A 72089-nucleotide genomic window follows, 5' to 3' on the forward strand; every position below is an offset into this window, starting at 1 on the left:
TCAGTCACTGGCCTGTTAAGATTGTAATTGTCTTCCCTGGTTACAAGCTTTGGAATATACTTAGTGAAATTATTAATAAACGGTGATCTGTCTAAGAGTGGCTCCTCAGCTATGTTTTGGAAATGTTGAACCAGAGCTGATTCCATTTCTTTGTGGGTGCTGATCTCTTTCCCTTCCCCTTCTTTTATCCATTGCACTCTTGATTTCTATCTCCAAAATGTCTCCTCTTGCTGACATCTATTTTCCCATTCCTGTTGAAGAGAGTCAGCCTGCATTTTCCTTTCCTCAGTAAAGCCATCTATGATGAGGATCTGATTAATTCCCTGTAGTTTCTGTTCAATTTCTCTTTTGGCTTTGAAAATATTGCCAAATTCATTTTTGTTCCATTCTTTAAGCTTGTGTTTGATGTGTTTCAATCTCTGTTGTAGTAGGAAAATTTTTGTGCCTTGAACGGGCATGTCTTCCACCCACCATTTCCTCATGTTCTTGATGAAGTCAGGGTGAGTGAGCCAGACATTTTCAAACCTGAAGGGTTTGTTCCTTGGAGTGCCTATAAAAGAAGCTTCAAGTTGGATTGGCCAGTGATTCGAGCCTCCAAAAGGAACGATTAATGTAGTCAAGTCAAGGCCCGTGAGAATGAGGTCCTCCGAGGTTATGAATCTGTTTAGTTTAGAGGCAACTTGAGAAGCCCCTCCCCTCTTATTGTTCCAGGTGAAAGTGCCATTTATTGTCTCCGTATCCACTAGTCTCATGTCATTTAGGAAGTTCTGGAAGGCAATGGAGTCCCTACCTAGTATCTTGATCCCTCCCTTTTTTTCTGTGAGAGATCTTATCATGTTAAAGTCTCCTCCTAAAATCCAGGGCATAACAGGATGTCTTTCTCTCAGCTCCTCCAATGAGGTGAGAAGCTTGAGTTTGTCTTCAAGTTTTTGGGGGCCATAGACATTTGTGATCATTTATAGTTCCTTATCACCCAATATGTCTTTCTCTCAGCTCCTCCAATGAGGTGAGAAGCTTGAGTTTGTCTTCAAGTTTTTGGGGGCCATAGTTCAGTGATCATTTGTGATCACCATTGAAAGGTAGTTCCTGGATGCCTCAGCATCCAGGATTCCAAGTTTTTGGGGATTCTAAAGAGTAAGAATCCCTCCTGCAGTGTCGTTTGCTTTAACTTCTAGGTACTCATACTTAATGAGCCATTTGCTATGTATCTCTCTAATTTTTTCTATTGAACATTTAGTTTCCTGTATAAATACCATATCTAGTTTTTCTTCTTTTATTTTATTGTTGAGATTTCGTTGTTTTCTTTTACTTCCTAGACCCCTAATGTTCCAGGTTGTGAGCTTCATTATCAAAGGTTTGTGAATGAGTAACTGGTAAGATCCTTCATCTTACCTGAGTTAATCATGAGTTTCCTGCACTTTGTCAATAACTCGTTTTGTCTCTTCCTTCCTCTTTTCCTACCTGGGTTCTTGGAGGAATGACCTGATGTAACTTCCATCGATTTTACCCCTCTATTTTCCTGGCTGTCATGGTTCCTTTTGACCCTAGATCCCTTTGCTTGAGATCTCCAGAGGAAGAGTTGTTGCACTCTGTCAAACTCCTCTTGTGGTAGAGAGTCAACTCCTTTGGTGGTTCCTTGCTCCAGGAACTTTTCTAGATCAAGATTCTCCCTCTCAAGAATTTCTTGTAGTTCGTGGTCCTCCATTCCAACTTCACTTGGGGTCATCGTGGTCCCTGCCAAGTTCCATAGTGCTTGGAAAAACCTCCATTGGTATGTTGTTTTCAGGGATATCCTCCATGCTAGCATCTTTTTCCTTCTTTGCAGGATTATCCTCTGAGTCTTCGTTCGTTCCATTGTTCACTCCTTCTTCTTCTAAAATCTTGAAACTGTTATGACTTGGTTGCTTTTCCTCGTTAGCTTTCTTTTGGTACTTTTTTCCTCCTTTCCCTTTGCCTCCTACCTTGGTGAAGCTGTAGGGTCTTTTCCTATGTTGGTTTTGATAGTATCAGTCAGTTTGTTTAGTGGGCAGTCTCTAAAGAGGTGTCCATGTTCATGACACTTATGACACTTATGACATCTGAATGAGACATGTTCATAGTCGACTGCCTGCACCCATTCTTCATCATAGACTTCTAGAATGATTTCATCTGGAAGGGCTCCCGATAGGTCCATTTCTACACATATGCAGGCAAAGGATGTGTATTTTCCTCGCAGAGTCGCATCTGATATTTTTAAAAAATGACCTAATTTATTGCCTATGGCTTTTAATGATTCTGGCAACCAATAATCTAAAGGTAGGAGTAGATTCTTATCCATACCGATATAGAAGTGAATTTCTCTCATTCCGGGACAAAATTCATCACCCATGGTCACATGTAGAGGCATGCAGCAACATAGAAATATGGTCCTCCTTCAAAAACTCTATCCTTATCCTCGAGGTTTGTGAACACCACTGTGAAGAAACCCTTGGACCCAAGGTGAAGGGTTATGTCCCCCTATGGTTTCCAGTGGTTTTTAATCCAAGCGTACAAAGCCTTCTTCGTTGGCCATATTCCCCTAAATTTGCAAATAACTGCATATGTCGCCATGTGATCCCTATGTGCCTGTGGCGCTAGATCATTTAGAACAACCCTGGGTTTAATGGTTGACCTGGGTTTGCAAGGTCCTGTCCCTATCTTGTGCTCCACTTTCTAACTGCTATCTCTTGTTCTTTTCTCCCTACTGACTTCCTCTTGATTCTCTTTCTGTATTTTTGTGCTTATTTCCTCCATTTCTACCTCCATTGGTTTCTTAAATCTATACGAACCCGCTTCCTTGCCTCTGTTCGCAACTACCTGACTGTAGGAGGGAGTAGAGCTCCCCCCTCATTGCCCCTCTATTGTTACCAACCCTAAAGCCCTGTTCCAAACCCTCGCTCAGCTTGCTCCTGTCGCCCGTCCCGATTAATCAAGAAATGTTCGATCATTAAAGTAGTATTCAATTATATAATGTGTTATACATTAATATCTCCATAAAATTTAACCAAAAGTCAGTAAGCCTTCCTCTTGTCATCATCGATTATGTGATTTATTAAGTGATGTTGGTGCAATTTTGATCAACTCTCCAAAGCACATCTTAGCTTTGTGGTTGAAATGGTAAAATGAAAAATAGGTTGTTTCCACTTAGAGGACGTAATCATTTAGCACTTTGACATAGATTTTTCATTTATATCAAGAGATGATGAGGTTTCCTTTGACACGGAAAGGACAATATTTTATAAACATGTTAGATTTGGTTTGTGAAGACATAATGGGTATTTCTTAGTGTTGAATCTTGCATTAGATCTCAATAAAGTACTATTAGACATCGTGTCATTTTTAGAGTCAATCATCATTGATAATAAACAATACCTACATCTGTTGGCTTACCATAGTAAGGGTATTAACAATAATGGAATTATAGTGTAGGGTCCTTATGATGGATTGTTCCACTTCAATCAAGTAAAGTGTGTTATATTGAGTTCCTTAGTGGTGATATGGAACTAATATGATGCATTGAACCATCACTGAGGTGGCATATTTTGTTGATTCGTGAATTGAAAGTGCAAATATAGTTTTCCTTGACAAGAACAATTGAATTTCTATTGTGACAAGCAATGATGAAGCTCAAGTATGATGGGCTCATTTGGGTGAAACTGAAGTTGTTGGTGAGTGTGACTTAAGTTGTCTAGATGCTTAAATTTTTTGTTGATCATAAGGTAAACATAGACATCATGGATTATTTAAATTTAAATCACCCTACACCCCATGTTATTATTATAGCTCTAGGCTTTGTATTCAAGATACAAAACCTAAAGATCACTTATGTGAAAAAATTTATCACTTGTTAATGCTCCATAGTTTCCCAAGGTTGAGAAAAGAAACCAAAGAGGTAACCACATACCAAACTTTTGACTTGGCAGCTAACCCTACCAAATCAAAGACAACTCTCTCTAAAATCAACCAAAATATGGTTGGAATTATTAGGGTTTTAGGCTAGATATTTGCACAGTAGGTTTTTGATTTAGGTTTTGTTGGATATGAAGCACTAGGTTTAAGAACTAGGGCCAAATAGGTCAAAATATCAGTTGCAGTCATTTAATGAGGCAAGATAGATGTAATCAGAGACACAAATGGATCTGTTGTAGTAGTATGGTGATGAGGAAATCAGATAGAAGGAACTAAGTGAGCATACATGCATGAATTCACTTGTTTGGAAGATAAAAACACTTTAATGATAATCTCAAACAAAACAGAGCATTTCTGGCAATGAATTCTGTTTAAAACTTAAGAGATTAACATGAGAAGAAATATGGATAGTTGCTAGAAACATCTAATAATCAAATGCATAAGAATAACTGAAAAAAACAATGTCACTGACCAAAACACATGAATCCCAGAAAAATAGTTTCAACTATATATTAATTCTGCCAAAAATCAAGTACACTAGTTCCAAAATGTATCTACCCCTAATATCCTACCATTTCTTAGACTTATTTCTGAGTACATATAGAAGGAAAACAATATTTCCCCTCTAAGGGGTCGAATTCTGATCCATGTCAACTGATTCATGAGCCTATCTTATCATTGCCAAATCCTAGGGGAGTTGGAAACAACTTTACCCTTTTAGCTAACTGATCTATCTCTAAAACAATATCCAATGTCCATTTTAACCATACCATACCATATTTACATTTACCATGCTTCTAATTTACCGTTTACATTAACCCATTTCACATTTTACCTTTTAGATGCAGTAAAAATTTCTCACACACGGAAGTGCATCAACTATTGCAGAAGCGCATCGACTGAAAAAACTTGAAAATTTGATGACTTGGATGGAGTTTTGGATGTTGTTGATGACCTGTGAAGAAACCTTGATATGTCTACTACATATTTGAGCCTTTAAACCATGTAAAAACAGTTATTTAACCCTTGCAAAATTGATTCTAGAAGTAACTGTCCAGAAGTGCAGCAACAGTGCTAGAAAGGGGGAAGTGAGGTGTCAAAAAGGCACTTTTTGATCTTTCTATGAAAATTTATCACTCCACAAGTATTCTTAGGTGCTTTTCTTCTTACCTTATGCCATGAGCTATCCAGACATGCTTGAAAATTTGATTCCTTACCTTTTGAGGAAAAGCATAGCAAATTGTCGTTGCATTTCTGTAGGATAGTTTTTTCTTGTGTCTGATTAGCAAAACAGAGCGAAAAGCGCAGTGACTTGGGGGAAGGGAATGAGGGGAAATGGAGGCAAGAATATTTTTGAGAAAAATATGGGGGGTAGGGATAGATGTTAGGAAGATAATAGAGGTGAATTTTCTAAAAAATAATGAGAACAAAGGGTGAAAAGAGCAAATTACAGACTTAGGGCAAAAACGTTGCAGAAAGCTAGGTTTTCTTGGGAAAATGCTGAAATGAGGGAATTTTAGTAAGGGGAATGGTGGGGAATGTTTCATGAAGGTAATGAAACATATATGAACATAGAAACAAATGTTTTCACTTTCAAATGAATTTGCAGACCATGAAAGGAAAAAATGCAGCAAAAACATTAGGGGAGGATTTTTCAATTGATTTATGAGGAAAAAGACTGCAAAGAAGGTGGTGAAGTTTGGTTTACCTATTTAAAGAACCTCTGAAGCACTTGAAATTAAAATTGAACCTGTTCTTCTTCCTTTAGATCTCTCCAAGTAAAAAGTACAACGCCTTTCTTCACAAACACAACGAGCAAATGGAAAAGGGCAGTGGTGAAATTTTTTGAATTTCTGATGGCTATGGCAACTTTCAAAGTGGTAGAAGGGAGCTCTGGAGCTTTTTGAAAGGATACAATGAGATTTTGAAATGTCTTAATGCTCATTTATAACTAGAAAATCGATTTTTGGCTCATAGTGGAATGATGACCTCCTGTGTACTTTGAAGTAGTGGCTGATGATGTGATTGGTACTGGCAACTATGATTCTTCAATAGGAAGTGTTACATCTCCATGTGATGCAGATGTACTTTGATTCTATTTTTATCTAGGAGTACTTTGTTCAAACCTACATACAAGCTTGAAACTCACTCTACTAAATAGTTGCCACACTTCATGAGAAAAAGAGAAGGAAAAGGCTATTCAAAAGAATCCTTCGGGCATAAATTTATTTTCATTCACTTAGAGGAGTTATAGATTGATAATTTGACATTTGTACTCATGTCATGGAACAATCTTGAACACAACTTTTTTTGGTAAAACTAATGTTCTTTAAAGATCTAGGACAAACTTAATATTCTATTAATTGTCTTTTATATATTAGATTCAATGAAGGAAGCTTGTCTATGCAAAACCTAATTGCAAGTCAAAAGCAACATTATTTATGAGGGATTCACATGTTGACACAATCCATCACAGGGTTTTGTTAAAGCAAACACTGCATAAAAACTTACAATAAATATCCTTTTCAATGCAAATGCTTTTCAGATTTTAGAAGAGATAAGAAAAAGCTTCACTATTACAATTCCTTGAGGCATAGACCCAAACATCGAGATATATGCACAAATTGTTTTCAAATCAAAGTTTCCTAAAATAGGGCAATTTATAATAAAACCATATTACAACTCATGAATTTGTATAAGACTTCTAACGCTTAACAAATTGATAGTTGAATACTCTATTCCAAAATTCTTTATCAATTCCCAAGTATATGTATCAAATTTCAACTTGGAAAACATCAGTTTATTAATGGAATAAACCACTTTGTTCCTTCAACTTTCAAAGTGAAGCCAAAGGTAAAATTTCACATTAAGAACCAGACTCCCTTTTAATTATAAATTGCATAAAATGATATCTAATCTTGTGAGACTAGTGCATATCATCAAGTGTGAGGCAATGCAATTCAATTCAGCAAAAGTTTAGCCATTACAAATAAGAATAGATCTAAAGGTTATGCTACATAAATCATTGTAAATTTGTTTCCATTCATTCAAAAAAACTAGAAAATTAAAATATGTAGCCTCTATTGCCATTGACACATAATAAATCAATAGATCTGAAAGGGAGAGTATCAGTTATCACACAAACCAAACGATGAAAGCATATCTAGACCTGTACAAGCAAATGAATCAACAGAAAGGGGTTAACGAGATTGGTTGGTGGGCCCAACCAACCAGCTCGTGCCTCCTAAAGAATATTCAGATCACAAAGTATGAAATATGAAAGAAAAATTGGAATGCATAACCTGGCATGAATTCATTAAAATCTTATGCAGCCTTTTACATCTTGAGCCAAATGCTTCAGGGTCCAGCACCCAAAATAGAGTTGCTTCAGAGTCTATACCAACAATATGAAATTAGAGTAACATCATCCCACCTATCATAGGCCATAGATAGGTTTTTTATAAAAGTTATAATACGAATTTAGGCTCTAACAACTCATTTTTTTTCAATTCTGGAAAATTCTGCATTTTTAACAAATTTGCCTCAAAGAACCATGTACATATTCCTAATCGTGGATAATTTTAGAAAATTGTTCAAGGGGAGCCCAATTTTCAACGTTTTCAACAAATAACTATCTTCTAATTTTCTAATTCAACTCCATTTCCTCGTAAATCCGATTTTCAATGTTTTCAACAAATACCTATCTTCTAATTTTCTAATTCAACTCCATTTCCTTGTAAATCATGCCCCAAGTTGACTATTTAGATACTTTTACAATTTTGGTTTTAACATGATTTTTTTACAAATCAACCTTAAAGACCCCTTCGAATCTCCCAAACCGTGAAGAATTTTCTAAAACCATTTGAATCTTTGACAATTTGCTATACTAGGAACAAAACCCGTGTTTTAGAATTTCGATATTCACTTTCATTGGCATGGAAATAGAGGACAAAGTCGGAAGTTTGAAAACTGTGCAAATTTTGGGGCTGATTTGTCAATTTGCTTCTAGAAGCTCACACGTGTGACCTGAGTGCATTTTGACTGATGTGGAGGTGTTAGAACATCATTTTGAACAAAAAACATCTTCATTTTTCTAGAAGGTGTGCCAATCTATTAAAGCCCCAAATTGGTGCAGGCATGCTAGTGTAGGAATGTTGGTGCAAGAACAGAACTTGGTGCAATTAATTGTTGATGAATGTATATCTTTGACCGTGATTTCATATGCCTTCTTGAAAAGCTAAAAAAAACACAATCACGGTCATTAATAACCATTTTGATGCAAACCTTATCGAAATAAAGGAAATGGGTTAAATAATGAACAATTACCTGATCATGCTCCAAGTTTAAGATACTAGCCCAACAATTGTGTAAAATTATAGTAATAACAATGAAAAACCATGAGTTATCATGGGGTGAAAATGTGAATTAAACACGACAATTTGGAGGCCTGACACTACTACATTATTAGACCCCTAGACTTGACCCCAACGTTCAATCAATTTCAATAGTAAACCGACACAACCTCATTTCGCAAATTTTGTTCTACTTTCAGTTTCTTGTATAATATTTTTCAGTTTCCTATACAAAGGTTTCACCATTGCAAAGTAAGTGCATATTAGATCAATGTTTTCTTTGAAAAAAAATACATTAGAAGGTGCTTTGAGATGCATATATTAATCTAAATAAATAAAATATTAAAATCAACAGAAACCAGGATATAGTGTGTGAATTGGAATGAACAAAACAAGTAAAAAAGATATGTGGATTAGGGCCACTTACTTAAATCCTCATGGTTTTAAGCTATGTTTGTGTGCAAAATTTCAAAGTAAAATATAAGCAATTACTCTACTTGTAATGGTTAGTAAAGAAAATTGGTTAGTAGTGATGGTGTGTGCAAGGTGAATAGTGCACATACAAAGTGTTTTCATTGCAAGTACGTGGATGTGCGGTTCATGATCCTTTAATATAGTTCCCCTAATTACACTATGTGATGTTTGTTCCTTGCAAGGAAAAAATGATGTGTAGATGATGAGTCACTTACTTCTTTCCTAATTATACTATGTGAGCATATAGGGAGATGGAAGCTTTAGTGCTTTGAGAAAGGGTCCAAATATCACCACATGTTTGCCACAAGGATGCAAGGGAGCCAATGCCTACTTTCTTTCTTTACTAATACTGTGTTGGTCCCAAAAATAAATTAATTAAATAAAAGCTTTGGTTAGCAAAACAAGTAAAAAAGATTTGTGTGTTAAGGGCCACTTACTTTCCTCTTATTTAAGCTAGCTGTGCTTTGAATTAGAATGAGCAAAACAAGTTAAAAATAAATGTGGATTAGGGCCACTTACTTAAATCCTCCTAGTTTTAAGCTATGTTTGTGTGCAAAATTTCAAAGTAAAATATAAGCTATTGCTCTACTTGTAATGGTTAGTAAAGCAAATTGGTTAGTAGTGATGATATGTGCAAGGTGAATAGTGCATATACAAAGTGTTTGAATTGCAGTTATGTGGATATGCAGTTCACAATCCTTTAATATGATTCCCTTAATTACACTATGTGTTGTTTGTTCCTTGCAAGAAAAGAAAAGATGTGTGGATAATGAGTCACTTACTTTTCCAAATTATGTTATATGTGAGCATATAGGGATATGGAAAATTAATGCTTTGGGAAACATTACATTTCCATTACCAACTAAATTAAATTACATGACTTGATTTAATTAAATAGCTAAAATTTGTTGCTTATGCATAAATCATTATTTAAGTTCAAGGGATTCCACAATTGAGAACATCCAATAGAGGCACCCCATGTAAAGGATAATAAATTTGCAAACTAGTTGAAGGTATGCAGTTTGTAAAATATTTGCACTTAAATTTATATTTTACGTTTTAAATATGATCCTATGTTAACAATGAAAAATTGATCCACACACACACACATATATATAGATATATATATATATATATATATATATATATAATAATTGAAGCGTTTAAAAATTGGCATTTGAAATATTTAGTATATATTTATAATGTGTGGTTATATATTTCTATAAAAGGTTAATAAAATACAATATTGATTTATTTTAAATTTATTTTTATAAATTTTCCAATATCATAAGTCAAAATTGTTAATATATTTTAATCTTCTTTATATAAAATTATTTCATTTAATTAATTATTTCAAGAAAATGTATCATAATGCTAAAAAAAATGGAATTGCTTTATTCATTTAATAATGTAAAAAAATAAAAAAATGAAATTTATAAAAATATATTTTTTAATATATCTAACTCCATCTCTCCATTTACCAAGTGAAGCATCTGACATTTTTCAAAATTAGTTCTTCTTAGTAACAATTTTTCATTTCCTCTAGAGACTATATAATTCCTAAATTAAAAGTGATCTCTACAACAATGATGGTATTATATTTTCATTCATATATCTCATTCACCAAACATGTGAATCAAAATCCAATGCCAACTAAAAGGGATTGTGAGAAGAGAATGCAAGAGAAAAATTATTTAAAAAGAATAGGTGTTAAGAATAAAATTAGAAAAATTGGAGTAAATTGTCAATATACCTATTTCCCAATTAATCTAGTCCCACAAGCAATAATCTCTCTTCACTCTCCCCCCGACGCATGTTTAAGAAATCACCAAACTTTTACTAGTGACTCTAGGTTTGAAACATTGTTTGGTTTCACAAGTCACATTTACCAAGTGAAACGTTTGACCTTTTTCAAAATTAGTTCTTCTTAGCAACAATTTTCCATTTCTTCAAAAGATTGTATAAATCCCAAACTAAAAGTGATCCAAACTATAACAAGGATGGTATTATATTTTTGTTCATATATCTCATTTAGTAGGCATTTCAATTTTTTAAATCCAATGTCAAGTAAAAGGGATTGTGAGAAGAGAATGAAATATATTTAAGTGATTAAAAAATGATAGGTGTTAGGAATAAAATTATTGAGATTTGGAGAGTTTACTAAAGAAACCAAAGGGAGTGGCTAAAAAATGAGAAGAGGATGAAGGTCTAGCAAATTTGATGAAGATTCGAATATTGTATAATAATTTGCAAGGTTGTTGAACTAAAGACTAATAGAAATTAAGTTTAAATTCTTATATAGGAAGTCTAAATACATATTTCAGAGGGAATTATTACTAACTTAATGATATGGCGAATCTTTTGAATTTGAGAGAATGGGAGATTCTTGAAAAATCAAGCTAGTGATTACCAAATTGAAGGGCCAAGTTTATTTCATGAGAGAACAAAATCTATATCTATAAATTTATACAAATTTAATCAAGTATAAGATAATTTGTGACTAAAAAACCATACAATACATAAATACACACTCCATGATACAAGAAGGAACCTATTCAACTAGTTTTTAAGTATGTTAATATTTGAAAGCCTACTATACAAGATCAAATTAGTTGGAAAAGTTTTTCTTCATTAGAAGCACCATATCATTTAGCGTTTTAAAATGTGTAACTAAAATTACCATAAAACAATAGTAGGAAGAACTTATCATAACTACAGATAATTTCACAATTCCAAACAAAAAGTGGAAGAAATGTGGGATGAGAAGTATGAGAAGACCAATGAAATTGTTGATAAGGAAACAAAAAGAAATCAAGAGATAGAGGTTTTAGTGGATTTAGAGAACAAGGAAGATGCTTCAAGGTCTTATCAACAATGGATGTACATTGTTATCATTTGTGGTGAAGGGCACAAATGGTTTGAGTGTTTTTTTGGGAAAATGTACATGGAAATTTTAGCACAACAATCAAGTAGGGCACAAGGAGGGGTAAGAGGATTTAAAAAACTATATGTTTCTACAAGGAACATTTTTTATTGACATACAAAGATGGATATCCAATGCCTTTTATGTTTTCAATTATTTTCATCAAATCTTGACAAAGTTTAAAATAAGGTTCCTATTTTTTACTTTTGAACCACAATTTGCAATATATTTTACGATTACATGTTGAGAAACAACTAGATGAATTTAATCGCATTATATTGCCATGGTCTAAAAAGATTCACATTATAAACATTTCTAGCATATCATCAATACATGCATGCTAATTTATTTCTTTTGCATTTATTATTTATGAATTTAATATTTATTAATCACATGAGCCTTCCATGGAGCATTATAGTGATATGAAATAATACACTCCTTTTTGTGCAAGCATGAATCTACACTACACTTTGTATGTCTTTAAAAAACTTGTTCTCTTTAAAAAATTCTCATAACCTTCATGTGAGAATTGAAAGAAGAAACTTGTGAGGTTTTCAAAGGTAGGGATCATCATTTAGGATTCAAGGAACCATTAAATGTTATATATGATGATGGATGTCACGAAAATTTAATGTTGTTATATGTTTAACAAAGAATGTCTTCTCAACATGCACATTGGAAGGAGGGATACTCTTGCTCCTTCTAGATCTTGACACATTTTCTCTCTTTTAACTCCTACAAGGATATCAAGCATCAATCAAACTAATGTTTATAGGTTTTGGAGCACCTATGTGACAACCATTTTTGCTAATCCCTCTTGTAAATAAATTTCCATGAATTGTAATTCATGTAAATAATATATGGAAATGTAACGATTTTCTTTGGTTAAATCACATCCTTATTTTTTTTGGGTTATCCTAAACCATTACAATTCGAAGGTGGTTCATAATTTGCATGAATTCAAGTGGTTTCAAAAAATAATAAGAATAAAAAAATCAATTTTTAATATGAAAAACTTAGTTCTCTCCGTGTATATCATGTTCCTATATATATATATATATATTTAAAAAATTACACATTTTAGTCTAAGTTATGCTACGTGAACACACGCATACCTCTCGAGATGTGCACAAATTTGCAAGGACAAGCATTGCATTTAATGGAAAATTGACTGATTATACGACACTAATTTTTTTTGCAAAAAAATATCATTAGGACAACAACATGATTGTCCACAAATTGTCTTTTTACTCTGAATCAAAATTCACAATGCTTATATGAATTTTAAGGGCTTCAATTCAATAAAAGAGAAAACATTTGAAATTTCGTCGCCACATTTGGCCTAAAAGTGAACCCATCTTCACACACACACACACACACACATAGATATACCTTCACCCACATCCTCATAATCATGAGGGTGGAGGTCAAGGAAAGTAATAGGGAAGAAAAAAAACAAAAAAACTGCTTTTTCTTCTGTTTTCTCTATTATTTCCAATTCCCGCACCATCATGATCATGAAGATAGAGATGTAGGGAAGTAATCAAGGAAAGAAAAGAAAAAAGAAAAAAAATAATTGTTTTTTTTAAATGTTTTTTCTATTATTGATCATGAGGGTGGAGGTGTGAGGAAGTAATAGGGGAAAAGAAAGGAAAAGAAAAATAAATGCCTTTTTTATGGTTTTGCTATTGTTTCCCACTACCCCCACCCTCATAATCATGAGGCTGGATAAGGGTTAGGGTGATCATGAGGGTGATGATGTGGTTGGAGATAAATAATAGGGAAAACATAAAAGAATGTTAAGGGAGATCATGACGGTAGAGGCGGGGGTAGGGGGGAATAAAACATAAAAACATAAAAAAAAATGAAATAGGATGAGGGTGATCATGATGATGGTGATGGGGGTGCAGGGATATAATATGGAAAACATAAAAGAACGTTGGGGTGATAATGAGGGTTTGGTGTGGATGAGGGTGGACAAAAATAATGGAGAAAATATTTTTAAAAGTTTCCTTTTTTTTTTCACCCCACCCCTATGTTTTTTTTCAATGTTTTCACTATTATTTTCCCCCACGCCAACCTTCGTGACCCTGAGGATCATGATGGTGGTTTTGGAGGAAAATAATAAGAAAAAGATAAAAAGAAATTACGGGATTGGGGGAGAAATAATAGCGAAAAACATTAAAAAAATGATCATGAGAGTAAGCATGGGGGAATTGATAAGGAAAATATCAAAAACACCCCCAGCCTTATGGGAATAATAGGGAAAACATTAAAAACCCCGTAAGGGTGAAGGTGGGGGGGCATAATAGGGAAAACACAAAAAGATGAGGGTGGGGTGGGGATAAATAATAAGGAAAACATTAAAAAATATATATATATATGTTTTCCTTGTTATTTCCTCCCACGAAAATAACATGGAAATCATAAAAAGACATTTCGATCATTCAACCCGCTGTCCCCCTGCCCCCTCAAGAAGGAAATAATAGGAAAAGTATAGAAAAGACGTTTTGATCACTCTCCCACTCCCACCCTCAAGATCGTGAAGGTGGAGGTGGAGGTAAATATTAGAGAAAACACAGTTATGAGGGTAGGTCTAGGAGGAAATAATAGGGAAAACATGAAAAAAACCAAAACAAAAAACAAAAAGCTTTGGGGATGGGAAGACATTCATAAATAAATAAACCAATTTATTTTTTTATTATTTCCTTCCACCTCGACCCTCATGATCAAATAAAAAAAGGAAAAAAGGGGATATCTAAATAATAAGGAAAACATAAAAGATGGTAGGGGTAAACAATACCAAAGATATTAAATAAATGTTTTTTCTTAAATGTTTTCCTTATTATTTCCCCCCACCTACTTTATATTTTCCCTATTATTTTATCCCATCCCTGCCCTCATCATAAGGATGGAGATTGGTCTTTTTTGTTTTCATATTATTTTTCCCCACCCATGAGGAGGGCGGGGATAGGTGGAAATAATAATATGGAAAACATAAAAAAACACCATCCCCACCCACATGGGGGTGGGGGGAAATACTATAGAAAACATAATAAAAAACATTGAGTGTGGGAATGGGAGGGAAAATAGGGAAAACATAAAAACATCGTCACCGTCATGAGGGTGGGGGTTGGAGAAAATAATATTGGGAAAAAAAAAAACAAAATATTTTTTCCTAATATGTTTTCACTGTGATTCCCCCCACCCTCATGACAATGGTGCCTTTTTCTTTTTTCCACTATCATTTCCCCTACCCCACACTTGTATGGGGGTGGGAGTGGTTTTTTACATTTTCACTATTATTTCCCCTCATCCCCATGCTCATGAGGGTGAGGGTGAGGGTGGAGGTAGGTGGAAATAATTGGGAAATCATTAAAAAATTAGGGTGGGGTGAAAATAATAAGGAAAATATAGAGAACAATTTTTCTCCTAAAGGTCGAAGTAGGGGGAATAATAGGAAAAACATTAAAAGGGAAAAAAATGAGGTTGGGGCTAGGGGTAAATGATAGGGAAAACATAAAAGAACACTTTTTCTCATCGGGTTGGGAGTGGGGGTAAGTAATAAGGGTGGGAGAGGGGGTAAATAATAGGGGAAACATATAAAAAAAGGGGTGGGGTAAATAATAGATTTTTTTTGTTTGTTTGTTATGTTTTACCTATTATTTGCCTTGATTCCCACCCTCGTGGTTATTTCCCTCCACTGACACCATCATGAGAAAAAATGAAATAAAAGGGTGGAGGAATAATAGAGAAAGAAGAAAAAGACATTATTTCCCTCTACTCCCCACTTATATATATATATATATATATATATATATATATATATGAACCCACCCGCATATAGGAGGGTGGGTCTAAGGGGTGTATTGGGTAAGTTATTATAATTTGTGTTTTTCCCCTATTATTTCCCCACACTACCACCTTTATATATGTGTGTGCCTCTACAATCATCTATTGAGTATAGTTTGTAAATTATAATAATTTACTCAATATTCCCTACCATCCCCATGGGTGTATGAGGGTGCGGATTAAGGAAAATAATACGGAAATAATAACCCAAAAAAAAAAACATGTTTTGTTTTTTAATGTTTTACTTATTATTTTCCCCAATCTCCATCCTCATATATATTCATGAAACATGTTTTTCTATTTATTTTCAAAATTTATTAGTGGGAGCCTACTCATAAGTATGCAAAGTGGATACTCAATGGATGCAAGATTAAATTATGCATCCAACATATGCTTACACTTGAATTTTGAGTAAACCTATAAGGATATAAGTCAAAAATACCAAAAAATGAAAAGAAAAAAGTAGTTTTCTTTTTTTCCTTTCAAAAGTTCATGACTCTTATTTTATTATTTTAACTATTATTTTATTGTTTTCCTTGGGATGTCAATTTTAAACCTCAAAATTCTCCTTTTAAACCTTAAAATTCTCTTAATTATGCATCAACTTCTTTGTCAACACTTTTACCCTGCTCCGTTCGATCAGGTGAGACACTTTCAACCGTTGATTTGAAGTGTGCTTTCTGCTGCCGATTTTTACACCGAAGCGTGATGTTAGTTCAAGGAAATAGCTGCCACTACTCTTATTTTTCACCATTGGTTTGAGCAAGCCGCTGTGAAGGCACGTTGCACACTAGCCATTATTCGTCAACCACTTGTGCAGTTGACATATAACTTGATGAAACGGCAAACACCTCACCTGTTCACACCAACAAAATCAAGAAATCCAAGATGCCCGAATCAGCCTTTAAAACCTCTGAACCTACTACTGTCAATGGCGACGATGAAGAGCTTGCTTTCCTAGAGGTCATTCAAAGGGTTTTTGTCTCCGTTCAGTATTGAAACCCTTGCTGTCAATGGCGACCATGAAGAGCTTACTTTCCTATAGGTCATTCAAAGGGTTTTTGTCTCCGTTCGGTATTGAAACCCTTGGCGTCTGTTCATTTTTTCATCTTCCTCGTCTTTTAAGAAACAATTCAATGGTGATTACATGTACAGAAGCGGCATCTGCACTCTGAATCTTAACGGTATTGAAATTTTCATTAAAACTTCTGAACCTACTACTGTCGATGGCAACGATGAAGAGCTTGCTTTCCTAGAGGTCGTTCAAAGGGTTTTTGTCTCTGTTCGGGATTGAAACCCTTTGTCTTTGTGTTCAATTTTTTCATCTTCCTCGTCTTTTAAGAAAGAATTCAATGGTGATTACATGTCAGTAATTTCTTTTTTAAGTTACCTAAACACCTTTAGGGTTTTACCCATTTCTATTTTAGAACCTGCAAGAGTTGATGTGGTGCAAAAAATTTAAAGGTCTATAATAAAACTGTATCTTCTAAGTTATTTTGTAATTGATTTTTCCTGGAATTCAAATGTTGAAATATTAAGGTGAAGTTTTGTGCATTTTGCCCAAAACTGGCAGCTTGAAAAATCTGCAAAAATGTTTTTGGGGTCAATTCAGAGAATAGGGGTACCATAGTTCAGGTGAAATTATAACTGGGGAGGGTTTCTCCATGTGAGGTATTGTTGGTCAAATTTGTAGTTCGAAGGGTTTCTCGATGTGGGTATTAAACTTGAATCAATTTTTATTAGGCTGAGGATTTCTCAATGCGGGCATTAAACTTGAATCAATTTTTTTATTGGGCGGAGGATTTCTCAATGCGGGCATTAAACTTGAATGAATTTTTTATTGGGCGGTGGGTTTGTTCAATCGGGGTATTGAAATTTAGTTGTATTTTTTTAATTGACAGGTTTTTTGGGGTAAATTTTTTTGTTGGCAGGAGGGTTTGGAATTGATAAATAGAAGGATGACAATGTTGTAATTAATATCAAAATCCTACTGGTGTGCAGGGAAATGTTAGTCTTCGTTTGAAGAATTGATTGAAGACTGAGCAAAGGGTAGAAGGGTAGCTCCTGATTTTCGAATTACGATTTTGAAGAATTTTCTCGCATTTTTGTAACAATTACATACTCACAAAGCGATTGTTCTTATGTTTAAGTCATGAAGTGGTTTATTGAAAGAGTTCCATGAGCTCTTGCCCCATAAAGGAACTGTTGTTTCTTGGAGGCCGAGAAGATAGTTAACCGAGGTTAAAATGCCATCTGCGCAAAACTTACTGAGGTTGAAAGCTGCTTTCCAAGGAAATTGCCAAAGAAATTAGAAACACCCAGAACATCAGAAGTCTGCAAGGGGTTTCCTATTCTCTTGGCACGGATAATTTATCATCAATTACAAGCTTGCGTAATTTAGGCCATTTCAATTAATCAAATAGATTTTTTGATCAGACAATTGATCACAAAAAAACCATTTCTATGTGAGGTACTCTTTCCCAGACATTTTCAATCCCCTCGGTCCATGGTCCTTCATGACAGGTTTGCTTTCCTAGAGGTCGTTCAAAGAGTTTTTTATTTGATCTATATTGAAACCCTTAGTGTCTGTGTTCCATTTTTTCATTTTCCTGATCTTTTACGAAATAATTCGATGGTGATTACTGTTGAGTCTTGAAAATGTCATTCATTTCCATTACACTTTCACTATTATGTCCATTATATCACCTCCATTTCACTACTATGTCACCACATTCATCCCACTTTCATTATCATTGGGCCACCTTTATGTTTTTCCAATCTTTATTATTTCTAAGCCTTTTAAGTGAATTTGTGGTTAAACATTAGAAAATAATGTGCATATGCTTATACCTAACAAATGGGTTGAGATTGTTGACATGTGTAGGTTGAAAGGAGGCTTCTAGAAGACCCTTATGTGGTACTGTAAGACCAAATTCGAATTTGAGTGGAAAGAATCATGGGATCATGAGGATATGTGTCACATCTCCTAATTGTATTGTAACTCTAAGAAGACATGTGTCTTATTAGTTCCTATTTTGATTAGGACTCTAGAGGTAGAGGGAGATATTCATGGATTCTCATTAATGAGATGGCTTCTCATCTTTTTGTATAAATAGGGGATCTCTCTCCTTCATTTGGGAGCTTAGCTTGTTAGTCTTTTAGCTTAGAGCTTAGAGCTTAGAGTTTGGAGTTCTTCCTTGATGGCTTTAGAAAGCTTTTGAGAGCTTTGTTGTACTTTGTAATTTTGAAGAATTTGAATAAAGCTTTGATGTTCTCAACATGGAAGGAGATGTGAAGTAGATGTCATGGAGCATATTAGAATGTAAGGTAGAGTAGATTTCATTTTGTAAATTTTGCTTTGATTTCATTATGTCATTTGATTGCTTTCAAGTTTGATAGATTAGATTTTTCATTCATGCAATTTTAATTCATGCAAGTGTGTTCAACCGGTTGATTGTAGATTAGTAATGCACATAGATTTTTAATGACTAATGACATGACGGAATCATCTTGTTCTTCCTGCTAATTTTCATTTTCTGAAGTTTAATTCCAGCACTGTCATTTTTCAAACTGTGTTTTGCTTATTTATTTTTCTGCTACTTAGACATCATACTACTCATTTGTTTATGGTTTCTTTCTATAGTCAAGTGACTCTATTAGTAAGGAATCATAATATTACTTATTGTAGTGTGAAATAGTTTGCTTTCTTGCAATTTAGATATCATATTGCTTAACTTGTTCATGATTGCTTCCCATAAGGTAGATTGAGCTGAAGGGTAAAGGATCAGAAGAGTTGAAGTGGTGTGATTAGTTTCTTTTATGCAATTTAATTCCCTGCAATTTAGATATCATATTGCTTAACTTGTTCATGATTGCTTCCCATAAGGTAGATTGAGCTGAAGGGTAAAGGATCATAAGAGTTGAAGTAGTGTGAATTAGTTGCTTTGCTTTCAGTCTTTGAGTTTCTTTAAGTTCAGTTTTTACTTTCTTCAGTTTTCTTTTTATACAGCAGCAAGGATACTGGGTTTCATAGTCACTAGCTCATTGATTGGTTATTGCATTCTATTTTGATTGAAGTAGCTACATATTTACACTTTTGTTTAAGTACTAATTACATCAATAACATGTTTTAAGATCTTTTGAAGTGCTAAGTTTTGGAAGTTACCATTAGGGACATAGGCCTTGTCTTGAAATCTCTATCCATACTTGTCCTTTAAAAGTATTCTTAAGACCTTAGAATAGGATTTTTATTTGCATTAGACACTTTAGGAAACCAACAAGAACAAAACCCCCAAAACAAACTATAAAACAACGAAGTAAGAAAAAGGTTAACTAAGAACATATGGTGCACCACACTTCATCAGTTTACGATACCCGGATTGATAATTTATGTAGAGCAATTAAAGACATTAAAATTGACTAGACATTTTGACGCCGTTGCCAGGGGAAGTGTAATTAGGAGACCTTATTTCTTACATCTATAAAAAAAATTAATAATTCTTGAGTATGCTCTACTCCTACACTTTGTGTGATCTGGAGGATCAGAAAAAGGATTGTTATGTAAAAAAAAAAAATAATAAAAGTAATTCTTGAGTATGCTTTCCTCCTGCACTTTGTGTGATCTGGAGGATCAGAAAAAGAATTGTTATAAAAAAAAGAAAAAAAATAAAAACAAAGAGGAGACAAAATAAACTTCATCATTTCAATTGATTCAAAAAAAAAAAAATGAAACTCAACTGCTTTGATAGGTTCAAATTGTCCAAAATTGTCTGGTTATGGTTTGTAGTGGTCTTCAAAACATTGTATCATGTTTTAATAAGATTTTACAACTTAGTTGCGGAAAGTGCCTTGATTCCGCAGCTAGTTGAGAATTCCGCAGTTGTTTCAAGGTTTAGTAGGTTACAGGCATCCAATGCAAAAATCGACCACATGGGCATCTCCAAAATTGTCCCGACATGGATCCTATCTTAGTCACCCAGCTCAGATCGATGAAAAACCAGCCTAGGACCTCAGTCAAAGTCCTGTTTTTAGCATGTTTTTCTTGAAGTATTTGCTGCCTGAAATTGAAAATCATTAATCCTTTTTATAAAATTTCACAATTTCAGAGAAAAAAAAGAGAAGAAAAACAATCTATGGTTATTCTCAATCCCAGCTTTCACTGTGGCCTCAAAAAAAAAAAAAAAAGATCTGCAAAATCCTTCTCTAGTTGTCTGCCTGACATTTGTAATCAACGGTAGTAGGTCAATGTTAGTGGAAATCTTAAACACTCATCTATATTCCATCCATTGTTGGAGTACCATTAGCATTGTTACAGCTACTATTTCTTATCTCAATCATTCTTTCCATCCCTTAGTCCAGCTGGAGCATCCCTACTGAGACCATACCTATATGGAGATGCCTGCCAAACATTTGTGAGAAAATCAGTGGCCTTCCTTGCATACCAGTTAGTTTGTAGGTATTTATGGTGCAGGAATTTTGCAACAAAATTGTGAACGAAAGAAGACTCTAAAAGCTAAGCTGCTTTTCATTTCCATGGTATTATTGATATACATCCAGAGACATGGAAGATCTTACAGCTACTGCGTTAGAGGCAAATCTTCAATGGCGTCTTCCTGAAAGTGAACAAAACAACTGTGAATATGTTGCAAAAGGAGTGAAACATATGTGACTTATGACTATCCCAATTTGAAGAATATTAGAGCGCTGATTTACATGAATAGAAAGATAAACACGCAGAGGATTCCTCTGACAGACAACGCTGTTATTGAACAGGTTTTGGGGTCAGTTTGGAATCACTTGTACTAAAAACTAAGTGAAGGTTTTCATGAATCGTTGAAGGTTCCAGCTACTCCAGATTGATTAGGATTATGTGCATTCCAAAATACATTGCCCCAGTGCTTCAGCCCTGTTATCGTACCTGTGTAATACACCTGACAAACAAAAAAAAAAACTCAGAAAAACGTAAATAGCAGAAAAACGTCTAATTTCAAACGCTCGATTTGCCCAAACGGAGGTGAATTTCAAGAAAAGAAAACATGGGTTTTTTTTCCAGCTGGGTCAATTAGATAACCCATAAATTGTTTGAAGAAATTTGTGGTGGTATGGGAGAAATCTTTGGTTCTTTGGAGCCCATTTTTGTCTGCCGCATGTAAAAAACGGATTTTTGAACATATTATGATTGAATTCGGCGTGCCTGAGAAAGGGCAATTCCAATTTGGTTCTGTGCTAGCACCTACTCTACCTTTACCACGTCTTCCACCCTTTGCCACCACGTCTTCTACCCTTATGCCACCCGTTTTCAATTCATTAACACCCGATAAACAACAGTTCCAATCCAAGACGGCTCTCCATTACGTGATCTGGTTGGGTACGACTCTTCATAGCATCACTCTATTTTTAATTAATGATTATGGTATTTGGAATCTTGTCTAGGATTACTGCCAGTTTTTTAATAACTAAGGACAAAATCAACAGTTGTTTTATAAACGTGCTTGCATCCATTCTACAGCGACCCACTTTTAAAAATTTTCGGATGCACTTTCTTCCCCTACTGTTCTATTGACCTCATGGCTTCATTTCCACCATGCTCACATAAACCTTCACCCCATTTTGTTCTCTATTCTGCCTCATTCCATGTACCTATTCTCTGATATCCACTTACAGTTGCTGGTTTCCTTCATAAACCCTGACCATTTCTGCTAATTCAAATGAGTTTTAAAGAACAGAAGGAAGGATGGGAGGACTGTTGAGGGCAGAAACTTGAGTTAAATTGAGTTACATCCTCCATATTTTTTTTTCTCCTTTTCCACGCACACAGCCACTCCATTTCATAGTATTTTCTACACTATGTTTTCATTAGCTGCGGAATCCAGCCAATTTCTGCAGCTGATCCAACTTTCCGCAGCTAGCTTAACTTTCCACAGCTGGTTCAACTTTCTGCAGCTGGCTTAACTGTCCGCAGCTATTTTGTTAAACTCTAGGTTGCAGGTGTCATCAACCAAAACAAACCACATGGGTAGTTAGGGGAATGTCAGTACATGGATGATGTCCTATTCATTTGGTCAAATTTGATGAAAAAGACCCTGGTCAAAGGGAAGTCAAGTTGAGTGTTATCACTAAGTCGCCACATTCAGTGGCCACACTGAGTCGCTGCATGTCAAGAAAAAAATAATAATTTTGAATCAATGAAATGAACAAGTTATTTGCTCACTTTTCTGAAGGTATTGATTAATTTTGGACTGATGATGAAAGATGAATGGCTAACTTTTTATTCAAGATTTTTAGCTACAGAACTATGCACATTCCGTAGCTAAAGTCCAATTCCGCAGCGGTTCTCCAATTCCGCAGCCAGAAAAACCTCATTGTTCAAATCAGCCTAACTTTTTCATACAAAATCAGATTTTGATGATTTAAGTACCATTGGAAAGATCTTAACAAGATCTACACAATGAGAAATCCATCATTTGAGCTTGAAATGAAAAATAATGAAATAAATTGCTGAAAAGAAGCAACATCAACTTGAGGCACTAATTTCAAATCAGGTATAAATTCTTTTGATTTTTCCTTTGAGAACTTGTTTCATTAATACAAATTCTTAGTTTTGTGTGTAAATATCATAACTAGAGAGATTGGCCATCTCTTTCCTTTGATAATCTTACATTCCATTGCAGAAGAAGTATTAGTTTTTTTTGCAGGTTCTAGGAGGAAGGACAAATGACTACAAGAGAATGGTGTCTCTTTAAGAGACCAATTTGTTTCATAAGGGGATGATCAGCAACAAAGAGGAGATATGCTGATGCAAAATCAGATCCAAACACTTGAAAGAAAAACTTTCAGATACTATTGTCTCCATCACATCCATACTTCATAATAAACCATTCACCTCATTCCACTCCATACTTTCCACTTACATTCACGTACAATTTCCATCTCTTTTTGTCCATTCATAACCCACAAATAACAGCAAGAGGCTCATTCACATGCTTATTGCCCATTTCCATTTCTACTCTCCATTGCCATCTTCCATTTTCATCTTTCATTTCCTGTCATTTTCATTCCGCAAATAAGTCCTACTTCAATGCAAATTATTGAGTCCATAGTCCTTTGAGTCTAAGTTCTTTGTAAAAACACCTTGAGGCTTGCATGCCTTAATGGCAAGTCCTCATGCTGACAAACAATGGGAATATATTAATGTCCCTTGTTCGTCAGATCTTCTAGGTGACTCGACTTCAGCAAATTCATTCGTACCTAGCAAGATGTGTTTGGGCATCTTGACTCTCATTGTAATCAATGGTGAGAGTTCTCGTGTTGACTAGTGGCATCCATTAATGGCCACTAAGACAACAATTTCCTACTATGTTCGACATTAGAACATCTTTTCACATAGTTGGAATTGTGCCAATGAGTTTTGAAGACATGAAGACTATTATTTTCAGTATTTTGGAGCAGATTCAGCGAGTTTTAGTAGAAGCAATAAAAAGTCATCTTATCTCTCTATCCATGACTCCTCTTGTTCAGCCACTTGAAGAAGAATATGATCAGAAATTTTCAGCCACTACACATACAACTCATCCATTCCAAAGGGTAAGTGAAGGTACATCATTTTCTAACTTTTGACCATATAATTCCATAAAAAGCTAGAATGATAATTGTTGGAAAAACATTTCTCTTCCTCATTTCATAAAATTGCCAATACCATCAGTTGGGGGGGGGGAATACATTCATATTCATATCTTGCCATGTCCATATCATATTCAGGAGCTCACATACTTCCAACATATATTAATTATTACATTGCTATTATGAGCATACAATGGCTTTTGAAAAAAGTGTTTAAAGGATAAATTGGATACAAACAAAATCATGGTTGTCACACAAGAACCAACCATCATGCAATCCAATAAAGATATACTTTGCAACAATAATCAAAATATCATTATGCAAAGTTCAAAGATCAAAATAGAAGGCAACAACAAAAAAAATGGTTGTAACACAAGAACCAACCATGTTGCAATTCAAGTGAAACACTTTGCAGAAATATGAAGTTATCAAATGATATCATGCAAAGTTAAGCCAAAGCTCAAGGATCAAAAGAGTTAATGTAATATATATTGCATGAGGACATGCAATAGCTTCAGTTGGGGGGTATGTTGAGTCTTGAAAATGTCATTCATTTCCATTACACTTTCACTATTATGTCCATTATATCACCTCCATTTCACTACTATGTCACCACATTCATCCCACTTTCATTATCATTGGGCCACTTTTATGTTTTTCCAATCTTTATTATTTCTAGGCCTTTTAAGTGAATTTGTGATTAAACATTAGAAAATAATGTGCATATGCTTATACCTAACAAATGAGTTGAGATTGTTGACATGTGTAGGTTGAAAGGAGGCTTCTAGAAGACCCTTATGTGGCACTGTAAGGCCAAATTCGAATTTGAGTGGAAAGAATCATGGGATCATGAGGATATATGTCACATCTCCTAATTGTATTGTAACTCTAAGAAGACATGTGTCTTATCAGTTCCTATTTTGATTAGGACTCTAGAGGTAGAGGGAGAGATTCATGGATTCTCATTAATGAGATGGTTTCTCATCTTTTTGTATAAATAGGAGATCTCTCTCTTTCATTTGGGAGCTTAGCTTGTTAGTCTTTTAGCTTAGAGCTTAGAGCTTAGAGTTTAGAGTTCTTCCTTGATGGCTTTAGAAAGCTTTGGAGAGCTTTGTTGTACTTTGCAATTTTGAAGAATTTGAATAAAGCTTTGATGTTCTCAACATGGAAGGAGATGTGAAGTAGATGTCATGGAGCATATTAGAATGTAAGGTAGAGTAGATTTCATTTTGTAAATTTTGCTTTGATTTCATTATGTCATTTGATTGCTTTCAAGTTTGATAGATTAGATTTTTCATTTCATTCATGCAAGTGTGTTCAACCGGTTGATTGTAGGTTAGTAATGCACATAGCTTTTTAATGACTAATGACATGACAGAATCATCTTGTCCTTCTTGCTAATTTTCATTTTCTGAAGTTTAATTCCAGCACTGTCATTTTTCAAATTGTGTTTTGCTTATTTATTTTTCTGCTACTTAGACATCATACTACTCATTTGTTTATGGTTTCTTTCTATAGTCAAGTGACTCTATTAGTAAGGAATCAGAATATTACTTATTGTAGTGTGATTTAGTTTGCTTTCTTGCAATTTAGATATCATATTGCTTAACTTGTTCATGATTGCTTCCCATAAGGTAGATTGAGCTGAAGGGTAAAGGATCAGAAGAGTTGAAGTAGTGTGATTAGTTTTTTTTATGCAATTTAATTCCCTGCAATTTAGATATCATATTGCTTAACTTGTTCATGATTGCTTCCCATAAGGTAGATTGAGCTGAAGGGTAAAGGATCATAAGAGTTGAAGTAGTGTGAATTAGTTGCTTTGCTTTCAGTGTTTGAGTTGCTTTAAGTTCAGTTTTTACTTTCTTCAGTTTTCTTTTTATACAACAGCAAGGATACTGGGTTTCATAGTCACTAGCTCATTGATTGGTTATTGCATTCTATTTTGATTGAAGTAGCTGCATATTTACAGTTTTGTTTAAGTACTAATTCCATCAATAACATGTTTTAAGATCTTTTGAAGTGCTAAGTTTTGGAAGTTACCATTAGGGACATAGGCCTTGTCTTGAAATCTCTATCCATACTTGTCCTTTAAAAGTATTCTTAAGACCTTAGAATAGGATTTTTATTTGCATTAGACACTTTAGGAAACCAACAAGAACAAAACCCCCAAAACAAACTATAAAACAACGAAGTAAGAAAAAGGTTAACTAAGCACATATGGTGCACCACACTTCATCAGTTTACGATACCCGGATTGATAATTTATGTAGAGCAATTTAAGACATTAAATTGACTAGACAATTACATGTACAGAAGCCGCATCGCCAACGGTATTGAACTTTTCAGTATTTCCTTTTTTTACAAGTTACCTAAACACCATTGGGGTTTTGCCCATTTTTATTTTAGAACCTCCAAGAGTCGATATGGTGAAAAAAATTTAAACGTATGTAATAAAACTGTGCCTTTTAAGTTATTTTGTAATTTATTTTCCCTGGAATTAAAATCTTTTCATTTTTTGATTGACATTTGTTATATGCTTTTCTATTTGTCATCTGGCACTAAAACTAGCTGCTATCATATTTCAGGTATCTGGCTCCAGAATATTTCATGTGTGGCAAGGTTAATGAGAAGACGAACGTGTATTCCTTTGGAGTAGTTCTTCTAGAGCTAATAACTGGAAGAAAATTAATCAATGACAAGAATCCTAAAGGCCAAGAAAACCTGGTTATGTGGGTAGGGCTCTAGTGTCCTTGCTTGTTTTGTATTTGATAATTTTGCATTCTTTTGGTTTCTTTGTCTTGGTTCAGAATCTTAATCTCTTTTAAATTTCAAAATTTAGGCAAGGCCATTACTGGCAGCTGGCTCTGTAAAAGAACTTGCAGATCCAGTTTTTGGAAGATGCTTATGACATGAGCGAGATGAAGAGAATGGTCATTGGTGCAACATGTTGTCTGAGACAGGCAGCTCAGTTTCGACCTCGAATGAACAGAGTAATTACTCTTATTCTCTTTAGTTGCGTATATATGTTTTAGTTTCTGATCTTATGTCAAATTTAGTTGCTTGAAGACATTTCCTTTCCTGTGAGGAGTTAGTGCTAGAATTTTTTTTGCCCATAACGAAGAATGGCACATGAAATATCGAGTTGATATCCTTCTGACATAGAGTTAAGGGTGTTTAGATCTAGTGTTTAGGGTTGTAATCTAAACATTTGTTCAGTAGTTCAATTTGTAAAATCATCACCCTTAAATAGGTTAGCCCTGAATGCTGAAGGTAGATTATGGCAAAATATTCAAAGCCTCAATTGCCAATAATCTCTTTTTCCATTAATGAAATATAAGATTCTTTGACTATTAGCAAAAGAGTTTACATCATATCTCAAACCAAAGCTTCAGTGTGCAAATTACCCCTCCCTGAATAGGCAAGAAGAGACAGCATATCTGCTTTCGCTCCAATATCAAGAGAGTATATATCTTTCCTGAGAATCACTATCCTAGCTGAAATCTGGATTGCAAGATCTAAATTGAAAGCTTTGGTTTCCCCAAATAAAGTGGCTTACCTTTGCATTAAACTGGCTTTGTCAAATTTCAAACAATGGATAAATGTTAATGTAAGAGCGTGAATTTATTCTTCCTCATTGTTTGTCTGTAACTTATTATTGCAGATTTTGAAATTATTACGAGGAGAAGGAGATGACCTACCTTATTGGACCATGAGGCAATTGACAATGTCCATGGAATTAGATGAATTGATTGAGGATGAATCTGGAGCAAACTCTGGGAGTTGTGACATCCAAACTCATCTATCACTTGCAATGCTTGGAGTTGATGATGATTTGGTATCAAACAGTAGTCCAAATCAAAGTGTAGATCTTGTACATAGAGAAGAACCTTGGACGATTATTTTTATGGACATTATAGCCGTTCAACAAGCTTTGATTGATTTAAATCTACTTCTCTGAGCTTCATAATTTCTTGCTCCTTGCTTCTGTAAAAGCTTCAATATTTTATAATTGGTGTGTTACTGTGAGCCAATGTCACTACTTAGCTGTGTTCAATTTCAATCACTCTGCATATTGGCTGAAGTTGTGTCTGAAGTTGAGTGGAGTCCATGTAAAATCCCTTGCCAATTCCTTGTATAAATGTGAAAGCCATTAGTGGTCACTCGTTTTAGTGACCCACTAGTGCTCACTAGAGCTGAAAATTTTCTTGTCCTTGCCTTTGGAGCAATTGTATGTATGTGGAAGGAAAAGCAATTATGATATCGCTATTGATTTTCCAAACCATTGTTATGTACTTTTTCAGGTCTGAAGATGTGTAACTTGTGGTTTAGCTTGGTACATTCTCTTGTATACCAGTTTACTTTGAATTTGTCAATATCATAAGCCCAGTAGCGATTTAAGTGTATGTCTGCATGGCAGAACTGCATTGGGCTTGAACTTTTCTAAAAAATTAAGTTGTATTTAAAGAAATATGGTGTCCAAAAAGCATAGAACTCCAAACATCAAATCTCTTTGCTCCTTGTAGGCTTGAACCAACATCTCTTCTAGAGAAATTCAACAATTCTAATTTAATAATCCTATCGGCCTCTCTTTGTACCTTTTGGGACAATTGCTAGTATTATTGCATGATAGTAATCTTGTGCATAAAGTCAAATCCACCCACAAAATGCATGATTGCTATCTACAAAAGCATGAAGCGATGGACATAAGATTTTCAAAATTTCTCTATCCCATCTTTTGGGAGGAATTGCCTCCATCTCCTCACTCTCTTCCTTAAGGTTGCTTATCTCAAACTTACATAGAGAGAGGGTGGAATTCATACTTGTAACAATAGCAATGGTATTTTTCAAAGCTATTCGAACCATACAGGATGGTACAAGATAGTGCTGTGTCCCAAGCGGTTAGTGATAGCAAAATAACCACGCTACATTGAATGATTATTAATAAACACCATTATTACCCTTTTCTCTACAAACATACATTATTCAACAATATCCTATGTGTTGTTCTTGAGCTCCCATAACATTAATGTAGGTATACTAATATTGTCCTCTCCATATCTTGTCAAATGACTCACCGTGCTTGGAGTCATCTTCATATACATCAGTGGATTTCACTCTTCCCAACATTATTCTCTTAATATTGAGTGCTTGGAGTCATATCCTCTTAAGAAATTTAGGGCATTATATTAAAAGGTTGATGTTCTCCGAGTTGTCTTACTCTTTTGGAGATTCTTTCATCGGCTAATTAGTGTGCTAATATTTTGACATGGGAAGGATTTTCATGATATCCTCACTTATGCCTTTTAAGCTTTACTTAGAAGCCACAATAAGCAATAGTTAGTAAACACTTGGCTTAAATGGATTCATTCCTAAATTCATTGATGACATCCATTAGAATTCAGAAATCCTCCTATATTAATAGATCCAAAACCTAAAAGCGTATTAGATTGCCAATTGAATCCATGTTTTTAGAGCATGTAGTTCAAGTAATTTATTTATATCATGTCCCCTCCATCCAACATAGATATGGGGTATGGATTCTTTGGCATCAATGAGGAAGATGCCTATACCTCTGGATAACGGGTTTCCCAGAGAGAGCCCATGAAATTTGACCTTGACCTTGTTCCTTGGAAGAGGTTGCCAACTGGAGAACATCTTTTGTGAATGGTCTATACCTAATGCTTGTGAATCTCAACAAAATGTATTTAATAAATTAGAATTTAAATTAATTAAATAAAAAAACATAATTATAAAATATTTTAAAATTTTATGATCCAAGAAATTGTATACATGTTTATACTTATATTATGGAAAAAAATATTTTATTTTTTATAATTAAGCTGAGTTTAAGTGAGAGTTAATTAATGTTGGATGGAAGAATAATCTATCTATTAATAAATTGTTATTACTAGATTTGTCTATCAACAAATTGCTATCATCAAAATTGTGTTAAAATTCATTTAAATTTAGATACTTGTCTATTAGCCGATTGCTAGCACCAAAAATATGTTAAAACTCATTTGAACTTTGGATATTTATAAAGTGTTCTAATTTCCCAAAAATAACTTCTATGGTCAAACTCTCTCATAAAATTTAAACTTATATCACCAACTAATATACGCCTCATAAATTAAAAAATAAATAAATTTTATTTTTTCCAAAATTCTAAAACCTTATATAATTAAAAAATAAATAAATATTATTTTTTCCAAAATTCTAAAGAAACTGAAAAATCACTCTGCCGAAAGGGTCAAACAACAACCCTGCAAAAGGGGTTTTGGCAGGGGATATTCCTTGCCCCCAGTCACCTTATACAATTACCAGAAATTGAAAAATCGCTCTGGCGAAAGGGTCAAACAACGACCCTGCAAAAGGGGTTTTGGCAGGGGATATTCCTTGCCCCCAGTCCTTGTAACTCTGTAAGTAATTCAAACGTCTCCGAAGTTCCACAGCTCAGCCGATTCATAGAACATGTACGGATACGGGTCCTGCGCAGAAATATTGAACTCCAAAGCCGCCGACACCTCGTCAATTGACGGGATTTTCTCCAAATTGAGTCCTCCATTGCCGTCAAACGGGGACTGCCACAACCCCAAGTCCTGCGCCTCCGGAATCTGCTGACTGTCACATGATAAATCGATTTCTGAAACCGAAGACGGTCGTGATGGCGATGTCGGCTTCTCCTTCGGCTTCTTCTTATCATTTTGTATATTCTGCAGAGAGGGAGAAATCAAAGGAATTTCGTCCAAGGCATATTTGGCGGCGGCATGCTGAATTTGAGGAGGAGAAAGAGAAGCCGCAGACGGTATGTCAGGCAGAAAATTGGGGAAATTGAGTTTAGCGGTGGGTCCTCTCAGGCAATACGTTGCCACGTCGTAGGCACGTGCGGCCTGCTCGGCGGTTTTGTAAGACCCCAGCCATATCTTCTCTCTGGATACCGGAATGCGAATTTCGGACACCCACTTTCCCCATTTTCTCATTCGGATTCCCTTAAATTGGCGGCAATTTTGTCTGCAACCTTCGTACGGGTGAGCGCGGGCATGCTGCTCATGGAGTTGTGCGGGTTTCTCCATATTGCGCCGGAAAATGTCTCGAAGAAAATGCCGGAGGCGAGTAAGATGAAAGCTAAACTCACTTGCGTTAAAATGAAAAGCTAAACTCACTTGTGTTAAAATGAATTTATAAGGCGACTCGCGAGTTGGGGACTACATAAACAAGTAGTCAAACCGCGTATTGCCAGCTGTAAAAACGCGTGTTGTGACAACGGTGCCGACATTTAAGGCCCGAGAGACTTTTGTAGTCGTGCGTGAATGAAGGGGTAGTTTTATTCCGTATTGGATGAAGTCGATAAATATTTCGTAAGACATGACGTACGTGGATAAATAGATGGCATCAATATTTTAATTTTCAATGGGTAACTAAACTCCCGCCTCCCACGTCATATTTTCTGAGTTACGTAAACGTTGATTTTGAGTTCACACTACATTCCATCACATGCTAATCTTACGAACTTTCGCTTGGGTATATCACTTTACAGAGTTTTGTGAGCTCATAATGTCCCACGTGGATGTGACAGCATTTGAATGTCCGACGTGGATGTGAACTTTCGCTTGGGGTATATCACATTACAGAGTTTTGTGAGCTCATAATGTCCCACGTGGATGTGATAGCATTCGATGGTTTCAACCCACAGTTTTTGCTCTCATAGTTTTGTGGGTTTATTTATAGGATAGTGATCTTGGATGTGATAACATTCGATGGGTTTGACCCACAGTGTTTGTTATCATGGTTTTGTGTTATCATGGTTTTGTGGGTTTATTTATAATATATAATGTTTATGATTATTATTTATATCATATTTTTATAATTAAATATTAATATTTTTATATATTAATTTTAAAATGCGTATTATTTTAAAATATTATTATATATAAATAAATTTTTAATTAAATGTATGTTGTAATAATATTACATATATATTATTAAATGAAAGCTTGTTCAATTTATTATCAATTGAAAGCTGGTTCACTTTAGACACTTTGAATTGATATGATATTATTTTGAATTTATTATCTATTATAAGTTATTGAAAGCTGGTTCACTTTAGACACTCTGAATTGATATGATATTATTTTGAATTTATTATCTATTATAAGTTATTTTTGTTATGTATTATGTATATTATATTATAAGTTATTTTGTTATATGCTTATTTTTTCTTTTATGTTCGAGAATTTCTTTTTTTTCAGAGAGAAAAAAACTATATAGATTATATTAAGATCATATAATTGTCAAAAATACATATGATAGAATAGCCATAAGGATCATAATGGACGTGCATGGGGGAAGAGGAGATCCCCAAAAGAAAAAAATCTGAATGTTTGCAAGATCCGAAGTTCGGCAATCCTGAAAGGAACCATAGGATGGCGAGTAAACATATGGCCTGTAAGAAACTGTGCAGGCTGGCAAGAATAAACACCGAGCACAGATGAGCCGTCAAAAAGCACGAAAGATGGCAAAAATTAAGCATATAGCCTGCGTGTAACTTGGATGCAGGAGACAATAGACAAAAAAAGAGATGTGCCAGCGACTATAAGAGGCGTTAGTCCGGAGGCAGAGATCCGGCGATCAACGAGATGATGGAGTCCAGCGGCAGGTTGAAGTCCTGAAAGATGCGGCGGCATCTCCACTTCCAGATGTGCCAACATGAAAGAATAAATAAGGCGAGCCAGGAGGGGCGATGTGTGGACCACCAGAAGAAAGCTTCCGGAACAGAGGAAAAAATGCAGAGAGGAAAACCATAAATTGAGGAGAGCTCGGACCAGATCGCCGAGGAGGCAGCACAATGAAAGAACATATGGATGTTCGTTTCCACTTCAGCTAGACAGAGTTGGCATCTACCAGGACCGTGCCACCCTTTCTTTTGGAGAACTTCCCAGGAGAGGTTCTTGTTGTAGAAGAGGAGCCAAGCAAATAGGATAGATTTTAGAGGGCAGGGGGCTTTCCAAAGCTTGTGAGGAAAGAGATTTGGGGGGGGGGGGGGATCAGATGAGAGGGCGGAGTAGAGACGACGGACAGTGATGGGGTGGATTGAGGAGTCTGGGGACCAGATTAGTTCGTCCTTGGTTCCAAGTTGTAAGATCCCCCGGCGGGAGAAGGAAAGAGTGGAGGAGGACCATAAGGGGCGGAGGGGGGGAGGGATGTGAAGTTGTTGTTCAGATTTCCAGATGGGCTCTAGGGAGGACCATGAATCTATGAGTTTGGACCAGGTGAAAATGCCCCTAGAGTGGAAAAAGGTGAGGAGGGCCGGGGGGATCAGAGATTCCAGGTCATATAAGGTGGGGTCGATACCAATGAGAACAGATATGCCTGAAAAAAAAGTCCATTTAAGGTTCTTCATGAAGAACAGTTGGATCTTTCTGAAACTGCACCATATAGGAGAACCATGCCTGATTCCGAGAGATGACCTTCTGAGCCAGTATTCCATGTTCCTGCCTTTCAGATACCTTTGCTTGATGAGAGCGGACCACGGGCTGCTCCCGAAAATACCCCTGTGCAGAGATTTGCAGATGAGCGCGTTCCCAAAGAGCCTCATGTTTAAGAGGCCCCATCCCCCTTTCGTCTTCGATTTTGTGATAAGATCCATTCTTACAAGGTGAATTTTTGATTGGTAAGAATGTCCACCCCACAGGAAATTTGCAGCGATTGACTACATTTTCTTGATGACTTTGTTCGGGAGGATGAAGAGGTGGCCCCAATAGACTGCGAGTTGGGAGAGCACCGCTTGTACCAGAATGAGTCTGCCGGCTAGGGATAACAGCCGCAGTTCCCATTTTGAGATTTTGTTATAGAAGCAGTCAATAAGCCACAGCCAGTTGTGGCACCGATTGCTCTTCACTTTGAGGCGGAAACCCAGATATGAAAGTCCATCTTTTAAGAGAGCGAGGTTGATGCCGAAGCGGTCCGCGATCCATTGAGCTGTAGCTGGGTTAGAATTATTGTGATATAGCACTGTTTTATCATTGTTGATCATGAGGCCCGTGGCAGCCCGGAACTTCTGTAAGAGCACGTATAGACAGACCCAAGAAGATTTACATAGCATTGCAAAGATTAGAATATCGTCAACAAAGAAGTTGTGGGAAAGAGAGATGTCCTTACAAATCTTGACAGGTTTACATCTGCCTTGGGCGACTGCATGGTTGATATGAGTGCTGAGAGAATTCATCACCAAAATAAAGAGGAGAGGGGAGAGAGGGCATCCTTGGCGGAGCCCTCTTTCAGCTTGGAAGAACGATGATGGAATGCCGTTGATGATTACAGAGTAGTGGACAGTTTCGACGCATGCCATAATCCAACTGATAGCCAGTGGCCTTAACCCAATTTTTGCCAAGAGAATTCTGAGGAAGCTCCAGTTTATGCAATCAAAAGCCTTTTTTAAGTCGATTTTGAGGGCCGCCGCATCAATGTTCTTGGTGGAGATAGAGAAGAGGCCCTCCTGAGCCAATGCGACTGCGTCGAGGATGAGCCTGTCCTTTAGAAAAGCATGTTGTTGCTGTGTAATAAAGGAGCTGAGGGTTTTTTTCATTCTTTCTGCAATGAGCTTGGAGATAATCTTGTAGAGCGAGTTGCACAAGGCGATCGGCCTGTAATCCCCAAAGGATGAGGATTTTTCTTTTTTGGGAATCAAAGCAATAAAGGTGGCCGAGAGAGCGCTGTTAATGCTCCCGGAAAGACGGGAAGCGTCCACCATATTGAGAAGATCGTGTTTGAAGAGATCATAAAAATGTGTGTAGAATTCTACCGGGAGTCCATCGGGCCCAGGGCTTTTTTCTTTTTTAAAGCTTTTTATTATGTCTGAGAGCTCCCCTTCAGTGATTGGCTTAAGGAAGTCGTCATTTGCCTCATCGTCGAACATAACCGGGAGATGGTCGACCGCCCACAGCATGTCGTTGATGTCACTGTGTTGCCGTTTATATTGGGCTTTGAAGAAAGTAGTAGCCTCGGCAGAGATGTCGTGCTGGGAGAAGAGGAGGTTTCCATTGCTATCTTCGATTTTCCATATCGCGTTTTTCGTTCTGCGGGCGCTGGCGAAATTGTGGAAAAACTTGGTGTTCCTGTCGCCCTGTTTGAGCCATGTGGCTCGACTTTTCAACCTCCAAGTTGCTTCCTCTTTTAGGAGCAGAGCTTGTTTCCTTTTTTCCAGGGACCAGAGATGAGCCTTTTTGTCAAAGGAGAGGCCATGAAGATGAATTGTTGATGTGAGCATACTAATTTCGAGGTTGATGTTGTTGAGATCCTGTGAGTCAGTTTGCTTCTTCTTGATCTGCCAAGATTTGATTTCCTCCCGCAGCTTGAGAATTTTTTCACGGAAAGTGAGGAAGGAAGCCTCCTCGGCATGATTGATATTCCTCCAGCAGGAATTGACGAAGACAGCAAAAGATTCATCCTGTAGATGGACTGAGTTAAACTTGAAAGAATAGCCCTTTTTTTGCTCGTCGCGCACCCATACTAGAGAGATGGGCTTGTGATCCGATGTATTGGCATCTCCAGTTTTGGCAATCGGCATCCCCCATTGTTCAATGATGAAGGACGACAGCAGAAAGCGGTCAATTCGTTTGGCAATGAAGGCAGGACCCAGCCTGCCGTTGTCCCATGTGGGAGCCATTGGCTCCGGGATGATGTCAACCAGATCTCTTTTTAATAGCTCCCCTCGCATTTTGTCAGCCAGTTTGTCCATAGAAGAGCATTGACCCCAGCATTCTTCCATTCTGAGAGTGAAATTTAAGTCACCTGCAATGAGCAAAGAGTTAATATCAAGGATACCTGAATGGAGCAGAGAGTCCCAGAAGGGAAGTCTATTCCGATAGGGCGCATAGACATTCAGCAGATTGATGGTTTGTGACCTTCCTCTAATGGAAGCCGAAATAAGAATACCAGCCATACACTTGTAGGCTTTTGCTTTTACCATGAGAGGGTCCCATAGAGTTACAAGCCCACCCGACAGGCCATCTGCACTGGTGGCAGCCATGTGCCAAGAAGGATACATTCTTCTGAAGAAGGCCAAGGCAATCGAGCTGGAGTGCATAGTCTCTTGGATAAAAATGATATGAGGACGGGCAGAAAAAAAAGTCGCCTTCAGAGCCAAGAATTTGGGGGCCGCTCCTAAACCCCGAATATTGTATGAAATGAGGAAGGTCATTTGGAAGGTTGACCAGCCAAACTTGCTCTAAGGGGCTGTGGCAGAGGAGACTCCATAACAGGAACATCTATAAGAGGAAAATTGATAACGCCGAAGTCGGTAGCTGTCGTTCGACCTTTGTAATGCCTGCTCCCACCTCTGTGCTTTTTTCTAACAGTAATGTTTTTGGCGGATTCGGGACTGATGATGGGGAAAGAGGGTTTGTGGATGGTCAGCGGTTCAAGGATGGAGGGTTGACGGTTAAGGAGAAGGTCAATGTCGCTGTCGAGAACATTGACCGGGGAGGCTGTAGGAGAGTTAAATGGAGTCGGAGTGAGCTGATGATCTTTTCCTTTGCCGATGGGGGATGGCGAGGATGAGGAGATTTGGATGGGGTGAGAGCCGACAACAAAGTCTGCAACATTCATCGGTGGCGGGGAGGGGACCGCATTCTCTTCGAGCTGTTCCGGGATCGGGGGGCAAGTGAAGTCCGCCATATTCATAAGAGGAGGGGAAAGCGGGGGGCTTTTAAAGTCAGCGAGGTTGGGCGATTCATCTCTGTTTTGAGAGACTTCCTGCTCTCCATGATGGTCTGATGACTTGAAGGAGAAATGCCTCCCCGAGAGACTGTCACTATCGGAGTTTGTTTGCCTTTCCTTTGCCTTTGTAGTAGGGGGATTCCTGTGGCGCCTGTATTTGCAGTCTTTGATGAGATGGCCCGTTCGGTGGCATGATGAGCATCTGAACGGGATACCCCAGAAGTCAATCCTTTGGCATATTCGGGAACCTTCCCAAAAGATCTCAATTTGTTCCGGATAGCCCCCCTTGTATGGCTTTTCGATGAGAATCCAGGCGATTCTTTTGTCCTTTTCGCCACGAACCCATGGGTCGACGTAGATGAACTTGCCAATCGCATTGCCTATCAATGCGAGAATGTCCGGCGTCCAAAGCTCGAGCGGGAGGTTTGGGAGCTTTACCCAAATCATGCTGTGGGAGGGGGTGTTTTTGAGTGGGTCGAAACCGAGATACCACCTTGAGAGGGAAAGGAAGCTTCTTCCCGATACCCATGGTTTGTTTAAAACCATCTCCAAGTCGGCCTCCTTTTGAAAATGGAAAGAAAACCATTCTTTCATCAAGCGAGAAATAATAGGTGTGTGCCAATGATAGGAGACCATGTTTTAGTAATCCAGCTTCTCATTTCAGCCTCGTCCAATTCCGGGAAGAACCATTTCCCGACTAAAGCATTCCTTTGAAGACTCTCTATGCGCTCCACGAGTGAAGGCCCAGAGACTGTAACCGCCTTAGGAGGAGGGACAGTCTTGACTGGGGCTTTGTGCTTGTACCGGCGGTGCAATTGATTGTGAGAGGCAAAAAGAGTAGGGTCCCTATGCCGAGAGGGAAGGGACACAGACAGCGTGTCATGCCAGCTAGGATTCCCGCTGGCAGCAAAATGGGCTGTTTCAGATTCAATGGCTGCTGCAAAGAGAGCCCGCGTGGCCGGGGAGTCACTGTCCTCTGCCATCCGGAGTCAGTAGCGAGATCCCAAAAAGGGATCCCCCGTACCACCCCAACTTAAAGAAGTACCGACGAAAAGTCACCGACGGAGAAAGATACCTGGACAAAAAGGCAATGCAGAAAGAAGAAACTGGAGAGAGTACGAAGACAAGATCGCTATCCAGAGCTCCCAGCAAACGAGAAGGACAGAAAGCTGACAGGGAAGAGTCTAGAAAATAGATTTGGAGGCGAGAGTGACGTTGGGCAGCCGCCAATGTTCCAAATCCAAGCAAGGAGAGGGGAGGTGCAGTTATGGAGACTAAGGAGAAAGCCTGTTGCTGCAGAGAGGGAGAATCGAGACTAATTAAGGATCACCGGAAAATGTAATTTGAAAACCTTTACCGGGAAGAAGGCCGGAAAAATCAGAAGGTCCCGGGGAAAGATAGCCGGAAGAAAGCTGGTGACCCCAGGCAAAGATCGAAGACGGAGAAAACTTATGCTTCTGGAGGACTGTAACAGTCGAAACAGCAACAATAACACTGTAAAACAAACCACCATTTCCCAATTCGGAAGCGGAAATCCTGACACGGACGGTAAATATAGAAAGAGGCTCTGATTCTGTTGATTAGAGCACAAAGCATTTTGCCTTGTCAAGCAAATCAGAGGAAAGATAAAACTGTAATGTCAACAGAACTGAGGAGATACTAAGATGGGAAAGTCGGCTGTAGGAGAAACCAAAAATAGCGAAAACCCATCTCTGCTTGGGAGAGAGACGTGGGATTATAAACTATACTAGTCCCCAGAGCCTGGATATACAAAACTAGTCCCGAAAATCCTTAAGACCTCTAAGAATTCAGTGTAGCTAAGAAATAGCAAAAAGAGAGGCGCCAATGTGCAGGCGAAAGGTGGCAAAACCTGTATGCATGGAGAGCGATGTGCTTGATAAGGACGCTTGGGTGGAAGGCGAAAGGCTTATTGGCTACTGGAAACCTGCACCGAGGCTATTGGACAATGGCTGCCATGGTTGGCGAATAGCTGCTCCTCTCCCGGCTGAAAACTATCAGAATTTCATTATACATATTTTTATGTGTGACGTATATAATTTTAAATGCACGACAATAAATATGATTTACAAAGAAAGATTTTATTTATAATTTTAATTTTATTTTTTATTTTTTTCAATTAGGGTGCTTTACGTGTGTTTTATGTGGTTGAATATGGTATTGAAATTGGGGTTATCTCACGTGGTTGAACATGGCATTGGAATTGAGATTATTTATCTTGCTTTTAGATGTGGAATTAATAGTGGGGTGGCATGGCTTGCCACCCTAGGCTCATTACATGCAAGGGAGGCTCCCTCCCACACTTACGCCTCACTTACACCTTAGAGAATTTACTCTTCCTTTTCTGAGAAGCGAGTTGTTTTTAGTGGAAGCTTTTCCGGTGGGTTTTTCTAGTCTAATTTCTTTAAAATCTGACAATAATTTATTTAAATTGCAAGCTTGATGGGTAACCCCTACACAATCGAAGATCCCTGGGGTTTGTCAGGGTGTTGAATCCATATATACAATAAAAAAAAAACCAGTTTAAATAACACAAATCAAGATTTCATCTCAAATTTTTCCTTCGGATTCCGGAAACGTAAAGTCCAAAAATTCATACTAAAGACAACTCATCTGAGAAGATTAAGGCATCATATGTTTCTCGCGATGAATTTATCGAGTTGAGGAAGGAGAGGGGGGGAGGTATATTACGCAACTCAGTGTAGGCAAGTTCTAGTGGATGGTATGGAAACATTATGTTTGGGATAGTTGGAGTATAGCGCAACCAAGGCGCTGGAAATATTTTAGGACAATAAATATGAATATGTGTGATGTGTATAATTTTAAGTGCGAGACAATAAATATGATTTACAAAGAAATATTTTATTCATATGAAAAATATTTTTAATTTAATAATATTTTTCTGTTCATTTTAATACTTTTTATTTATAATTTTGATATTGTAATGTTTTTCCTCGATCAGGGTGATCGATGTGGTAAAACATGGCATCAAGATTGGGGTTCTCCCTCCTTTTGTTAGATGTGGAATTTTCCCCTCCACTTTCTTATAAATTCTTGGCGTCTTCTGCGCTCTAGGTGCCTCTGGTGTTCTTAGGGCTCCTGTTGAAGGTTATGTCAAATCGAGGTTATGATAGGTTGGTGTGAGTACTCATTAGGGCTCGTTTGTAACGAAGAAAGGTAGTTGGCTCAGGTTCAGTGTTCGTCCTCAATGTATAGTGCTTGTATCCTAGGTAACTGCCTATTCCTAGTTTTATTTATTGCATGTGCCTGTGTCAAATTCTACTCTCGTCCTATTGAATTGTGAGGTGCTAGTTGTGCCGAAGAAGTGCCTAGCCAACCTTTTGGAGGGTAGTTCTAGTTGGTTTGTGCACTTGATGTGGTGCTTGGTATATCTTTTCTCAATAGGGTGACTACTCATTGGTGGAAGATTTTTCTATGTTTGTGGAAGTCTTGTTGGTTTATATGGAACAATGCGGTGACTTGGGTTGCTCTATTATATATTGTGAAGTGTGGGTCTGGCATTTTCGGGTGGTATGGGTCAAATGGTCGATGGAAAAAGTGATTCAACTTCTTTACCACCTGAGGGGGTTGTGGATACGATGGATAGATGCCATCTTATCTTTGGTCAATCTTTATTTGTTTATCAAGTAGTACATGGCCCATCTTCGTATTAAAGGGCATTGTGGTGTACACTTCCAATCCAACTTCACAAGTCTCATGTAGAGGCTTAGGCCAAGGATCTTGTCGCAGCCTTCCATCTGGAAACTCTCCCACCATCAGTTGAATGGACATTTAAAAGTGGGAAGCCCGGGTTTCACATGAGTATCTTGCTCATTATGATTTTGAGGTGCATGTTGAGGTATCCCACTAGCTTCCTAGCCCTGATCATGCCAAGGGAAGAAGGAATCAATATCCACAGTCAGTCACCCTTCATTAGTGTTTGGATACATTATTAGCATGTGTTCCCTGAGAGAAGCATGAAGATAGAAATTATATCATCTCTTTCTTAAATGAAATCCAAAGTAATCAATGGAGGATGCAGGACAGCATGGACAAGTTGGACACAGGCCTGGCTCACATGGAAAGACACATTCAATGTGAGTTTAAATTTGAAGAACCTCCTGGTGCAAGAGTAGCTGATCCAGCCACTATGACCTCTTCAGATTCTTGATTTGGATGTTATGTTATGGCTTTTTCTAATAGTCTTCTTTACTGTTATTTATGTAGGTTGTAGATGTGAGAACATGAAAAGAAATTAAAAGAGTCTTTAAGCCGAATTGTTTCTTTCGAAATAGGCAAGAGTAAGAAATTTTTGCACGCTTGAGTATTGTTGAGTATTCTTGAGCTAGTTAATTATTAGCATGGAATCCCTAAATACTTGAATCTGAGTGCAACCCTTTTCTATAGCAAAGAGTAAATTATTTTTCCAAGCCATAATTTCAGCCTCATTTTTAGTTCTTGTGCCAAAGCAATTTTGACTTGAAAGAAATGAGATTATCAGAGAAAGAGAACAAATCCTCCTCCTCTAGACTACCCTATGTTACTTGAAGCCCCATTAAAAAATGTCCATGGCTTGTAATGGTTTGAATTTTCTACTATTATAAATCTAGGAGCGGATACTCATTGTTCCTTATGGAAAGTGGTCTAGGATAGCTAAAGCTTCAACAACTATGTGCTCAGGGGTTGAAAGTTTATCATGAAAGATGGATATGTTTTGAGCCAACCACACCCTCGAACATATGATCATGGGGAGTGCTTTGTAGGCATGTCGGGACAGATTGGAGAGCAAGGCCCTCCAAGTCCCTTCCAATTCCTCCCCTTCACATACCCTTGTATGACTCGCAACATTTTTACACACATTCCATACCTGCTGATAGAATGGACATGCCATGAAGATATGCTTGGATGATTCATCATTATTCTTGCATAGAGAACACCATCCTAGCCTTATCACAAATCTTCTTTGAAGCATGTCCCATGTGGGAACCTTCTTTTCCATCATACACCACATTAATAGTTTCAATTTAGTAGGGCACTTAGATTTCCACACCATCTTCCACCACCACTAGGTTTCGACAACAACTCTAACAACCATTAGAGAAATGTTTTTTAGTTAGGCGTGTAGGTACCACAGGGGGAAATACTCCATACTAATTCGTCCTCTCTATATAGCAGTTGTATATAACCCACTGATAGAGAATTCAAATAGGTGCTTCATGCCTCTCAAAACTCCTCCTATAAGGCCAATTCATCAATTGAGTACCATCCTTGCCTCCATGTAGATGATTTTTTTGGGTTGGAAATATGAGATACTTTGGATTAACTTATATCTCTTAAGTAATCAATTAAAGGTTGGGGAAGAATATGTCCTTGACCACTGCCTGGCCATGAATCGAGGCCAATTCTCATCTTGTCCCCACTACCAACTTTCCATTTCAACCTATTGTTTATGATTTTAAAGGATTTTATAACATCCCTCCATATCACTAAGATGTTCACTTGTAGCTTATCCACCCTTCTAATCCAATCTTCTAGAGAATTCAAGACTATGTATTTTTGAGTAACTACCGACATCCATAGACTTTGCGTTGAGATTAGTCTCCATCCACACTTGGAAGAAAGATATTTTGAGAACAAGAAGATATTATTCAAGCCTCATCCACTCAGTAGCTTTGGAAATGCTAATTGCTCTGATTTGACCCAAGGGATCACTCCATGTTCTTGCTTTCCCAACCAAAGGAAATTGAAGCAAATTCTTTCGATTTTTTCCAAGATGCATTTTGAAATCCATGCAAGAGACATCCAGTATACAAGGATGGATTCTAATATTAACTTTATCTACACTAACCAACTTACCCTTGATAGCCACCAAAAGCATTGTCTTCTCATTCTTTTCTCCACCTTCGTAATAATCTAGTATCAATCCTCCTTGCTATAACAATTTGGTTTGAGATTGAATCCCAAGTACTTCAAATCCTCTTCCAGAGGCTTGAATTCAAAAGGGAGAATCTAGTTTAAATGATGTATGCTCCCATCTTCGAAGTTTTGCATGGATATTGTGGATTTTTGTTGTTTATAGTCATTCCCATGGCTTTCCCACACAGAGAGAGAATCTCCATCAACATGCTCACCTCTCTAGGAGATCCATTACAGAAAATGAGGATGTCTTCGACAAAGATAAGATGTCTGATAACCAGAGCTGAGCGATGAGAGTTCCTTGGAAATCATTGTCTTTTTTCCTCTGCGAGTAGACGACTAAGCCCTTCTGCTACTAGCAAAAAGAGGAGTGAGGGAGGGGATCCTCTTTGTGCATGAAAGAAAGGAGAGGCTATTCCATTTATTAACAATTGCAAAAGATATTATTTGTATACAACTCATTACCTTAGAAATGAAGTCTTGGTTAAAACCCACATGTGTCATAAGAAGCCTTAAATACATCTATTTGACTATGTCATAGGCTTTAGACAAGTCAACTTGATGACATCCCCTTTATATTCTAAATTTTTAGGTTGTATAAGTCCTCTTATGCCACACCTATCACTTCATGAATAATAATACACTTTAAATATATATATATATATATATATATATATATATATATATATATATTTTTTTTATTTGTTAAATTTTTTCTTTTTTTAATTAAAAAAATGATTTTTATAGTTACTTTAGTATATCTTAATTTTAAATTTTGAATTAATTATATAAACTTGTTGATTATGAATTGGGGCCATTACCCTTATACAGTTTACCCTAACTTGAAATCAATTACTTTTGTGCCCTCCACCTAATTCCAAACCCATCACAAAGATCTTGAAATCATATCACATATCCCATGGTGGCACTTAAGATACTTGTAGTATCCATTAGTAAATTTGAATTCATGACTTCTCATAGTTTGATGACAATAGGAAATCTTGAAAATGAATCTTTGGCATTGTTCAGAGATCACATAACTTTCTAGTCTGTGATGATGGATCAAGTTCTATCTGAAACATTGGATGCACTAACTATTATACACAATTTTCTTGGAGGAAAAAAAATATTTTCAACATAAATAAGTTTGGAAATTTCCAAACAAATATAAAAATAAATTTATCATAATATATATATATATATATAATATATATATATATATATATATATATATATATATATATATATATATATATATTATTATATATTATTATTAATAACACTTTAATTTAAATTTATATTTTTATTATAAAACCAAATTGATATATAAATTTTAATTTTATTATAAAATGAAATTGATATATAATTTTTTTTATTCAGGGAAAAAATATTTTTATATTAAAAAAATCTTATATTTAATATATCAAATATAAAATTCAAATACTTTTTTCAAACTCATCTTTATACGGACTATTTATTATGATTCTTTTAATATATATATATATATATATAAAGTTTTCCTATGTCTTTTACGAGATAAATAATAGATTATATTGCATTAAGGAGTCCCAATCATGTGATGCTTCGTGAATATAATGCTTAAATCACAAATATCCACGTAGCATCGAATTGGTAAAGTTGATATTTATTCAAATAATTTTAGTACGTAAATCATATATTATTGAGTATCTTTTAAAGTAAGAATCGAGGATGGTTATTATATTAAAATATATTAAATTAAAGTTTAATGTAAATATATAATTTAATAAATAAGTTGGAAATAATGGATATGGTTTAAAAAAATATGTATTATTGATTATCTACATAATTTTAATCTTGACATTTTTAAATAAAATGTTACAATGTATATACTATTCTACAGGTACATTCACTAATATTAATTTAATTAAAATTAAAATTTAGAGCATCTATCTTTTTTGTCTTTATTAAGGAAGGGGTATACCTCTTTTTCCTTTATCATCAAAGTTCACCTTGATTTTGCCTTGACTCCAAATTGACCATGTGATCAACTTTGGAATTGTTTGACCTAAAAACATAAAAGTATTTCTTCTTAAGGATAGACTGATACAAATAATAAATTCTCTTGAAAATCTCACTGAACTTTGTGTTTGAAGAGAAAGGTCCTAAATATAAATGGGGAATTATATTCAAAAAATCACAAAAAAAACAATCACCTCCTAAATTCCTAGATTCACAAATTAACTCAAACCCTAATATAACTTCAACACCGTTATTGAAAATGTAACCTAAACCCATAGCTATGTTCTTTTCGATTTTCAAAAAAAATACCATTTTTCTTAATTCTCATAAAAAGAAAATTACCACCCCACCCCACTATAATGAGTAATCTCGACACTATGATGATTTTCTAAAAACATTCATTTTCTAAACGAGAGATATAGTGGGACTACGTGAAATTCACATGTCTTAGTCAGTAAGCAAGTATGGCTTGTCTTACATTAAAGAATTTCAAATTTATAAGGAATAAAAATTATGACAGTAAACTGAATTCTGTACATATTTTTGAATATATATAATTAATTTACGAGGGTCATGCATAACTCATGCATCTATTTATGACGAGGGTTTTATGTATTAAAGGTTAAGTAAAATGAATTTGGAGGTAATTATTTAACCAAATGTTTTTTTTGTTATTAGCTTAAAATATATATGTGATTAGAGTTGTATTAGTGTTTGAATTATTAACCATTTAAATTTATGTGTAATTAGATTATTTCTAGCTTTTAATGGAGACAGTGATTGTAAGTTTGGGATGGTATATCAACTATCCATGATAAGGGTAACATGTCACTTTCACTTTCATGGCTCTCTGTTATATATGTTTAATAATGTTACACTACAAAGTATATAAATTTTAAAATTTTGGTTGATTTATTATTATTTTTTTTATTATTATTATTATTATTTTTTTTTGTTTAGAGGAAAAAGCATCATAGATTATATTGAGACAATATAAAAACCATCATAAGTTACAAAAGGGTGGCAAGAGAAGCCACGATCCAAGACATCTCGAGAAACAAGCATAAGTCAGATGTCCGATAAGGCACCTTGTACAGAAAGACAAATACCTCATCATGGAAACATAAAGAACTGAGAATACAGGAGCATCCATATTACAAAACATATACATCAGGTTCAAGAACATGGCAAAAATGCACAAAAAAATAACCAGGAGAAGCACATTCCAAGAACGGCCAGGACATCACATCCACCAATACTTCCATAGACAAAAAGCCAAAGTCATGTAGCGGGCCCATTCTTTTTGGGCTGCTTTTTTGGAACTGAATCGAAGATTGCAATGATGCGATGCAAAATGGACCTATAGGGATCCTTTGAGTCTCTGAAAATTTTATAATTCCTCCATTTCCATGCGCACCATAACATAATAACGATGAGAAAACGCCTTGGCTCCCTTTGACTGCACCACCATTCGAAAGCTGCATGGATAGAAACAAAAACAACATGAGGAAAACCAAAAAGAATGGCCAGATCATACCAGATTTGTTGAGAGGATTTGCATTGGAAGAACATGTGGAGATTTGACTCCTCGTCAGATTCACACATCGAACACTTGCTTGGGCCATGCCAGCTTCTTTTCCTCAAGTTGTCCCATGTCAGGTTCTTATTATTAAACACCAACCATGCGAAAAGTATCATCTTAGGGGGGCACCCCGATTTCCAGAGAACCATTGGAAATTTAGAGCTTGAATGCAGAACCTTTGAAGAAATAAAATTAGAGTAGATGTCTTTTACTCGGACTAGTACATGAGCGTTTGACATAGTAGGTGATCATTCGGCCCTCCACGTTGAATCCCGCAACCTTCTAGAGCATCTTTGACAGCTTTCCATGAAGAACTCAGTTCGACTGGCAAACCAAGATCAGTGGCATCCTTCCATAAAGGAACAAGGCCGCACCATTCGGAAATGAGTTTATCCCATGTAAAGATTCCATTTCTGTGAAGGGGATATAAGAGGTTTTCAGGAATGGAAATGTTTCCACGACTGCATACAATAGAATCAAAACCAATTAAGATACTGTTTCCAGAGTGAATCCTCCACCTCAGATTCTTTAAAAAGTATTTCTCAACCTTCCGAAAACTGAGCCAAATGGCTGATCCATGTTTGGTTCCTATTGCTCCAGATCTGTACCAATATTCCAGATTTTTGCCTTTCATATATTTTAGTTTTACAGTGACACTCCATGGTCCTTCCCCGAAGATCCCTCTCCAGAGCGATTTACATAATAGAGCTTTACCAAAAACCCTCAAATCCATTAAACCCCATCCCCCAAGATGCTTAGGCAATGAGATACTATCCATTTTGGAGAGATGGAACTTCCGCTGTTCAGATTTTCCACCCCAGATAAAATTTGCCGTAACCTTGGACATCTTGTGAATAATGCTTGCCGGGAGGAAGAATAAATGAGCCCAATAAACAACCATCTGCAATAAAACAGATTGAGAGAGAATGACTCTACCTGCCAAGGAAAGACTCCTATGTTCCCATGCAGATATCTTTCTATAATATCTCTCTGTCAGCCATTGCCAGTCGTTCTTGGAGTAACCCTTAGCTTTGAGATGAAAGCCTAAATATTTAAGGCCCTCCTTGAGCGGCCTTGACTCTATACCAAAAAGCTCAGAAATCCAATTCACCATCTCCATGTTGACATCATTGTGATAGAGTGTGGATTTCGCTTTGTTGATAAAAAGCCCAGAGGCTCTTTGGAATCTTTCAAGAATATCTTTTAAACACATCCACGATATTCTGCATAGCATTGCAAATAAGAGCACATCATCGACAAAGAGGTTGTGCGAAATGAAGTTTTGCCTGCAAATCTTAATAGGCCTGCATCTGTTTTCAGCGACCGCTTTATTGATGTGGATGCTTAGAGAGTTCATGGCCAGAATAAATAAAAGAGGCGAAAGGGGGCATCCCTGACGCAGACCTCTCTCTGCTTGAAAAAAATGGGAAGGAATACCATTGATAATGACCGCATAGTTCACATTCTCTACGCAGGCCATGATCCATTGGATGGAATTGGGCCTCAAACCGATCTTAGCCAAAAGACATTCAACAAAACCCCAGTCTAAGCAGTCGTAAGCTTTCTGCAAATCTATTTTCATGATGGCCGCTTCTGTGTTTTGAGAAGACATAGAGAATAGGCACTCCTGTGTATTAGCCACGGCATCCAGAATATTGCGGCCCTTCAGAAAAGCGTGTTGGTCCTTAGATAAAAAAGAAGCCAGCGTTCCTTTTATTCTTTCAGCAATAACTTTAGTGATGATTTTGAAAGAAATATTGCATAATGATATCGGTCTGAAATCATGAAAAGATTCCGCCTCCCCCTTTTTCGGAATTAAAGCAATCAAAGTGGAAGTAGTGATATGGTGAATGCTTCCAGTCATCCTAGACGCTTCCACCATCCTCAGCAAATCATGCTTAATGAGGTCGAAGAAGTGGGTGAAAAATTCGATTGTCCAGCCATCCGAGCCTGGGCTCTTATCTTTCTTAAAGGACTTCAAAATTCCAAGAAGCTCGTTCTCTGTGACTGGCTGAAACAGGGCCTCGTTCTTTTCATCGTCAAACATCTGAGGAACCAGTTCGATACCCCATAGCATGTCCTGAAAAGCAACATCTTTCCTTCTGCTGTATTGGCTCTTGAAATGACTTACAGCTTCCTTTGTGATATCATGTTGAGATACAAGAATGCCTCCATTTCCATCCCTTATCTTCCATATGGAGTTTTTCTCACGTCTGGCATTTGCATATTTATGAAAAAACTTTGTGTTCTTATCACCTTCTTTGAGCCATAATGCCCTGCTTTTAAGCCTCCAAAAATATTCCTCCTGCTTCAGCAATTTATATTTTTTCCTTTCAAGCTCTCTTATGCTACATTTCATGCTGAAGGGGCACGAGTTTGCATCTGAAAATTTTAAAATGCTATCCAGCTCCTGTTGCACTGCCTGAAGTTCCTGCCTGTCTTTTTTCCTTTTTTCAATTTGCCATTCCTTCACTAGCTTTCTCATAGCGGCCATCTTATCTCTAAATGTTAAAAAGGGGGGAGCCATAGCTTTAGCTGATAACTCTTTCCATGCCTTAGAGATGAGTTCATTAAAGGCTGGATCCTGTAAAAGAGTTCTATTGAATTTGGAAGGATACCCCTTTCTGAAGCCTTTTTCTCGCCAGGATAGAAGAATTAGTCTGTGATCGGATACAAGTGCATTCCCCACTGTTGAATAAGGCATGCCCATTTTATCTATAATGTTAATATGCACTAAAAATTGATCAATCCTTTTTGCAAAATAAGCCTTATCAGTTCTTCCATTAACCCATGTCGGCTTCATTTCCGAGGGAACGATATCCACCAAATTCTTATTTAGAAGCTCCAGCTTTATGCTATCAGCAAGTGAGTCCTTTTTCTTACAGCTTCCCCAGCATTCATCCGAGCTCAATGTTACATTTAAGTCGCCTGCAATTATCAGATTTTCGATATCAAACATATCTGAGGCAAAAAACTTTTCCCAAAAAGGAGCTCTATTTTTATAGGGCGAATAAATGTTTAAAATGTTTATAGGGAAATCTTTGCCCCTAATGGAGGCCGAAATGATGATCCCGGCGAAGCACCTGTATGCTTTGGCTCTGATCCGATGAGGATCCCATAGAGTTGCTAAACCCCCTGACAGACCTCTTGCCTCTGTGGCCACCATATACCATGATGGGAACATTTTCCTAAAGTAAGAAATGGAGGCCTGGCAACTGTGCATAGTTTCTTGGATTAGAATTATTCCCGGCCGGGAAGAGTAGAAAAAATTCTTCAGCGTTAGGAATTTAGGATCAATGCCGAGACCCCTGATATTCATAGAAATAATAAAAGTCATTTGGAAGATTCACCAGCCGCGCTTGCTCTAAGAGGCTGAGAATCTGGGTGTGTTACATATTTTATTTATATTTTTATATTTTTAATGTTTGTCTAATTAATTAAAATTTTGGTTGATTTAATATTGGAATTTACATTGGTGTGTTACATAGTTTTTTTTTTTTTTTTAACCAATTGAAATGTTTATTTTAATTATTTTTTTCTTTACAATTGGTTAGAATGAATTTATGGTGTATAACTAATTGTAGTGTTTGACTATGCTTATTCTAATTATTTTTTTCCAGATAGAATGGATTTAAGAGGTTGGCTTTTAACACACATTTGTGAATGGAAAATATAAGCTTTCTCTTTATAAGGATGAAAGAATTACAAAACATGTATTAAAATAACATATGATTCAAGTTTTGATTCAATGGCTTCGGGATTTGTCTTTCACGTAATTTTAAGTTTTACCACTTACATCATAAGTGCTTTACAAGCGTGACACTCTTTATCAAAATAACTAGAGATCTTATGGTAGCTACAATACTTTCCTGTCTACTAATGTTTGTTTTGATTTTGAAAACATCCCTAAGGTTGTTACGTTTTCGTTCATTGTGTCATTCATGGTTAAGGTAATAATCTTGGGAGGTCAAGCTTGTCAAATATTTTGAACAACATGATCAAATGGATTCTTGTGTGTCAAGTTCTTTGCACTAAACTTCATTTAATGATAAGCATCAACAAGGGTTATTAATGGTCAATAACTCCAACTCCCTCCCACTACAAGCGCACAATCCATTGTGATACTTGAGAATCTTAAGGCATTAATATTCTTGCATGTCAAGGCATTCCATTAGCTTATGAACTTATTTAGTGTACACTTGCACTGACTAATATCACCATTTAGAAGTAGCATCTATTATTAAATATATTGATCATTAAAATAATATTCAATCATATAATGTGTTATACATTAATATCTCTGTAAAATTTAACCAAAAGTCAGTAAGCCTCCCTCTTGTCATCATCGATTATGTGATTTATTAAGTGATGTTGGTGCAATTTTGATCAACTCTCCAAAGCACATCTTAGCTTTGTGGTTGAAATGGTAAAATGCAAAATAGGTTGTTTCCACTTAGTGGACATAATCATTTAGCACTTTGACATAGATTTTTCATTTATGTCAAGAGACGATGAGGTTTCCTTTGACATGGAAAGGACAATATTTTATAAAAATGTTAGATTTGGTTTGTGAAGACATAATGGGTATTTCTTAGGGTTGAATCTTGCATAAGATCTCAATAAAGTACTATTATATATCGTTTCATTTTTAGAGTCAATCATCATTGATAATAAACAATACCTACATCTGTTGGCTTACCATAGTAAGGGTATTAACAATAATGGAATTATAGTGTAGGGTGCTTATGATGGATTGCTCCACTTCAATCAAGTGTGTTATATTGAGTTCCTTAGTGGTGATATGGAAATAATATGATGCATTGAACCATCACTAAGGTGGCATATTTGTTAGACTCTCTCATAAAACAATAATAAATCCAAAAATAAATAAATTAATTAAATATTCCAAGTTAGGAATTTGTGCCTAACTCTTGGGTTGTTCCTCTAAGATAGGAGTTAGTTTAGGTAACTCCTATATTGGTGTGTCTGGTGAGAAATTATCTCAACCAAAGGAGAAATTATCTCAACCAAAGGTGTCTAAGATAGCACGCACTATCTTGAGAACACTGTCTCTCATCTATTTATTTGTAACACTATATTCAATTATTTGTGTAAGAATGAGAGAGAATGTGTAATGAGAGAAACATGAGGCTTCAGCCTTTTTCCGTCAATATTGTGTCTCTGATTTTTATATGTGTTTTTCTGTAATTTGTGTGAGTTAATCTCATTCTTCATTATGTGGTATCAGAGCATAGGATCAGAGGCCTGTGTGTTGTCTTGTGATAAAATTCCTAGCGCTGAGATGCGCTTGCGTTCAAGAGCTGTTTGCTCTGCGTTCTGGACAGTGTATTCTCCATTTTTTAAAAATTGCTGCCAGTGAGTACGCGGTCATCAACGCGGCCAGTTGAAGGCAACAAGGCATTGTCAACATCTGGTGTAAGGGCTGCTGCTTTGAGTCGGAGTCCATCCCAATTTGAAAATCCGTCATCCTCAAAAGGAGATATATCTGCTGCTAGATCTTTAACTCAGTTGGAAAGTAGAGATTTACAAGAGAAGCGACCGAAGAGGAAGTTAGAGCAGAAGGAGCATGTGGATTTGATTTCAAGCGTACGTGGTGGCAGCAGTAATGCAAGACCATCACCATTACGTTTTCAGACAGGAACTCTCCTCTCTAGTCCGCACAAACGAAAACTTCGAAGTCTTGTTATGAATCCTGCCAGTGAGCAACTCTTTGCAACTAGTGCATTGGATGGAACTGTAAACCTATGGCAACTTCAGGGAAAAGGTTTGAGTGTAGCATTGCTTAGCACATCTGACTGTCTATCTCCCGGACAAAGAAGATGGCCAGAGGACATGACCTGGCATCCATACGGAGATAGCTTATTTGCGGCATACACTGCAGATGGTGGAATATAGTTGAGTGAAAGTCTTGCAGGAATTTCAGCTTTTGTAGCTGTTTTTCAGAGCCGAATTCTCAATCAATCTCGCAAACGCTGAAGGAAAGCATGGAATTGTTTGACTGATCCGCGTGGAAACTACAAGTAATGCTTAAGTTTCATTGAAGCATTGATGCGTTGATTCAAAGCATGTCGTTGAAGTGAATGACCTCCAACTCTTCTAGCTTTCACATCATCAGGTAGATCAAATTTTCAAAGTCAAAACATTTTAAATCCCTCTTAATGGAGTAATATTTTTAAAGGTTTTATGCTGGGAAAATGCGCATTTCCAAAACATGAGCTTTTACTTGTATTTTTATGAACCCTGATGCATAAAAACGAATGAGTGGTGTAATATGAAATGGAGATAAAAACGAATGAGTGGTGTAATGTGAAGTGGAGATAAGTTAGTTAAAGTGTGTTTTGGAGAGATAAGGAGTGGAAAATATTTTTTTTAATTTTTGTAATGAGGTATGCCGTTTAAAGTGTACATTTTTGGAGTGCTTTTGGGAGATATAAGGAGTGACATAAGAAAGAAGATAAGTGGATTTCTTTGAGAGAAATTTTTCTTTGTAATCCAAAGTAATATTTTTACTTTGAGAGTGAGTGATTACAGATAGTTTTTTGAAGACATTTTTTTCAAAAGGTTCTAGAATTCTGATTCCATGAAGATGTTGTGAAGCTGAGCGATTATGTACTTCAATGTATAATAAAGATATCATTTTTTGAGGTGATTGTGTCCTAGATCCGCCCGAAATTGAATAAGGGGATCTTAGGTACACGAAGAGTGAGTTGATGATGGTGCATGCTTCATGTTTTTTTTTTGCTTATGATTTGTGTCTAGTTTTGACACATAAATGATCTCATTTAACACACATAAAGTTCAATGCAAGCAAGCACAATACTTGTAACAAAATAGCTGCAAGGAAGGATAATTCAGCTCAACTCATGCATTTGCGTCACATACAACAACTCATCAAAGTTTTCAACATCGGCATTCTACCTCAACAAACAAATTCACTCAAATGCAATCAAGTTCATGAAACTACAAACTCCAGCATTTCAAAGCAAAGTCTACAATCAAGTTAATGAATCTATAAATTTCAACGTTTCAGAGCACAGTCTACATCAACATTGTTGAACTTGTAATCAAGCTCAAAACACATTGAATTGTAAAGGGTTCATTCTCGGTTGAAACCGACACCCAAGTCTTGAATTGAATTCATTGTAGTGAATCATTGAAATCATTGTAAGCTTTTTTGGGTGCATTTTCGACAGTGTTCGACACCCTTCCTTTAAAGCACAATCAAGTGAGTCCATGAGTTTTAACTCCTTGAAACAACCATCACATCAACCAAAACAAGTTCAACTCTAACACCAATCAAGCAAGCTGAGTTCGTCATCAAGCGAGCGTGAATTCCAGAAAGTTCTAACAAGTGTTCTCAGCAAGTACAATAAGCCACAAATCAAGCGAGCGTGCCATTCAAGTCTCATAGCAAGCGAGCCTGTCATTCAAGTAAAGTGAAACAGTTCAAAGCACGACATCTACGACAAGAGAGCCTGACTTCAAGTGAGCAAGTTCAGATGGCGCAACATATTCAGTTGTTAAACATTCTTCACAGTTTGATCATCTCCAGTGATGAAGACATGGTGCACGTCAGCAAAGAAACTCTTGTTGATATTTCACGGCATCTACAGCAAACGCATGAAACCATTGAGTTTCTTCAACTTGAGTCCCAACTTCAAAGGAATGAATTGCAAGAAAAGAGTGCTACTTTCAAGTCTTTGAACCATCCAGATGATAAGTCATTCATCCAAACAACTTCAAGTGTCAAAGTTGTTCATGAGCAAATTTCTTCCAAACCCATCATCAAGCCCTGGGAAGAAATTCAAAATAACAAGAATAGACGAGGCTTAGGATATGTCACTGATGACACCAACTTACATATCCCAGATTATTCCAAGCCAATTAAATTCGTGAGTGCAGGATTTCTTGAACCACTCACCTCAGTAGGTTCTGAGAAAGTTGCAGACATACAGAATTACATGCAACGTGAAGTTGAAGTCCAACCGAAGTGTTCTCATTGTCAAAGAACCGGTCATATGGAAGATCAATGTTTTGATCTTCATCCGTGTTGCCATTGTGGCAAGCAGAATCATTCCTCAGAAAGATGTCGCAATCAACAAAAATCCGCCAGATTGAAGATACATTATCAATGGATCGACCCTAGGGAATGGTCATCCACAGTCAAACGATTGTCTCAGTTCTACAATCGACTACAATCACACATAGTGCAGCCAACAGTGAATAGATGACGGTACTCTCATGCAGTTGAATGAGGAGTACAACAGTGAAACTCTCCTACACCTGAAGGGGGGGAGTTCAAATATATTTTGGAGAAGATTGTCTCTCCTTTCAGCTGACAAAGGGGGGAAAATGTCAATGAAATTGACAAGTGGTTGTCAGACTGAAAGTCTCGACAACATCAGCGAAGCAGCCAGTGGGCATCTTCATCAGCCAGTGGGCATTTGTCATCAGCAGTGAGCATCAGCAAATTCGCCAGTGGGCGATCGACAGCCAAAGCAGCAGTGAGCAGCTTTCATCATAGCAAAAGCAACATTGAGTTGTTTTTTGACATCTTCAGCCAGTGGGCGATCATCATCAGCAAATACGCCAGTGGGCGTTCATCAAATTGTGTCAGTGGACACCGGATGCTGTTTTCAAGCAAAGGACAGTTGGATCCTTTTGCGGCTTGGCACATGATGGAGTTGTCAAGCGTCCCTCTGAGATGAATCAGTCATGCAGCTGACTCAGTCTCTTCATTTTGCGGTTTGTTCAGCATCCAGATTTGGCGGTTTTTTCAGGCAATGTTTTTGAGGATCAACATGAGAACTTGGAAGATGGTTCTCGTTTTTGGATTTATCATTGAGGGGGGGAATGTTAGACTCTCTCATAAAACAATAATAAATCCAAAAATAAATAAATTAATTAAATATTCCAAGTTAGGAATTTGTGCCTAACTCTTGGGTTGTTCCTCTAAGATAGGAGTTAGTTTAGGTAACTCCTATATTGGTGTGTCTGGTGAGAAATTATCTCAACCAAAGGAGAAATTATCTCAACCAAAGGTGTCTAAGATAGCACGCACTATCTTGAGAACACTGTCTCTCATCTATTTATTTGTAACACTATATTCAATTATTTGTGTAAGAATGAGAGAGAATGTGTAATGAGAGAAACATGAGGCTTCAACCTTTTTCCGTCAATATTGTGTCTCTGATTTTTATATGTGTTTTTCTGTAATTTGTGTGAGTTAATCTCATTCTTCATTAATATTTTTTTGACTCGTGAATTGAAAGTGCAAATATAGTCTTCCTTGATAAGAACAATTGAATTTCTATTGTGACAAGCATTGATGAAGCTCAAGTATGATGGGCTCATTTGGGTGAAGTTGACATTGTTGGTGAGTGCGACTGAAGTTGTCTAGATGCTTAAATTTGTTGTTGATCATAAGGTAAACATAGACATCATGGAGGATTTAAATTCAAATCACCCTACATCGCATGTTATTATTATATCTCTAGGCTTTGTATTCAAGATACAAAACCTAAAGATCACTTATGTGAAAAAATTTGGCACCTATTAACACTCCATAGTTTCCCAAGGCTGAGAAAAGAAAACATAGAGGTAACCACAAAAAAAACTTTTGACTTGGCAGCTAGCCCTACCAAATCCGAGATGGCTCTCTCTAAAATCAACCAAAATATGGTTGGAATTATTAGGGTTTTAGGCTAGATATTTACACAATAGGTTTTTGATTTAGGTTTTGTTGGATATGAAGCACTAGGTTTAAGAACTAGAGCCAAATAGGTCAAAAGATCAGTTGCAGTCATTTAATGAGGCAAGATAGATGTAATCAGAGACACAAATGGATCTGTCGTAGTAGTATGGTGATGAGGAAATTAGATAGAAGGAACTAAGTGATCATACATGCATGAATTCACTTGTTTAGAAGATAAAAACACTTAAATGATAATCTCAAACAAAACAGAGCATTTCTGGCAATGAATTTTGTTTAAAAGTTAAGAGATTAACATGAACAGAAATATGGATAGCTGCTAGAAACATATAACAATCAAATGCATAAGAATAACTGAAGAAAACAATGTCACTAACCACAAACACATGAATCCTAGAAAAATAGCTACAACTATATGTTAGTTCTGCCAAAAATCAAGTACACCAATTCCAAAATGTATTTACCTGTAGTATCCTACCATTTCTTAGACTTATTTTTGAGTACATATAAAAGGAAAACAAGATTTCCCCTCTAAGGGGTCGAATTTTGATCCATATCAACTGATTCATGAACCTATCTTATCATTGCCAAATCCTAGGGGAGTTAGAAACAACTTTCCCCTTTTAGCTAACTGATTGACCCAATCTCTAAAACAATGTCCAATTTCCATTTTAACCATACCATACCATATTTACATTTACCATGCTTCTAATTTACCATTTACATTAACCCATTTCACATTTTACCTTTTAGATGTAGTAAAAATTTCTCACACACAGAAGCGCAACAACTATTGCAGAAGCGCATCGAATGAAAAGCTTGAAAATTTGATGACTTGGATGGAGTTTTGGATGCTGTTGATGACTTGTGAAGAAACCTTGATATGTCTACTACATCTTTGAGCCTTTAAACCATGTAAAAACAGTTGTTTAACCTCTGCAAAATTGATTCCAAAAGTAATTGTCCAAAAGTGTAGCAACAATGCTAGAAAGGGGGAAGTGAGGTGTCAAAAAGGAACTTTTTGAACTTTCTATGAAAAGTTATCACTCCACAAGTATTCTTAGGTGCTTTTCTGCTTACCTTATGCCATGAACTATCCAGACATGCTTGAAAATTTGATTTCTTACCTTCTGAGGAAAAGCGCAACAAACTATCATTGTGTTTATGTAGGATAGCTTTTTCTTGTGTCTGATTAGCAAAATAGAGTGAAAAGTGTAGTGACTTGGGGGAAGGGAATGAGGGGAAAGGGAGGCAGGAAATAGAGGTGGATTTTCTAAAAAAGAATGAGAACAAAGGGTGAAAAGAGCAAATTATAGACTTAGGGAAAAAACGCAGCAGAAAGCTAGGTTTCCTTGGGAAAATGGTGAAATGAGGGAATTTTAGTAAGGGAAATGGTGGGGAATGTTTCATGAAGGTAATGAAACATATATGAACATAGAAACAAATTTTTTCACTTTCTAATGAAGTTGCAGACCATGAAAGGAAAAAACGTAACAAAAACCTTAAGGGAGGATTTTTCAATTGATTTATGAGGAAAAAGACTGCAAAGAAGGTGGTGAAGTTTGGTTTACCTATTTAAAGAACCTCTGAAGCACTTGAAATTAAAACTGAACCTGTTCTTCTTCCTTTAGATATCTCCAAGTGAAAAGCGCAACACCTTTCTTCACAAACACAACGAGAAAATGGAAAAGGGTAGTGGTGAAAAATTTTGAATTTTTTATGGCGATGGCAACTTTCAAAGTGGTAGAAGGGAGCTTTGGAGCTTTTTGAAAGGATATAATGAGATTTTTAAATGTCTTAATGCTCATTTATAACTAGAAAATCGATTTTTGGCTCATAGTGTAATGATGACCTCTTGTGTACTTTGAAGTAGTGGCTGATGATGTGATTGGTACTGGAAGCTATGATTCTTCAATAGGAAGTGTTACATATCCATGTGATGCAGATGTACTTTGATTTTCTTTGAAATAATTTATTTTCCTAATTGCTAACTCCCATGATGAAACTTTTTAATGACCATAATGGATGACAAGACTCCCTTTTTTAGAATGATGACTGAGATAATGATGAACATCATATGCATATTCTAGACCATGACCTAAATGATGACCAACTAACTCATTTGATGACTTATGACAGGAAATGATGACAGTGACCATGATGGATGATTTGTGACCTTGAATAAGTGGAGGGAGTAGCAATGACACCTTGACAATGACTTAAAACCATTTGACAATCAAGAGACATGTCAAATTTAATTTGAAAATATTATAATTTGACCTAAGACTCTAACAACAGTGGAAAGAGTAATTTTGATCACTATGACTATAGGACTCTAACAACACCGTAAAAACATAGAGTTTGGTGAGCAGAAATTTGAGAAAATTCTTATGAATAGATTTTGTACCCTAATAAACACATATAGATTTAATTATCACTAATAGAACTTAATAATTTTAGGTTTCAAACCCTCCATAAGATGTGTCGCAAAACACAATGATCTAGACCAATACAAATAGATTAGTTAATGCAATGAGCATGTAGTATTCTTAATGTTGAAATTATAAGATTACATCATGCACTAGGTTGGCTAGTTGCAACTTCAATGCTAACAAAATTTACTTATGTTATAGGGAGGGAGGATAGTAGTGGAAAACCCTTAGAAGTGGGTATCAATTGGGTAGAAAGGTCACCGAAGGAGTTGTATTGAGAAATGAGAGGGATGACGTTTATGTATATTGTGTTGCACAGTTTTGTCATTGATGACAAAAAGATGTCATTTATGTCAAAGGGGATGTATGAGACAACAACGGTACCACCTATGATGACCAAAGAAGAAACAAGACTCTCTATGAATCAATATGATAGTTGGATCCATTATACGTTCTCATTAAGAGAAGCTAAAGGTGCTTGAAGCTATTTGATTTTTTCACATAGTCATGAGGTGCTAAATACCATACAAATAACATGGTTGCATAGGTCTCGTCAATACCTTTCCAACTTTATATCTTTCTCAAAAAAACTCCTCCATGATGAGAACTTATGTCCAATTGAAGTTTCAGTATTAAATTGAGGGAACAAACTTTAGGAAAAAACCCAAATATAAAATTTCTTAACCAATATGCATGTTTGGAGCGGATCCACCATTAAACAAGTAATCAAAGGTCTTGGGTGCGCAAACATTTGCAATATTAAACATTGTTAAATGAAATTCATCTCTCGGGTATATCAATGATACTTCTAACATGAGTCGAACAGATGGATGAAGGATAAGATGCATAAAGTTTAATCAGCTCTATTGGACCAACCAGATGACGACACATGGCATCATCACATTCATGATGATGCAAACCTATTAATGAATGATACGTGGCACTCTCACACAATCAAAATGACACATCAGCAAGATGATGCCATCCCAATAATGTGGCACCACCAGAGGATACCACATGGCATGGTGATTTGGCACATTTGGATTGACATAAAGTTTGAAAAGAGGTGACATGTGGCACCCTCTAAAGATGCCACGGGCATGATAACATCATGGTGACATCATCATGCGAAGGACTAGTGACCCTTAGGTCACATGGTCATATAGGGCCAAAATTAAAGGCGCTAAGGTCAGCTCAAGATCCAAGTCATATGGAAAATTCGGGAATGGTCACATGGTTGGCCTTGTCCATTGAAAAATAGGTGAATCTCAGTTTGCAAACAAAAAATAACATAGCATGTCGTTGACTTGACTGATTTTGGGACCACTCACTTTATATATATTGGCACACCTTTGTTCCATTACACACAATGAAATTAAAATTATACGAAGAAATCAATGGAAGAGTTTGAGGAATATCATTACAAAGGTTTTGTTTTTGGTTATGGTTTCGTCCGACATCTATTTGTATGAATGGTGGATAGCTTAGCCACAAAGGCTTTGATCTCATTCACATAGATATACATTGCATTGAGGTTTGTTCACGTAGAACGATTCCAAGGAGGCATGTTCATATAGCCATGATGGGTTTGACCTCATCCATGTAAATATATATATGTGAGCAATGCGACAAAGGATTGTTTGGTGTGGAAGTCTGTGGGTCAATGAATGGACTCATCCCATTCAGATTAAGTATTATTACAATAAAACCAAAGTCGCAACATGGTATCACAAGTGACACTGGGAAGCTGAGTTGATAAGACGTGTGCATTGTATATCCCAGGTCATGGGTTCTATCCCTACGAGTCGACAGGTTGATTTGCTTTTATTTTTAATTCATGGATGTCATTCTATCGAATGAATAACTCAAATGGTAGTGAACAAATTATAGTGCCAACACCATATTTTGGCATTTTGTCAAAGGTGCTCATAAAGGGGGAAAGGTATCATATTTATTTTAATATAAATTTTTATATGGTTATTTTGGATTTTTGGGATCATTATTTCTCCAAATTTTGTTTCAAAAGAAACTGGACGATCAGGGCTTATAAATTAATGTAACCAGAGGGGTATGATGTTATTTTGACTCTTACTTGATGTTAAAAATTTCTTGTTATTGTTTTTAAGGTCTATGAGCATGTTGTAGGTGTTTTGGATACATGATGTAAATAGGTTTCGAGAAGGGGTTTGAATGACTAGATTGAAGAACTAGTTGAAGCAGAGTATGGACAACAATATGATAACGAAAAACAATGATTGAAATGGATTTTGTTGCATTATAATGATTGCAAGTTGTATGGAAGTGGAATGGTTGTAGGTTGTGTGTTAGTTAAGTGGTTGCAGGTTATGTATGACAATGTAATGGTTGTAGGTTTTGCAGTTACAAAGCTTAGAGGTTGTGATTGCAGTTTTTGACAACATTTTTGATAGCAGCTTTAGTGATATATGATGACAATGGATCCAGTTGGAAAATGAGATGAAATAAAGGTCCAAAAGGAAGTTGAAGAAGGAAGTGGGTACCTCCACTAAGGTTGGAGCCTTAATCAGATTGGAGCATACTAATTCTTGAGGTTGGAGCCTCAATTAGGTTGTAGTCTACAATGAATAGTTACTTGCATCTTTCAAGGTTGGTGCCTCAATTGAGTTATAGCCTATTGCAAGTGGCAACTTGCATATCTTTGGGGTAGTTGCCTCCAACAATTCATAGCCTGCAAATCTATGTAAATGAATTGAAGATAAACAAGAACATTGGTGGTTTTCTCTAATATGGGTTTCCACCTAAAGATTTTGTGTCTCTTTGACGTGATGGCTTCTTGATTTAATGTTAATATTATGCATGTTATGTTTATTGATATACTACAAGTGGTTAAGAATAATTGCTACATTTATAATTAATGAAAATTTGTGGAATAGTAAAATTGATCTCACACTGATCCACCCCCCCTCTCTTAGTGTGACTTTTGGGTCAACATATTGTTAGTTTGAATTGCTTTTGCATTAAAAATGAATATTTTCCTAAGGTATGGGCCAATTTGGTAAGGCAATTCATTAAACCATTTTTTTGGAGTCTGCAACACTAAAATATCATTGGTAATGGTCAAAATCTACATCACCTACACCCATTAGTTGTGTAGAGATTTATCCTTTGGATTACTCATTAGACCTTGTACTGGAACAACCAAACTCATTTTTCTCTACGTCCATGTAGCTCTAGTTTCGTTCTTGAGTCATTGGGCTAATATTTTTGCTAGCATGTGTTACGAATTTTCCTTCTCTGGTTTTGTTTACGATTAAGAATATTCTTTCAGATTTTGATGCCATAACATCGCCACACCTTTCAACTTCATTTTCTTGGAGCATCTCTAAAATCGCTTCAACATCCATCTCAATGGGTGATTCAGAGTTGTTTGGAAACATAATAAGATGCTCTATGATTTCTCAGAGATCTCAATCATAGACAATAGTAGTTGTGGGGAAACCCTCAATGCTCTACTTGTAGGTAATGTTCTTATTACTCCCAATATTTACAAATTTCACAACCTTTCCTAATATGTGGTATAAGGTTTCTAATGTGGGGTGTGCAACCTTCTGTAATTTCAATAAGTAGATATTACCTTGATCTATCTCTAGTATGCTTATTCACAAAATGAGTCAAATTTTCACCAACTAGAACACCTCTACATGTAGCATGGCATGTTGATGGTGTCATCTATTGACATTACTCATAGGGATGTCTTCCTATGAAATTGATGACCCTTCTTATGTTTGCAAGCGTAATAATGTTGTCATGGAAATATGCTATGTCATTGTGTTTTATATATTTATTAAGTGAAATGATCCATTGTGTTCTGCCATCAGGTTTCATCAAGTGTAATGATTATGTGTTTCTTTGTAACGACATTTTCATTTTTCTCTTTGTAATGATTGGAGCATGAAATTAGGTTTAATTCTAGCCAATTTGATTTTGCATTTTATTTTAAATACCCTAGAGTTTTAGGGAAGTGGTATCATTTTTAGTGCAACTTTGTGTCATAAATAGATCAACTTTATGTTTTCATGAATTTTAAATAGGATAACATTGGTTTCATACCCAGGAGTTCATTATAGATAAATTCATATTATATATAATTTAGAGTAAATCATATTGTCTAAATAAAGCCACGTTCCTCTATGATTGGGCTTAATACCCTAGAAAGAAGTGGAAATGTTGCAAAATAACATACATGAATGACCCATAAACCAATAATAAGGGAGGGAGGTGTTGGAACCAAATGATAGTCAACAATATACGTGTTTATCAAATCTTGGAATTCTCTCACATTTGATCCATAAATTGTTCACCCTTCTCCTATGTTTAATTTTTTGTACCTAATATGTCAAGCTTCTCCTTCCTTTCTTTGTCCTTTCAAAGCTACTCAAGCTCCTTCTATTGTTCTTTCTCCTACTTCACAAATTATTTTTTCTACTCAATCTTTTGTGTCTCCCTTACTATTTGAAAGCTTTCTTGGTTTCATTTTTTATTTTCAATAAAGATTGCAAACCTAAGTCTCAATTTCAAAATCCTTCTTCTTTTCCTTGAATTCCAACCTATGTTTTTATTTAATCTTATGAGGTTAGTAACTAGGAACTACTTCATCAACGAAAATATTTTGATCTTATCTTGAATTTCTCTATCACCCTCTCCATTATTAACCTTCATAATTGTGACAACATTGGACCATTACTTAAATAATTATATGAATCCACTAGAAACTATGATTCTTCATCTCCAACTCTGATATGTTGTTCATCAACTCCAACACCCACAAAATAATGGACATATCATCATTGTTTATATTAAAAAAGTGAAGGCATGTTAGGGATAAATTAAGTCATTTTAGTAACAATATTTTAACAAATAATAATTAACTTCTATAATATAGGGCCCTATATCAAAAATTGCATCATATATATATATATATATATATATATATATATATATATATATATATATATATATCCAGGTATTTGTGTTGCAATGCACAAATGTAATTGGGCGTTTTACTTTGTGTTGTTTTAGTAGATCAATATGCCTCCTTTTTTGCATCATCATTATTGATGTAATAGAGTAAATGCATCATTTTAGCATTGTTGTTTATAAAATCACTATTTATTCACATTAGCGTCAAGTGTACCTTGCTTATAACGTTGCAACATAGGAAATTTTAGTGTTGTGTCTATGCTTATATCATTGCATGAAAGGTGATTTTAATGTCATATTGAAAGCTTATATAAGACATATCTCCCATTGGTAATGATTATTACTGAATTATTAATTGATTAATTATATTATTAATTCAATTACTATTATTTTTTTGGTAAGTAAAAGTGGTACTATCAATTCATATAGAGAGTAGAGATTACAAACATATTTAGAGTTTAACAAAACTTGCTTGACCTCTCAAATATTTTAACTAATTAAAATACCTATAACTTGGGTCATTTGATGGTTATTTTCACTCCAATCGCCATAGTATAGAAAAATTAGTTTGAGACAACATTGAAAGAGACATTCAAATGTGCTTTATAGTCAAACAAACAAAAAATATGTAAAATCTCTAGTTTGTGAATTTTAAGTGACAAAATAGTGTATATAGTCATCCATGTGCAATTTACATGGGAAATACCAATGGTTCCAAAATTTAAAGAAAAGAACTAACGCTTAGGCCTAGAAATGGTAAGACCAACATTATAATGCATAAACCAAAAAAACTAAGATGCAACAATGTTATGGCTAATCCTCATCTTTTGTGAGGGAGATATAATGTTATGGGTTCTTCCAAATTGAGACTAGGATTTCTCCTCTACTATTGTCAAGTAATCCTAAGCATTTCCACCATTCAAGTCTCTAGTTAGGTATTCATATTTGTCATCCAGGAGCTTAAGGATGTCCAATGTATGTTTCAGGAGTGGATTGTATCATTTTGACTTCCTATCCATGCCACATGCTATCATTTGTTTAGTGTGCCAATACATGTGTAATGTGTGATTGTTATGGGAAGTCTTACTACGAGATATTGCTACGTATGAATCATTTTTCACTAGATCCTAGTCCACCAATCAACTATGGGTTCCTTCTCTAGTGGACATTGTCCCTAAGGACATCCAATTATTGTATGGCATTAACCTTGTGTTTGGAGGAAAATCCATCCACAAGGTGCGTGACTTTATATTGCTATATATAGATGCATGGCAACGTGGGGGTATTTGGATTTTCAAGGTCTCTCTCCACCCCATCTTCTAGGAGGTATTTCCACCATCTCCTCACTCTCTTACTTAAGGATTCTTATCTCATACTTTCATAAAGCAATACTCAAATTCGTACTAATAAGTACAACAATAGTATTCTCCATGGTTATTCCACATATAGTGGGATGGCGCAAGGTGGTGTGATGTCTCAAGTAGCTAACTATGTAATCTCTTGTCCTCCATCATAGAATTAAATAACAAAATAACCATGCTATGTTGTGTGAATGCTAGTAAATCCCATGTTGTTTGTCCTATCTCCATTCATGCATTACTCAATAATATCCTATGTCTTATTATTAATCTCTTGCAACACTAGTGTAGGTCTACTGGAAATCTCCTCTCCATGTCTCATCAAGTAACCCCAATCATGCTTGTAGTCCTCTTCACATGTTTTAGTGAATTCCAATCTTGGAAGCATCATACTAACATGAGTTCCATACATCGTTGGTAACCCATTAAGGTGAGCCATATCATTTTGAAAGATTTTGAAGAAATATATTTAATGGTTGTAGCTCTCTAAGCTAGTGGAGACTTTTCATAGGCTAGAGCCATTAACAAATTTGGTCATTCCAATGATGAGTATTTGGTAATCCTCTATTACTAGATCCCCTGAACCATATTAGATTGTTGGTTGAATCCATGTTTCCAGGGCCTATAGTTTAGCCAATATTTTGGTGCCATATCCCCTATATCCAATAGAAAGTGGATGATGGATCATTTTCCTTCACTGAAAAAGATTCATATACCTATAGTTCATGGGTTTCCCTTGGAGGCCCATCAAAGTTTAGCTTAATCTTGTTCCTTGGGATGTGATTACCGTAGTTGAGAGAGGTTTTTTTATTATGGGTGATCACTACTTAATGGTTGAGGGTCTAACTAGGATTTATTTTCCAATTTATAAAGATTTTCTTCCCTTAATTAGAATTTTTTAAGTCTTTTTTTGTCCATCTCTTAGCTTGAATAGCTCACAATTACATGAACAATGAAAAGCATGCCTTGTCCTTTTATGAAAATATCTATAAATATTTGTTTCTCTTAATTAGAGCTATTTTAGTCTTATTTTGTCCGTCTCTTGGTTTGAATGGTTCACCAATAATATCAACTACAAATAGCATGCCTTGTCCTTTTAGGAAAATTGAAGATATTGAAACATTTAAAGTTAACTCAAACAAAGGAATGATATATGAAAGCAAGACTCCCAATTCTATCCTAGTGTTAGTGGTTATTCTGGAGGAATATAAGCCCCTAATTATGTCTTTACGTGGGATTTACTAACTTTTATTAAAGTTACAAGTGAAAAACACATGGAATTTTAAGGAACATGACAATAATCATTGCCAACTCCAACCATTTTTCTCAATGACTTCATCTTATTTACTTGTCCCATTCACCCCACTCAATTAGAAGAAGATTTCATTTTTTACCATTTGGAATTCAAGGCTAGCATAAATATATATGACCCTTGCTTATTGTTGTATGTAGTGGATTTCATCCATGCAAGCAATGAGGGAAATTCTTTTTAAGGAGAGTGGAATGTTATGAGCCACATAAGTCATGTAATAAGGTGGAGGGGCCCACTAAAATTAAGCTTAGTAAAGGTAGTACATGTGGTGGTTAATGTAAGATGGTCTAGTAATTAATAAACAACTATTATATTGTTATTAAAGGAGTTATCTATGAGTGAGACTTTTTGGAATTTTTGACGGATTTTTGGCCGGAATCCGGTGAAAAACATAAACATTTTGCTCAAATCTTGATTTGTGTTGTTTAAACTTGTACATTTTGGTCAAATCATGATTTGTGTTGTTTAAACTGGTTTTTTGACTGCATATATATATTCAACACCTTCAAAAATCCTAAGGCACTTAGATTGTGAAAAGTTCACCCTAAACAAATTAAATCGAAAAATAAACCAAAAAACTTTTAAAAAATGTAACTTATAAACAAGATCACTTTATTAATCATTAAATAATGTCCATTGGTAGTTGATTATAGTTATTTTAGCTGTGTAATGGTAAAATCATCTTGCAATAAAGTTTGCTCGACTCAAAGTGGTAAGGAGAGTTCTGCTCTCAAATCGGTTGGATAATTATATTGTTGCTAACCTGCACTGAGGACTCACAGTGGTTAAGAGAGTTCTCCTTCTCTCAAATCGGTTGTATAATTATATTGTTGCTAACATGCACTGAGGATTTTATTCAAGTTTATGGCATGATATATATCTTAACCTATGATAGTTTGGTTGTTGGAGGTTGGATAATTATATTGTTGCTAACATGCGCTCAGGATTTTATTGAAGTTTATGGCATGATATATAACATAGAATAGTTGGTTGTTGGAGTTGGCTTAGGATAACAATGTTGACCCGGGGTAGATTATGAATACGATATGAATTGATGATGTGGATATGATTGTTAATCAAAATTTGAATTTCTAAAATTGTTTAATAGAATTAATTTTGATTATTAAATAATTTTTTTATTTAAAAAGATATATATAATATTAAATATATTATTTATCTAAGTTTTAAATAAATTCTGGTGTAATAAATAGTTAGAAAATAAAAGAAAGATAAGATAGGCATAAATCTATAGTAAAAATTAAAACATTTATTTCATCATACATTCTAAGTTGATAAAATTAAAAAAATGCGTAGTCTTTTTATAGAGTATATGACATTTTTTCACGACATTTTTTGGTTAATTTTAACAAAAACCTAAGGAGATTTTTAAAAACTTGAATTTAAGTTGTTTAATCTGTGAGTGCTCAAAGTTTTATTTATAGTGTTGAATCCATTTACGCATTCAAAAATGCATTTTAAATAACAAAAAATTACATTATCATAAAAACTAATTAAATTATAATTTTATTTAAAATTATTATTATTATTGATAAAAATAATTAATATATAATTTAAACATATGTACATTTAAAAAAACATGTAACAAGGTTCTTAACCATGGAAATTTACTCCTACGTGATCATTTGTAAATATACTTTATTACAATACCATGGTAACTTATCAATACCACATGATCCCATAAATAGCACTTGTTCATATGACATTTCTTAAATTAATGAATTTCATTAAAATGACAAAAAGCAATAACTACTTTGAAAATAAATTTCACTATTTAATTTGAGTATACTACTACGAATATTCTAAAATATTCTATTGAAAATTAAATCACTACCATCCACTTAATAATCACTGATAATTAAATTAAAATTGTAAAAGCTTTATTCCAAAATACACATATATATATCAACATAATTACAAAAAATGGATGAACTCTAATCTAAAAAATCAAAAAAATAATATGTTTCCAAACAACCCATTAACATCAAAACCCGTGAAGCATTAAATTCCACGAAAGACCTCCCGAGTCCGAAGTAACATGAACTGTAAGAAAATTCGAGAAGTAACCATGTCATCTCTGACTTCACAGAACTAAAAGTGATCCTCTCATCATGACAAATTCACGGATGTCATCACACGCCTATCTCTACTTTACAATTCCCAAATCACTGCAATTTGCACGTTGCTGATGTTGACGCAAGCAGTTGTACACAACAAAAACCTCACGAATTCTTTCTATATATATATATATATTGCCCAACAACAAATTATATATATTGCCTAACAACAAACAGTCTCAGCTTCATCCATTCACGCATGTTCACTTGCACTACTACAGTAGCACCTTCATACGTTCCGAGTTCAAATCCTATTACCATCACAATCCCTTGTTTTAACTTCACAACCACGCTCTCAATTCGATTCCTGATATCTTCGCAACAACCCAACATGGTAAAACCTTCTTCAAATCAGACCAGCCGCAACAGGCCCGGAAACTGCTCACTGAAGTCGGAGGTTTTCAAGGGAATTCGAATGAGAAAATGGGGGAAATGGGTGTCGGAAATTCGAGTGCCCAATTCCAAGGGAAAAATTTGGCTGGGCTCCTATAATGCCCCGGAAAAGGCTGCCCGCGCCTACGATTTTGCCGTCTATTGCCTGAGAGGACCCGAGGCGAAGTTCAATTTTCCCGACTCCTTGCCGGAAATTTCCGACGCCTCTTCTCTATCACCGTCGCAAATTCAAGCCGCCGCAGCCAAGTTCGCCGCAGAAGAATTCCATCTACCTTCGGAAGATGAGGCGACGTTCTCTTGGTCCTGTTCGAAAGGCGAGTCAAGCATTGAAGGCGAAGAGACTTCGGTGGAGCAGGATCCGGCATTTTGGGATTCATTTCTTGAGGATATCGACAGTTGGGACCCTATAACTTTGGAGGATTTTGCTCTCATAGATGGGTGTCTAGAGGATTATGGGTTTCTTCCAGCTCAATGAAGAGAGCGGATCGAGGGGTTCTAAATTTTCTTTTAATGGCCACCGGAGATTCCGCCATGAAATTTGAGTTAACAGATAAACCGCTAGCTTTCCACAAGCCAAAACCAGAGCCCTCAGCCGCCGCTTGAACATGGGGCCATCTCTGCTTTTTCCAAATTTGTACATAAGTAGCACATCCGAATTATTCTTATTCTTCCCAGAGATATCTGACTGCTGATCTGGTGTAGGGTCAGATCTGGTGTAAAAACGCCTATTGGCTGACCGCTGATCCGGATTTAAAGAAGTAAATTAAATTTATTTATTTATTTTTATAAAATAATCACGCCGAAGTATGCCATTAACGTTTAGATATGGAGTTGTCTATAATGTGATTTTTTGGAAATTCTGGTGACGGAATCCGGCGGAAGAAATTGAGGTTAAATGTTGATTTGTTGCAGTTAAAATGGTTTTTTAACTGCATATTTGGATTCAGCACCCACGAAAACCCCTGGGACGCTTTCATTGTGCAGAAACTAGCTATCAAACTTGGATTCCAATAAATTCCTGCCGGATATAGACAACTGCTTTAGATATACCTATGCTTAGAACTCAATATAGAGCGAAAATGTTTCTGTTCTGCACCAATCGAGGCTGCACTCATCAATGTTTTTTTCCTTTTAGTGTTTTACAAACATTCATCGTATCAATATATCAATATTACCCATTTATATAAATACATAAAAATAAGCAGTTGTCTATAACGCGACTTTTTGAAAGCCTTTCCGGCGGGTTTTTCCGGTCGAAATCCGGTAGGAATTTATTGGAATCGCAAGTTTGATAGCTAGTTTCTGCACAATGAAAGCGTCCCAGGGGTTTTCGAGGGTGCTGAATCCAAATATGCAGTTAAAAAACCATTTTAACTGCAACAAATCAAGATTTAACCTCAATTTCTTTCGCGGGATTCCGTCACCGGAATCTCCAAAAAGTCTCATTATAGACAACTCCTAAAAATAATTTAAATTTAATTTAACAAATTTAATATAATAATCTCTAGAGGCATCACTCATATGCCCGTAGTGTAGGAAGATACAAGTAATAAAAAGCAAGTCCCATCACCAACTCTGGCTTATGGAGTTTTGCTGTTTGGAATCGATTTGCAAAGAGTCCTACCCGTGTTCTCTCTGCGCTTTTTGGAACACTTGCTAATTACTTTGATAAATGAGAGTATGTAGAATTTTAATTTAGTTATCAAGTTGGTATGGATTTAATCTCCATAAAATAATATAAAGTACAAAAAATTTAGTCGTACTCATAAATTATGTCAAAATAATGATATATTTTTAATTAAATTGATTAAGTAAAAAAATATACATATGAATTTAAGTTATTGAGATATAGTAGTAGCAAATCATGATATTGGTTCATAATATTGTATTACAGCTATTTTCAACATTAAAAATTTCATGATAAAATGGAGTTGAATATCCATAGTTAAAATAAAATTTTAATATTTTTTATAAAGTATATAAATACTTAATTTATGTTAAATTCTTCTGGTAATCAATAATAATAATAATTTAATCATTAAAACTCTGAATGTTTGTGAGAAAGTCGTCGAGCAATCTAAAGATTTGAACGAGCCCAAGAAAAGAAGTGCGTATTTTTTTAATTTCCATCTTTGTTCGACATTTCAAAATATATTTCATTTAGGTTTGTTTCATTCATTTGCAAAAATATCACTTAGCTCTCTCAGTGTCAACTATTTATTACCATATCTTGAACAGTTTCCTTCCCTGTGGTATTTACGCTATTTATAAAAGAACCTATCATCAGGGATTCAACATGAAAATCTAGTGATCGAAATTCAAGAGGTTGTAATTTCAAATGACCCTTTTTGAAGTTACATTCGTCATATATTGTTGTTCTTTTAAGGAGTATTGGTTTACTGTTTCTCCTTCGTGGAAATAGAAACCCTTTTGAAACTCTCTGTGTCAGTCCATATGGAAAAGTTGAGGTGAAGTTGAGGTGCAAATTCTAACAATAGCTCTGATCAAAGAAACCATTACATGAATAATTTTATTAACAGTCCAGCCAACAAAAAATCCCTAACATTGAATCAACCACTTTGTAAAACATTATAAAATGTCAATTGGTTCAAGTGTTTCATTTCCCTGAAGTCTTCCAACATTAAATTACCCACTTTATAAAACATTTTAAAGTGTTAACTAAGTAACATTCAATTTTAGTGGAGCATTCGAGAGCAACCAAAAAGTTGGAGGGACATGTGATTGTTTATGTGCATGGCCACAGTCCAAGAGCAACCCAGTCCTTCGAGGGGCAGTGGAATGCTTATGAGCATGGTCATAGTCCAAGAGAAAGCCAGACCTTGGAGGGGCAGAGGAGTCAAGGGAAGGAGAAAATTCAAGGGCAAGCCATGTCTTGCACAAGAAAACTGAGGGGAGTGGTGGACGTGGTGTTTAGAGATGACCATGATCACATTTGAGGAATGTTGGGCCAAGTTTTTTGGCATCAAGAAGTTATGGAGGGCTTCACATTTGGCCGTAGAAGAGAAAAGGATAGAAAAATATATTATAATCCATATGAATGGGGAAATATAAATTCTTACTAGAGCCATATTTATCAGAAAATCTCACACATAATTTGTGAATATCACAAGCAAGGTCTCTTGGAAAAAAGAAGTTATCCAACTTATTATGGGAAAGGTGAATCCCGATAAGAATTTTCCTACCCAAAGTCAAAGAAGGAAAGAAACCCAAGGAGGTAATCTTTAATATGGTAGGGAGATAATCATGAGTGAGTTTCGAAACTCTGTTTTCACAGAAGAAGAGGTATGGACATCTGTAGTGATCAATATGTTTGGGTGTTTAAGTTACAATATATTTAACTGTTTAGTGAATATAGACATCTATAG

At 35.9% G+C, this 72089-nt stretch overlaps 2 protein-coding genes across 2 annotated transcripts; one reads left to right on the forward strand and one right to left on the reverse strand.

Moving 5' to 3' along the window:
- Window positions 1-30392: 30392 nt before the first annotated feature.
- Window positions 30393-31306, reverse strand: LOC149176314 (uncharacterized). Its single transcript, XM_089423087.1, has one exon. The coding sequence runs from the start codon at window positions 31218-31220 to the stop codon at window positions 30576-30578; it is 645 nt and encodes a 214-aa protein (XP_089279213.1). The 5' UTR covers window positions 31221-31306; the 3' UTR covers window positions 30393-30575.
- A 37174-nt stretch (window positions 31307-68480) lies between these two features.
- On the forward strand, window positions 68481-69497 carry LOC149176315 (ethylene-responsive transcription factor ERF039-like). The gene has a single exon (XM_089423088.1). The coding sequence runs from the start codon at window positions 68510-68512 to the stop codon at window positions 69176-69178; it is 669 nt and encodes a 222-aa protein (XP_089279214.1). The 5' UTR covers window positions 68481-68509; the 3' UTR covers window positions 69179-69497.
- The last annotated feature ends 2592 nt before the right edge of the window (window positions 69498-72089 follow it).

Source organism: Pinus tabuliformis, chromosome 4_1 (assembly GCF_031772625.1).
Source record: "Pinus tabuliformis cultivar Carrire ecotype Pingquan chromosome 4_1, CPIR1, whole genome shotgun sequence".
Taxonomy (NCBI): Eukaryota; Viridiplantae; Streptophyta; class Pinopsida; order Pinales; family Pinaceae; genus Pinus; species Pinus tabuliformis.

Excerpts from the sequence above, each read along its gene's own strand:
- LOC149176314 (XM_089423087.1), bottom strand. The coding sequence starts at position 31,220 with ATGGAGAAACCCGCACAACTCCATGAGCAGCATGCCCGCGCTCACCCG.
- LOC149176315 (XM_089423088.1), top strand. The coding sequence starts at position 68,510 with ATGTTCACTTGCACTACTACAGTAGCACCTTCATACGTTCCGAGTTCA.